Source organism: Triticum urartu, chromosome 7 (assembly GCF_003073215.2).
Source record: "Triticum urartu cultivar G1812 chromosome 7, Tu2.1, whole genome shotgun sequence".
Taxonomy (NCBI): domain Eukaryota; kingdom Viridiplantae; phylum Streptophyta; class Magnoliopsida; order Poales; family Poaceae; genus Triticum; species Triticum urartu.
The window spans coordinates 513564177-513636265 of NC_053028.1; the positions used below are offsets into that span (position 1 = coordinate 513564177).

The window sequence follows — 72089 nt, forward strand, 5'->3', positions numbered from 1 at the left end:
GCTGCGACCAACTATGCCCGAAGATGCGATCGGCAACCCGAGGCTGGAGACGCGCTAGAACTAGCCGACGTCGGGCTACAACCATAATGGGAATTTACTGGAACCGGTCGACGTTGGGGTTACAACCCTTTTTGACAAGGTGTTACAACCATGGACAACAAAATGCTAAAACCATGACGCTGGCCAGCAGGGCCGATCCGGAAAAATTGAAGGCCTGTGCGGAACTCTAAAATTGGCCTTAGCTAACTGAAAAACACTACATAACCTGAACTATAATAATATAAAGATCGCAATATCTTACGGAGTACATAACAATTGGAAATATCAAGAATCATACCTATTCTTGCTTGTTAGTTTTTGAAGGAAATATGCCCTAGAGGCAATAATAAAGTTATTATTTATTTCCTTATATCATGATAAATGTTTATTATTCATGCTAGAATTGTATTAACCGGAAACATAATACATGTGTGAATACATAGACAAACAGAGTGTCACTAGTATGCCTCTACTTGACTAGCTCGTTAATCAAAGATGGTTATGTTTCCTAACCATGAACAAGGAGTTGTTATTTGATTAACGAGATCACATCATTAGGTGAATGATCTGATTGACATGACCCATTCCATTAACTTAGCACCCGATCGTTTAGTATGTTGCTATTGCTTTCTTCATGACTTATACATGTTCCTATGACTATGAGATTATGCAACTCCCGTTTGCCGGAGGAACACTTTGTGTGCTACCAAACGTCACAACGTAAATGGGTGATTATAAAGGTGCTCTACAGGTGTCTCCAAAGGTACATGTTGGGTTGGCGTATTTCGAGATTAGGATTTGTCACTCCGATTGTCGGAGAGGTATCTCTGGGCCCTCTCGGTAATGCACATCACATAAGCCTTGCAAGCATTGCAACTAATGAGTTAGTTGCGAGATGATGTATTACGAAACAAGTAAAGAGACTTGCTGGTAACGAGATTGAACTAGGTATTGAGATACCGACGATCGAATCTCGGGCAAGTAACATATTGATGACAAAGGGAACAGCGTATGTTGTTATGCGGTCTGACCGATAAAGATCTTCGTAGAATATGTAGGAGCCAATATGAGCATCCAGGTTCCGCTATTGGTTATTGACCGGAGACGTGTCTCGGTCATGTCTACATTGTTCTCGAACCCATAGGGTCCGCACGCTTAAGGTTTCGATGACAGTTATATTATGAGTTTATGAGTTTTGATGTACCGAAGTTAGTTCGGAGTCCCGTATGTGATCACGGACATGACGAGGAGTCTCGAAATGGTCGAGACATAAAGATTGATATATTGGACGGCTATATTCGGACACCGGAAGTGTTCCGGGTGATTTCGGAGAAAACCGGAGAGCCGGAGGGTTACTGGAACCCCCCCGGGAGAAGTAATGGGCCATATGGGTCTTAGTGGAGAGAGAGAGGGGCTGCCAGAGGTGGGCCGCGCGCCTCCTCCCCCCTGGTCCGAATTGGACTAGGAGAAGGGGGGCGGCGCCCCCCTTTCCCTCCCCCTCCCCACTTCTTTCCCCCTCCTAGTAGGAGTCCTACTCCTACTAGGAGGAGGACTCCTCCTGGCGCGCCTATAGGGGCCGGCCGGCCTCCTCCCCTTGCTCCTTTATATACGGGGGCAGGGGGGCACCCCTAGACACACAAGTTGATCTTCATGATCGTTCCTTAGCCGTGTGCGGTGCCCCCCTCCACCATATCCCACCTCGGTCATATTGTAGCGGTGCTTAGGCGAAGCCCTGCGACGGTAGAACATCAAGATCGTCACCACGTCGTCGTGCTGACGGAACTCCTCCCCGACGCTTTGCTGGATCGGAGCCCGGGGATCGTCATCGAGCTGAACGTGTGCTAGAACTCGGAGGTGCCGTAGTTTCGGTGCTTGATCGGTCGGGCCGTGGAGACGTACGACTACATCAACCAAACGCTTCCGTTGTTGATCTACAAGGGTACGTAGATCACACTCTCCCCTCTTGTTGCTATGCATCACCATGATCTTGCGTGTGCGTAGGAATTTTTTTGAAATTACTACGTTCCCCAACAGTGGCATCCGAAGGTTAAAACAGCACCAACTTGACAAACTATCGTTGTGGTTTTGATGCGTAGGTAAGATTGGTTCTTGTTTAAGCCCGTAGCAGCCACGTAAAACTTGCAACAACAAAGTAGAGGACGTCTAACTTGTTTTTTCAGGGCATGTTGTGATGTGATATGGTCAAGACATGATGCTAAATTTTTATTGTATGAGATGATCATGTTTTGTAACCGAGTTATCGGCAACTGGCAGGAGCCATATGGTTGTCGCTTTATTGTATGCAATGCAATCGCGCTGTAATGCTTTACTTTATCACTAAGCGGTAGCGATAGTCGTGGAAGCATAAGATTGGCGTGACGATAACGATGCTACGATGGAGATCAAGGTGTCACGCCGGTGACGATGGTGATCACGATGGTGCTTCGATGGAGATCACAAGCACAAGATGATGATGGCCATATCATATCACTTATATTGATTGCATGTGATGTTTATCTTTTATGCATCTTATCTTGCTTTGATTGACGGTAGCATTATAAGATGATCTCTCACTAATTATCAAGAAGTGTTCTCCCTGAGTATGCACCGTTGCGAAAGTTCTTCGTGCTGAGACACCACGTGATGATCGGGTGTGATAGGCTCTACGTTCAAATACAACGGGTGCAAAACAGTTGCACACGCGGAATACTCAGGTTATACTTGACGCCAAGCATATACAGATATGGCCTCGGAACACGGAGACCGAAAGGTTGAGCGTGAATCATATAGTAGATATGATCAACATAGTGATGTTCACCAATGAAACTACTCCATCTCACGTGATGATCGGACATGGTTTAGTTGATTTGGATCACGTAATCACTTAGAGGATTAGAGGGATGTCTATCTAAGTGGGAGTTCTTTAAGTAAATTAACTGAACCTAAATTTATCATGAAACTTAGTACCTGATAGTATCTTGCTTGTTTATGCTTGATTGTAGATAGATGGCTCGTGCTGTTGTTCCGTTGAATTTTAATGCGTTCCTTGAGAAAGCAAAGTTGAAAGATGATGGTGGCAATTACACGGACTGGGTCCGTAACTTGAGGATTATCCTCATTGCTGCACAGAAGAATTACGTCCTGGAAGCACCGCTGGGTGCCAGGCCTGCTGCTGGAGCAACACCAGATGTTATGAACGTCTGGCAGAGCAAAGCTGATGACTACTCGATAGTTCAGTGTGCCATGCTTTACGGCTTAGAATCGGGACTTCAACGACGTTTTGAACGTCATGGAGCATATGAGATGTTCCAGGAGTTGAAGTTAATATTTCAAGCAAATGCCCGGATTGAGAGATATGAAGTCTCCAATAAGTTCTATAGCTGCAAGATGGAGGAGAACAGTTCTGTCAGTGAGCATATACTCAAAATGTCTGGGTATAATAATCACTTGATTCAATTGGGAGTTAATCTTCCGGATGATTGCGTCATCGACAGAATTCTCCAATCACTGCCACCAAGCTACAAGAGCTTCGTGATGAACTATAATATGCAAGGGATGAATAAGACTATTCCCGAGCTCTTCGCAATGCTGAAAGCTGCGGAGGTAGAAATCAAGAAGGAGCATCAAGTGTTGATGGTCAACAAGACCACTAGTTTCAAGAAAAAGGGCAAAGGGAAGAAGAAGGGGAACTTCAAAAAGAACGGCAAGCAAGTTGCTACTCAAGAGAAGAAACCCAAACCTGGACCTAAGCCTGAAACTGAGTGCTTCTACTGCAAGCAGACTGGTCACTGGAAGTGGAACTGCCCCAAGTATTTGGCGGATAAGAAGGATGGCAAGGTGAACAAAGGTATATGTGATATACATGTTATTGATGTGTACCTTACTAATGCTCGCAGTAGCACCTGGGTATTTGATACTGATTCTGTTGCTAATATTTGCAACTCGAAACAGGGACTACGGATTAAGCGAAGATTGGCTAAGGACGAGGTGACGATGCGCGTGGGAAACGGTTCCAAAGTCGATGTGATCGCAGTCGGCACGCTACCTCTACATCTACCTTCGGGATTAATATTAGACCTAAATAATTGTTATTTGGTGCCAGAGTTAAGCATGAACATTATATCTGGATCTTGTTTGATGCGAGACGGTTATTCATTTAAATCTGAGAATAATGGTTGTTCTATTTATATGAGTAATATCTTTTATGGTCATGCACCCTTAAAGAGTGGTCTATTTTTGATGAATCTCGATAGTAGTGTCACACACATTCATAGTGTTGAAGCCAAAAGATGCAGAGTTAATAATGATAGTGCAACTTATTTGTGGCACTGCCGTTTAGATCATATCGGTGTAAAGCGCATGAATAAACTCCATACTGATGGACTTTTGGAACCACTTGATTATGAATCACTTGGTACTTGTGAACCGTGCCTCATGGGCAAGATGACTAAAACACCGTTCTTCGGTACTATGGAGAGAGCAACAGATTTGTTGGAAATCATACATACAGATGTATGTGGTCCGATGAATATTGAGGCTCGTGGCGGATATCGTTATTTTCTCACCTTCACAGATGACTTAAGCAGATATGGGTATATCTACTTAATGAAACACAAGTCTGAAACATTTGAAAAGTTCAAAGAATTTCAGAGTGAAGTAGAAAATCATCGTAACAAGAAAATAAAATTCCTACGATCTGATCGTGGAGGAGAATATTTGAGTTACGAGTTTGGTGTACATTTGAAAAATTGTGGAATAGTTTCGCAACTCACGCCACCCGGAACACCACAGCGTAATGGTGTGTCCGAACATCGTAATCGTACTTTACTAGATATGGTGCGATCTATGATGTCTCTTACTGATTTACCGCTATCGTTTTGGGGATACGCTCTAGAGACGGCCGCATTCACGTTAAATAGGGCACCATCAAAATCCGTTGAGACGACGCCTTATGAACTGTGGTTTGGCAAGAAACCAAAGTTGTCGTTTCTGAAAGTTTGGGGCTGCGATGCTTATGTGAAAAAGCTTCAACCTGATAAGCTCGGACCCAAATCGGAGAAATGTGTCTTCATAGGATATCCAAAGGAAACTATTGGATACACCTTCTATCACAGATCCGAAGGCAAGACTTTTGTTGCTAAGTTCGGAAACTTTCTAGAGAAGGAGTTTATCTCGAAAGAAGTGATTGGGAGGAAAGTAGAACTTGACGAGGTAACTGTACCTGCTCCCTTATTGGAAAGTAGTGCATCACAGAAAACTGTTTCTGTGACACCTACGCCAGTTAGTGAGGAAGCTAATGATGATGATCATGAAACTTCAGAACAAGATACTACTGAACCTCGTAGATCAACCAGAGTGAGATCCGCGCCAGAGTGGTACGGTAATCCTGTTCTGGAAGTCATGCTACTAGATCATGATGAACCTACGAACTATGAAGAAGCGATGGTGAGCCCAGATTCCGCAAAATGGCTTGAAGCCATGAAATCTGAGATGGGATCCATGTATGAGAACAAAGTATGGACTTTGGTTGACTTGCCCGATGATCGGCAAGCAATTGAGAATAAATGGATCTTCAAGAAGAATACTGACGCTGACGGTAATATTACTGTTTACAAAGCTCGACTTGTCGCAAAAGGTTTTCATCAAGTTCAAGGGATTGACTACGATGAGACCTTCTCACCCGTAGCGATGCTTAAGTCTATCTAAATCATGTTAGCAATTGCCGCATTTTATGATTATGAAATTTGGCAGATGGATGTCAAAACTGCATTCCTGAATGGATTTCTGGAAGAAGAGTTGTATATGATGCAACCAGAAGGTTTTGTCGATCCAAAGGGAGCTAACAAAGTGTGCAAGCTCCAGCGATCCATTTATGGACTGGTGCAAGCCTCTCGGAGTTGGAATAAACGCTTTGATAGTGTGATCAAAGCATTTGGTTTTATACAGACTTTTGGAGAAGCCTGTATTTACAAGAAAGTGAGTGGGAGCTCTGTAGCATTTCTGATATTATATGTGGATGACATATTACTAATTGGAAATGATATAGAATTTCTGGATAGCATAAAGGGATACTTGAATAAGAGTTTTTCAATGAAAGACCTCGGTGAAGCTGCTTACATATTAGGCATTAAGATCTATAGAGATAGATCAAGACGCTTAATTGGACTTTCACAAAGCACATACCTTGACAAAGTTTTGAAGAAGTTCAAAATGGATCAAGCAAAGAAAGGGTTCTTGCCTGTGTTACAAGGTGTGAAGTTGAGTAAGACTCAATGCCCGACCACTGCAGAAGATAGAGAGAATATGAAAAATGTTCCCTATGCTTCAGCCATAGGCTCTATCATGTATGCAATGCTGTGTATCAGACCTGATGTGTGCCTTGCTATAAGTCTAGCAGGGAGGTACCAAAGTAATCCAGGAGTGGATCACTGGACAGCGGTCAAGAACATCCTGAAATACCTGAAAAGGACTAAGGATATGTTTCTCATATATGGGGGTGACAAAGAGCTCATCGTAAAAGGTTACGTTGATGCAAGCTTTGACACTGATCCGGACGATTCTAAATCGCAAACCGGATACGTGTTTACATTAAACGGTGGAGCTGTCAGTTGGTGCAGTTCTAAACAAAGCGTTGTAGCGGGATCTACATGTGAAGCGGAGTACATAGCTGCTTCGGAAGCAGCAAATGAAGGAGTCTCGATGAAGGAGTTCATATCCGATCTAGGTGTCATACCTAGTGCATCGGGTCCAATGAAAATCTTTTGTGACAATACTGGTGCAATTGCCTTGGCAAAGGAATCCAGATTTCACAAGAGAACCAAGCACATCAAAAGACACTTCAATTCCATCCGGGATCTAGTCCAGGTGGGAGACATGGAGATTTGCAAGATACATACGGATCTGAATGTTGCAGACCCGTTGACTAAGCCTCTTCCACGAGCAAAACATGATCAACACCAAGGCTCCATGGGTGTTAGAATCATTACTGTGTAATCTAGATTATTGACTCTAGTGCAAGTGGGAGACTTGAAGGAAATATGCCCTAGAGGCAATAATAAAGTTATTATTTATTTCCTTATATCATGATAAATGTTTATTATTCATGCTAGAATTGTATTAACCGGAAACATAATACATGTGTGAATACATAGACAAACAGAGTGTCACTAGTATGCCTCTACTTGACTAGCTCGTTAATCAAAGATGGTTATGTTTCCTAACCATGAACAAGGAGTTGTTATTTGATTAACGGGATCACATCATTAGTGAATGATCTGATTGACATGACCCATTCCATTAGCTTAGCACCCGATCGTTTAGTATGTTGCTATTGCTTTTCTTCATGACTTATACATGTTCCTATGACTATGAGATTATGCAACTCCCGTTTGCCGGAGGAACACTTTGTGTGCTACCAAACGTCACAACGTAACTGGGTGATTATAAAGGAGCTCTACAGGTGTCTCCAAAGGTACATGTTGGGTTGGCGTATTTCGAGATTAGGATTTTGTCACTCCGATTGTCGGAGAGGTATCTCTGGGCCCTCTCGGTAATGCACATCACATAAGCCTTGCAAGCATTGCAACTAATGAGTTAGTTGCGAGATGATGTATTACAACGAGTAAAGAGACTTGCGGTAACGAGATTGAACTAGGTATTGAGATACCGACGATCGAATCTCGGGCAAGTAACATACCGATGACAAAGGGAACAAACGTATGTGTTATGCGGTCCTACCGATAAAGATCTTCGTAGAATATGTAGGAGCCAATATGAGCATCCAGGTTCCGCTATTGGTTATTGACCAGAGACGTGTCTCGGTCATGTCTACATTGTTCTCGAACCCGTAGGGTCCGCATGCTTAAGGTTTCAATGACAGTTATATATTATGAGTTTATGAGTTTTGATGTACCAAAGTTAGTTCAGAGTCCCGGATGTGATCACGGACATGACGAGGAGTCTTGAAATGGTCGAGACATAAAGATTGATATATTGGACGGCTATATTCGGACCCGGAAGTGTTCCGGGTGATTTCGGAGAAAACGGAGAGCCGGGGGGTTACCGGAACCCCCCATGAGAAGTAATGGGCCATATGGGCCTTAGTGGAGAGAGAGAGGGGCTGCCAGAGGTGGGCCGCGCGCCTCCTCCCCCCCTGGTCCGAATTGGACTAGGAGAGGGGGCGGCGCCCCCCTTTCCCTCTCCCTCCCCACTTCTTTCCCCCTCCTAGTAGGAGTCCTACTCCTACTAGGAGGAGGACTCCTCCTCTGGCGCGCCTATAGGGGCCGGCCGGCCTCCTCCCCTTGCTCCTTTATATACGGGGGCAGGGGGGCACCCCTAGACACACAAGTTGATCTTCGTGATCATTCCTTAGCCGTGTGCGGTGCCCCCCTCCACCATATTCCACCTCGGTCATATTGTAGCGGTGCTTAGGCGAAGCCCTGCGACGGTAGAACATCAAGATCGTCACCACGCCGTCATGCTGACGAAACTCCTCCCCGACACTTTGCTGGATCGGAGCCCGGGGATCATCATCGAGCTGAACGTGTGCTAGAACTCGGAGGTGTCGTAGTTTCGGTGCTTGATCGGTCGGGCCGTGGAGACGTACGACTACATCAACCAAACGCTTCCGTTGTTGATCTACAAGGGTACGTAGATCACACTCTCCCCTCTCGTTGCTATGTATCACCATGATCTTGCATGTGCGTAGGAAATTTTTTGAAATTACTACGTTCCCCAACAGTTTTCACTTAAACATCATTCTTTTAGTATTCTTGGCAATACTAGACACCTAATAGATGAAAGGAAAAAATTAACTATAAGATTTTAGCAGAACTAAACAGTGGGCTAAAATCGGAACTCAAAATCAAGGGCTGGCGGGATCACCGGTTATCAACGCAACGATGCTTAAACATCGAAGATCCAGACATGGCCTCAATTTTCCTTCCTTTGGTGAATCAGGTCCTCCTGTCGGCTGCCGTTCGGCCACTCCTGGCCATGCCATCGGTCCTCCTGACTGCTAAAATAGCCTGTCATGTTGGAACGGAACCGGTACTCTCGACCGGGGATTTGTGAGAAGGGGGACTGAAGTCTGGTGGAGCCCTAACCAGCCGCCGTGCTATGTCGATGGTCGCCAGCGCGAGAGGAAAATACAAAGAGTCACCTCGTCGCTCCGCTCGTCTAGATCGATCGCTAGACGAGGCATACATCCCGATCAGAGCAAGGGCCAGAGGGGAAACCGAAGAGGCCATCTACAGAGGTTAACAAGGACCCAGATGGAAGACCGAGGAAGACATGCAATAGGGGCCCAGAACGCTGTTTAAAGGAACTACTGCGTACAAAATGTGAGGCCCCTAAAAACTGTGAGCCCTGTGCGAGCGCACAGGTTGCACCCCCTTGGGCTCGGGCCTGCTGGCCAGCGACGACAAATGCTACAACAATGAACGACGAAGGCCGCAATCGGTGACAACAGATGCTACGGTCGTTTGTCAAGAAGTTGCAACGCCCACGACGATGATGCTACAACCACGGCGAAGTGTGTCGCGACATTTTTTTTTGCTGGAACCGTCACCGTGGTGAGTTGAGACGGTGCCACACGGATGTTCATAGGTGATGGAGCTGTAACTGGTGGCCATGGCGGAGCCACCACAGCCTCCCCAACCAGACCACGACAGCGTTGACCTTTGTGCTGCAACAGGGACACGAGGTAGGGCCGTGACACCGTCTCCACGCTGCACAACCATACCCTCTGCCTCAGGTCATCGCCCATATCACATCTCGCTACCAAAGGCTACCGGACAAGAGACCTCCTGCCGCCGCCTTCATCAACCAGTGTCGAGGCTTTGCTCGTCCATTTCTCTATAGCAATAGTGAGGGGAAGGGAGGATGAGGATGTAGGAGGCGAGTATGGGGAAGGGAGGAGTCAAGTGTTAGGTTTTGACCAATAAAATTGTAAACGTTGAAAGACAATAGGAGGCGAATTTTAAGGTCACAAAGGATAAAACATTGTTCACATCTTGCATTGGACTTATGGCGGTCGACTAAGGGCTAGTTCTTTTGGGGCTTATGGCATGCTGTGGAAATAAGTTGCCCCTTGTTTTTTTAACCCGCAAACCATAACAATAGTTCTGCGGTAATTTTATAAATAGAAAAACAGTATGTTACAGAGAGGAGGTAGAAGCAAAAAACAAAAAGAAAGACCTTAAAAGGCTATGGTTCTAAGAAGGAGGCTAGCCAATGCCTTGAGTCATGGGATTACAAATTATTGTCTATCCACTGAGAGAAACTCTGCACATGATTCTCCTTTATCTGGAATCTTAGGAGCTTAAGATAAAACCTCCATAGTTGAATGGATTGTCGTTGAGATCTGAAGAGTTTTTCATTTCTCTAAATCCACACATTTCAGCATCCCAAAATATTGCCCCCTCGTCAGCTTATTCTAAAAGCCTAAAATAACTGTGCCTAAATTTAAAGCCGAGATTACTTTTTAACCTGAATGGATTTCTGTCGCCCCATATTTTGTTTCAAAATTTCAAGTCGGAGTCCAAAAAGTACTAAAGAACGAGATAGCATGTAGGCACGACTAGGATATGTTAGGGCATCTCCAACGGCGTCCCATAAATTTTCTTCGGCATCTGTCAGCGGACGGGTGGGGGTGTGGTGGGGGGGGACTCCGCATACATGGATGCTGTAGGCGGCCATCCAACGTTACCCGTATACATTTAAAACTCTTTTTCAACAAACCAGATGAAATTAACATAACGGATTCCATACAAACCGGATGAAAACATTTACATTTTAAACATATTTAACTACAAAAGGTAAAACTATGTGCACGTCCGGCCGTGCGGAGCTCCATTCCCAAGACACGGATACACTACGCTCGTCTACGGCTTGCTGCGACGGATCTCTTTGTCTTCCCTATGTCTGGCAGCCCGCTCATCGGACTGCCAGGAGCCCCGTAGGTATATTCTTCCCCTGTATCTTCCCTATGTTCGGCTGTGCCGTTCATCGGAGTGGCTGTCGGTGTCAAAACCGGCGGATCTCGGGTAGGGGGTCCCGAACTGTGTGTCTAGGCTCGATGGTAACAGGAGGCAAGGGACACAAAGTTTTACCCAGGTTCGGGCCCTCTCGATGGAGGTAAAACCCTACGTCCTGCTTGATTAATATTGATGATATGAGTAGTACAAGAGTAGATCTACCACGAGATCGAGGAGGATAAACCCTAGAAGCTAGCCTACGGTATGATTGTTGATGTGTATCTTGTCCTACGGACTAAAACCCTCCGGTTTATATAGACACCGGATAGGGTTAGGGTTACATAGAGTCGGTTACAATGGTAGGAGATCTAAATATCCGCATCGCCAAGCTTGCCTTCCACGCCAAGGAAAGTCCCTTCCGGACACGGGACGGAGTCTTCAATCTTGTATCTTCATAGTCCAAGAGTCCGGCTGAAGGTATAGTTCGGCCATCCGGACACCCCCTAATCCAGGACTCCCTCAGTAGCCCCTGAACCAGGCTTCAATGACGACGAGTCCGGCACGCAGATTGTCTTCGGCATTGCAAGGCGGGTTCCTCCTCCAAGTACTTCATAGAAGATTTCAAACACAAAGATAGTGTCCGGCTCTGCAAAATAAGTTTCCACATATTGCCATAGAGAGAATAATATTTACACAAATCTAATCTGCTGACGTATTCTATACTGTGACATCACACCACGGCCAAGCTTTTATTCAAACCGTTTTACTGTCCCATCTCAGCGCGTTATGCGAGGCGGTTTCCTTGGCACGTCTTGTTAAAGCAGAGATTGTGTCCCCTTATTCCGGGATTCTCATCAATACGGGCGTGGGTAACCCAACCGTGCCTTTGATTACGGCGCTTGGGAGATAAGCGAGTTTTACCAGGCTGGTGGGGACATGTAGTTGTGTCCACCCATATAAGGGGATAAGGATCCACCTTTTCACCTACGCCTTCTTCCTCCTTTGCTTATCCATTCTTGCGCACTCGAGCTCCAGCGCCCAAGTCCGCACTCCTCGCCTCGACCTTCTCCAGCCATGTCCGGAGCGGGAGGCAAGTGGATGGTCTCCTCCGTCACGGAGGGACACATCAAAAAGCTGAGGAAGGCCGGATATCTGGCTAGCAACATCGCGCACCGGCTTCCCGAAACGGGGCAGCTCATCCCCACTCCCAGGCCCCATGAGAGGGTGGTATTCCTCCCTCATTTCCTCCGTGGACTGGGCTTCCCTCTGCATCCATTTGTCCGGGGGCTCATGTTCTACTACGGCCTGGATTTCCACGATCTGGCCCCGAACTTTGTCCTCAACATCTCGGTGTTTATCGTCGTGTGCGAGGCTTTCCTCCACATCCATCCCCATTTCGGCCTATGGCTCAAGACTTTCAACGTCAAGCCGAAGGTGGTGCGCGGCAGCCAGGCGGAGTGTGGCGGTGCCATGGTTGGCAAGATGGCCAACGTCCTCTGGCTCGAGGGCTCCTTTGTAGAGAGCCTGAAGGGGTGGCAATCGGGGTGGTTTTACATCACCGAGCCGTGCGACCCTAAGTGGGTCACAGCCCCCGAGTTCCGGTCCGGACCCCCAACTCGGCTCACGTCCTGGAAAGAGACGGGCCTGTCGTGGGGCAGCCAAAAGGAGGTGACCAGACTACAAACATGCATCCAATCCCTGGTGAACAAGTAGCTCAGGCTTGTCAATGTAGTCCAGGTTATGCTCATCCGCTTGATCCTCCCGTGTCAACAACGGGCTTTCAACTCGTGGGAGTTCGATCCGGCGCGGCACCAAACTCTGAGCAGGCTCTTCGACACGACGTACGAAGATGCCTGGAAGGTGCTTTTCAAAGGCACCGAGGCTCCCGCATCCGCTACCGAGGATCGCGGATTCAGCGCGCAGCGTCACGCTAGCGCGGTAAGCTTTTTTGTATTTTTTACAGGGCACTAGTTTTTCATAGTTTAACTCTGTGCGGGATCTAAGCTCCCTTACCTTTGACAGGATTGGCAGGCGAAGTCCGGACGGATCGACTGTCCGGCACCTTTGCCCGAAGACCCAGCCGATGCCCACCTGGCGAAGCTGCTGGTTCCGGCACCCTATGTGGTGCCGGAGAAGAAGGCCGCGAAAAAGGCCGCGGGGACTCGAAAGAGTGCCCGGTGCCAGGAGGCGTCAGATCCATCATCCGACGGTTCCGAGGCGCATTCCTCCCATGAAGACGAGGAGGAGGAAGAAGAAACTCCTCCCCCTCCAGCGGGGGAAGGGAAGAAAAGGAAGGCCGCCCCAACTGGGGAGGCCGAGGGGTCCAAGAAGGCGAGAACCCCTCCTCCGGACTACTCCACCAACGCCGACGACGGCGAAGAGGAGTGGCCGCCCAGGGCCAAGCCCCTGGCGAAATCATAAGTATCCGGATACCGAAGTGATTTCATAGTATTTGATTATTGCACAGCTTTCCCTTATGTCGGATATATTTATGCAGCCCACCCAAAGACCGGCTCGACGCGTCGTCGAGCGGCTCACTGGACTCGTCGGACGTGAACTCACTTCCGACGGCTTCCTCCCCCCGCCCTACGGACGACACCGAAGTGTTGTCCCAGCAAGTTCCAATCCGGGAGGAGGTGGTCCTGGAGGCGCCGCAAGGTGACCTCCCGGACTCTAGGAGTAAAGGGGACGAAACCCCCCAGGGCTCCAAGTCCGTCCCTAGGCCGAACACCGCTCCGGAACCTTCAAAGGTTCTAGAGTCCGGTGGGGGACCTCCTTCTAAGAGGAGCAAGCCCGCCGCGCCGGCGACCTCCGTCCATCCGGAGGCGCCGGACAATCTGTTGGAGGCGCTCCAAGGCGCCTCCCTCGACGAGGGGCACCGCACTATTATGAGTGCGGTGGTCCAGAAGGTTCAGTCCGCCAAGAGCGGACTGACTGAAGCTTGTACAAGCCTTTTAACAGGCTTTGAGGTAAGTAAAGAATGTGTAAATAACATTACCGCATAGACAGTAGCCCCTGATGCTCTGTTTGGCGTTCGGGAAGAAAAGCCGAATAGAGGATCAAATAAAATTTGCAGGAGTCTAACAAAAAGAAGTCAATATGCGTGTGCAGGCTTCCCCGCTGGCGTCCGCCGCACTGACTGCGGAAGTGGACGTGCTAAAGCAGGACCTCGAGCGGCCCGAGCAAGAGCTCGGACATGTCAAGAAGCAGCTCGAGGACAGTGAAGGTAAGAAAATACCTTGTATAAATGTGTATAAAAAGGTGCAATTGCGAAAAATGACAGGAGTATCGTGGCTATTGTAGGGGCCACGTCTGAGGTGGGGACCCTGAAGCAAGCGCTGCTCGAGGCCGAGAAGAGGTCGGCCGCGGAGCGCACTGAGCGAGAAAAGTATGAGGCCAAGGTTGGCAAGGTGTGGCAAGAGCTCCAGGCTCTCATGGAAAAACATGAGAGTTTGGAGCGTGACTCAAGGACGCGAGCGTCCGAGCTCGCGGCGGCTACTGAAAGTGCCAAGTCTGCCAAGGCCGAATCCCAGAAGACCCTCCAGGAGTTGGATGAGGTGAAGAAGATAGTGGCGGTTAAGGCATTCTTTATGCAAAGTAAACACATAAGCGTGAGTTACTTGTTACTTACCCGAATCCGGAGTTCTCCAGGCGCGTTCGCAGATCTTCCCCGAAGTATATCTGATGCCGCCGCATTCTATCGAGCCGAGGAGGGCAGCTCAACGGAGAAGGTGTTCTGGTCTCAGTACGCTGAGGTTGGACACCCCGTGCCCCTGAGCGACCAGTTGAAGCAACTGGTCGAGCTCCACAAGGCGGCCGAACAGGCCATGAAGGGCCTCATAGTTCGGCTGTGGCCTGGAGAGGCTCAGCCTGGGAGCTATTTCGGGCTGGTGCGGCGGCTGGTGGAGGCCTGTCCAAGGCTCGAAGTTATCAAGCGCTCCGTCTGCATTGAAGGTGCCCGTAGGGCCCTTGCCCGTGCGAAGGTGCACTGGGGCAAGCTGGATGTCGAGAAGCTTGTGAAGGACGGGCCACCGCTGGGGAAAGAGCATCGCAAGCCCGAAAATTATTATAAGGATGTTCTGAAGGGTGCCCGCCTTGTGGCGAATGAATGTTCTATGGATGTAATTTTTGAATAAAACTCGCTCGTTTGTCCTGTGCGCTGAAAACTTGTTCATATGCGCTTAAACAATGCTGTTTGAATTTAAAATAATACCTTTTGTGCGGCTGTTTATCAATTCTGAGAGATGGCAAGTCGTCGGCTTCTGCCCCCGGGCCGCTAGTGCTGGGGTGTTCGGGGATAAACCTGAGGGCTCTTTTTCCCATGTTTGGGTCCTTCGAGGGAGGCGCTCAGCCCAACGAACAAGGCAATCGGACTATAATGCGTGAACACTCTCACTTAGCCATAAAATTCTATAATTTTAAATTTCGGCGAAGCCCCTGGTATTCGGAAGACCGAGTTCGGGGCGCTATCCACGCCTTGGCCAGACAGAACCGGCTCCTCGCCCTAAGCGGCATAAGCCTTTAAGGACTCGAAAAGACCTCTCAAACAGCGACCAGCTCTCGCCTCATCATGACGGTCAGTTTTAGCTTTCTCCACTGAGGTGCTCAACCCAGCTCAACCGGGACACAATCGCAGTGGTTCTCCTAGTGCTACCTTAGCCGATATAGCGGAATGTAAGGCACCAAAACATAGGAGCCGGGCAAACCCAACTATTGACCCAAGACATGATTCGGAGCCGATGCATATAATGCTATAAGTTTGGGGTGCCGTACTTGTTAAAGTGTTCGAACTTCTCACACCATGTTGCGGGGTACTGAAGCCCCTGGCGTATTTTGGCCGTACCAAAGTGTACGGGTACAACATGTCGTTAAGGAACATATATAAATATAAAGAAAAAGAGTAATGTAAAAATAGACAAAAGCTATGCATTGTTTATTAAAAAGAGCTGCGATCAAAGCAGAACGATACAAAAAGCAAAAGGTTGGACTATGTAACATGTCCGCTCCAAGGGCAAGCTGCGGAATAATATGCGAAACAGGTATACTGCTCGTGATAGAGACCACCTGGGAGTTCCATAATGCGACACGGCTCGTCTGCTTCCCTGGTTCTTGCATCGTTTGTGCGGCAATTGAACTGCCGAACAGGCCTTCCGAAGAGTGGAGTCCTGAAAGTAAGAGAAAATTAAAAAATCGGCAGCCCCTGGTACAGTTGAAGCTGTGTTTTGGGTGTGCCATGATGGTGCCCCTCCCCCTATGCCCATGGTATCTCTAGAGCATAGTTATGTACGCGAAGTACTGACGTCGCCTTTTTGCGAGGGTTGGGGTTGGGGCCGCATTGCTATGCCTGCTCGGATCGTGCCAGGCGGTCTTGTTGTAGGTTACTCCGGGTGCGCTTGACGGTGTCCAGTCGTTTAGTGGCCGGACTGGAGAAATGCCTGGAGAGGCAGCTTTGTACTTCCGCTGCAAGGGCCGCCGTGTGCTCCTCTGTTCGGAGGGAGCGTTCGGTGTTTCCATTGACCGTAATTACTCCTCGAGGGCCTGGCATCTTGAGCTTAAGGTATGCGTAATGCGGTACCACATTGAACTTAGCGAATGCGGTTCGCCCGAGCAGTGCGTGATAACCACTGCGAAACGGGACTATGTCGAAGATTAACTCCTCGCTTCGGAAATTATCCGGAGATCCGAAGACCACTTCAAGTGTGACTGAGCCTGTACAGTTGGCCTCTGCACCTGGTATTACGCCTTTAAAGGTCGTTTTGGTGGGCTTAATCCTCGAGGGATCTATGCCCATTTTCCGCACTGTATCCTGGTAAAGCAGGTTCAGGCTGCTGCCGCCATCCATAAGGACTCTAGTGAGATGAAATCCGTCAATAATTGGGTCTAGAACCAATGCGGCGAAGCCGCCGTGACGGGTGCTAGTGGGGTGGTCCCTTCGATCAAAGGTGATCGGGCAGGAGGACCATGGGTTGAACTTTGGGGCGACTGGCTCTATCGCGTATACGTCCCTTAACGCGCGCTCCGCTCCCTCTTGGGGATATGGGTTGCGTATATCATGTTCACCGTCCGCACTTGTGGGGGAAAACCCTTCTGTCCCTTGTTGTTCGGCGGCCGGGGCTCCTCATCGTCATCGCTATGCAGCCCCTTGTCTTTGTTTTCGGCGTTTAGCTTGCCTGCCTTCTTGAACACCCAACAATCCCTGTTGGTGTGATTGGCCGGCTTTTCAGGAGTGCCATGTATCTGGCATAAGCGGTTGAGTATTCGGTCCAAACTGGACGGGCCCCTAGGATTCCTTTTGAATGGCTTTTTCCGCTGACCGGATTTAGAGCCTCTGAATCCGGCATTAACTGCCGTATCATCTACATTGTCGCCGTTAATGCGGCGCTTCTGTTTGTTGCGACGCGACCTGCCACTACTGTCCCTGGTGTCCGAATTACCAGGGTTCTTGGTTATATTGTTGCTATGAGCAAGCCAGCTGTTCTCCCGCGCAAAAGCGGGTCATGAGTGTCGTGAGTGCTGCCATAGATTTCGGCTTTTCCTATCCAAGGTGTCGGGCCAGCCACTCGTCACGGATATTGTGCTTGAAGGCTGCTAGGGCCTCGGCGTCCGGACAGTCGACTATTTGATTTTTCTTTGTTAGGAACCGTGTCCAGAATTTCCTGGCCGATTCATCTGGCTGCTGAATTACGTGACTTAGGTCATCGGCGTCTGGGGGTCGCACATAAGTGCCCTGGAAATTGTCGAGGAATGCGGCTTCCAGGTCCTCCCAACAACTGATTGATCCTGTTGGCAAGCTGTTAAGCCAATGCCGAGCTGGTCCTTTAAGCTTGAGTGGGAGGTATTTGATGGCGTGGAAATCATCGCCGCAGGCCATGTGGATATGAAGGAGATAATCCTCAATCCATACCGCAGGATCTGTTGTGCCATCATATGATTCGATGTTTACGGGTTTGAAACCCTCGGGGATTTGATGATCCATTATTTCGTCTGTGAAGCAGAGTGGGTGTGCGGCGCCTCTGTACTGGGCTATATCATGACGTAGCTCCAATGAGCTTTGTCTACTGTGTTCGGCCCTGCCGAATTTGTGGCCGGCATGATGGATGTTGTCTCGAGCCGTGGGGCGCCCACGCGATCCATAGATCGATCTTGTTTGTCTAGCCTTGTCCTCCAACATGTCTCGTAGGTCCGGCGCATAGTCCCGTGCCTTGGTACGGGGTGCGGCTTGAGTGGAGGGCTGAGAGGCCTCTCTGTCGCGGCCACGAGGTGGCCGGTCGGCTACATCAAGTGCTTCCTCCTTTAATTGGGGTAGCAACCTGCGCTTTGGGTAGCTCTTGGAGGGGCGTTCGAGTTTATGCTCTTCGGCCGCAAGGACTTCAGTCCATCTGTCGACTAGCAAATCTTGATCAGCTCTAAGCTGTTGCTGTTTTTTTAGACTTCTTGCCGTGGCCATAAGCCTGCGTTGAAAACGCTCTTGCTCGACGGGATCCTCTGGCGCGACGAATTCGTCGTAATCGAGGCTTGCCTCGTCTTCGGAGGAAGGCATATAATTATCGTCCTCGACCTCTCTGTCTGCCACTCTCTCGTGAGGGCTGGTTTCTCCATCCTCCTGTGCTAAATCTTGCTGGAGGGGGTTTTCTTTGGCGCTTTCCAGAGTATTATTATCTCCCGTGCTGGAATCACCGTGTTTGTTTTGGCGGGATTTTGAGCGGCGCCGCTGACGTCGGCGCTTAGGCTATTTCTTGGAGGGGTCATCCTCCGCTGTTCCATCGCCGTCTTCCTCTTTGGGGTGTCCACCATGTATATGTCATACGACGAGGTGGCTTTCCAGGGCCTAGTAGGCGTTGGTTCTTCATCATCTCCTTCATCGGCGTCCATACCGTCGATGTCTTCGGAGTCGAAGTCGAGTATGTCGGTTAAGTCGTCGACAGTGGCTACAAAGTGGGTGGTGGGTGGGCTTTGAATTTCTTCATCGTCCGAATCCCAACCTTGCTGGCCGTAGTCCGGCCAGGGCTCTCCTGATAAAGAAAGAGACTTCAGTGACTTCAGAATATCGCCAAAAGGCGAGTGCTGAAAGATGTCCGCGGCAGTAAACTCCATGATCGGCGCCCAATCGGATTTGATTGGCTGGGGCGCAGAGGGTTCGGAGTCCGGAAAGGAGTCCGGCTCCTTGGAGTCACGAGTCTCGCGGAGTGCGGGGCTGGTGTTCGGCTCAATCGCCGTTGGGATCGCAGCCCCCGAGGCGGCGTCCAACCGCCCATCCTCGATCGGCGCAGTTGGCTCCGAATTAAGGATCGGAGCCGATGCGGGTGCGGCCTTCAGGGCACTGTTCGGCGGCAGAGCTAGATCATGCTCGTCGGGACAGTGCGGCGCGCTCGGCAGTGGCTCGAATTCGTCGAGGATCAAGTCCCCGCGGATGTCAGCCGTGTAGTTTAAACTTCCGAATCTAACCTGACGGCCAGGGACGTAGCTTTCGATCTGCTCCAAGTGGCCAAGTGAATTGGCCCGCAGTGCGAAACCGCCGAAGACGAAGATCTGTCCGGGGAGGAAGGTCTCACCCTGGACTGCATCGCTATCGATGATCGTAGGAGCCATCGAGCCTGAGGGCGACGACACAGAGAAACTCTCAATAAAAGCACCAATATCGGTGTCAAAACCGGCGGATCTCGGGTAGGGTGTCCCGAACTGTGCGTCTAGGCTCGATGGTAACAGGAGGCAAGGGACACGATGTTTTACCCAGGTTCGGGCCCTCTCGATGGAGGTAAAACCCTACGTCTTGCTTGATTAATATTGATGATATGGGTAGTACAAGAGTAGATCTACCACGAGATCGAGGAGGCTAAACCCTAGAAGCTAGCCTACAGTATGATTGTTGATGTGTATCTTGTCCTACGGACTAAAACTCTCCGGTTTATATAGACACCGGATAGGGTTAGGGTTACATAGAGTCAGTTACAATGGTAGAAGATCTAAATATCCGCATCGCCAAGCTTGTCTTCCACGCCAAGGAAAGTCCCTTCCGGACACGGGACGGAGTCTTCAATCTTGTATCTTCATAGTCCAGGAGTCCGGCTGAAGGTATAGTTCGTCCATCCGGACACCCCCTAATCCAGGACTCCCTCAGTGGCAAAGAGGGTGCTTTAGCTGGAGGGGAAGGGTGGCTCCTACGCTTTCGTGGAGCCCAGGTAGGGGCCGACGATTGTTTGAGATAAAGAACCGGACAAGTCACCGGATGTGCAAGGCAGCGACGCGCCGACGGTGACTTTCCTGGGACCAAGCAGCGGCGACCTTCCGTGTTCTACTTTCCTTCAATGTTGGCGGTGGACACGGACGCACTGACCACCAACTCGTCGATCTCCACATAGTCGGCTTCTTACCCTGCCGGCAGGGCGCGGCTATGCGCGCGTTGATGACTGATGTCGCGGTCGCAGGCATGGGAGGCGCAGTATGACATGGCGTCGTCTACAGCAGCGATGATGCACGTGCCGCTGTGCTCACCCTGTGTGGTACTGGAGCAACTTGCCACTCCTCCACGAGCTGGCTTGCAGCAGCGAGTTGCTGAACCACACGCCGGCTTGGAGGGGCCACTTGCTTCGTCGGGCTAGGCGATGGAGGTGGAGCAGAGAGCTGCCTCGCTCGTATACGGCGGGCTCGGTGGGCCACCTAGCCGGTTTTTATGCCGGAGAACTGCTCTTCCTGCTCGTCAGATGCCATCGGAAGGATGGAGAAAATGACGGAAGGAGGAGATGGGGAGCAGCGGAGTGGTGTGATTCTTGCCCGACGTCTGGCCTCCTTTAAATAGCAGACAGACGGGAAGAGCATGCCCGACGTTGTGTTTAATGCCGTCCTGCTCGTGAACAGACGTGCAACCGGAGTAGGTTTCTCGGCTTCCACGCAGGTTTCATGAAGACGTTTGAATGTGACGAGGAGGCGTGTTCCGCCGGGCGTGCAGCGGGCCGCGCCCTCGACTGGCGCACTGTTTTAGTGGTGGAGGCAATGAGAGGTAACGTCCGCTCCGAACCGTCTTCAATGTGGAACGACTGCTCTACAACGTCATGAATGCGGGCAGCTGGCGTCGGGCGGGGGCGCGCGGGCGAGGAGGATGGGTTTGGATGAGCCAGTGTGGTCAAAAGCGGATGTCGGCACTGTCCAGACGCCCGAAAAGTCTTTATATTTGTCTTCGGTTTACGAAAGAAAGTATGTTTGAACCGTCATATCACGCGGACTTTGGTTCAGACGGCTGCGGAGATTTGAAGGTCGTTGTTGGAGATGCGATGCGATGCCATTACCATACCAGGTGAGCTTATGGCCATGACCACCACAGCAACCGCGCCTGTCACTCGGACTTTTCCGGCATTTCGTGCGGCACAAAACAAACCTAACGTCACTGCTCACCAGTGGAAATTGTTGCAGTCCAGTGATCTGCTCAACCGCTGCCGCATCGAGCGACCGGTAGTTTTTAGTTTACCGCCAGTCGCAGTCCCGTGCTCATCCTGCTTCCCTAGCCATCCCGTTGAAACCGTCTCGAGATAGACAGAGCGCTGCGGAACTTCATGGCCGATGCATGGAGACGGGCGCGGGCGCGGTAGGTGGCTGCGTGATGCGATCGACGACGACGTACGGCACCGTGGCTTCCCCTGCCGAAGTCGCCTTCGATTTCCACTAGAGCCGCGCACGAACGAGAGAGTTTTCTCCCCTGCTCCGTCTACTCTACGCCGGATGTAGAAGCCGCGCGACCTCGTCGTATTGTAGCAAACGTAGTTTGTTACAACAACTGGCTAGCGTGTCAAAGTGAGGCTTTATACAATGCAAGACGTTTAGAGAAAAAAAAAAGCACATATGCTTATTTGTAGAAAATAGACGCTTAATTAGACGCCCCTTCTGTAGAAATAGAAGCTGGTGCTTTAGAAAAACCGGTTTATTTTTCTAAGCACCTAGCATTGTACAAAGCCTTAATCAATAACAAGCGATAAGATATACTCCTACCGTTCAATAATATAATATGTGTAGATATTTTGAAAAGTCAAACTCTACAAACTTTGACCAAGTTTATAAAGAAAATTATTTCTATTTAGAATACCAAATATATAAAGTATGAGACTACGTCTTACACTGAATCTAATGATATATGTTTCACATTCTAAATGTAAATATTTTTCTCCTCAAGCAAGCTAACTGATAACGAGCGTAGAATCTTTGACGGGTAAGTACGGCCTTCGTTTTGTAGTGCATCAGGCTAGTTATTATTAGTACCTCAATCGGCGATGTTCATTTGTGAAATCTCCTGTAGCAGTGCTTAGCGCAGTATCCTTTTCTAAAAAAGTGTTTAGTGCAGTTTAGTCCCATGTACATTTTTTTCTTGAGCCAATAGTCCCATATAGATGAAGATAATGCTTGAAGAAAAAAATAGAAGTGTTTTTTACGAAACAGATGAAGATAAATAAGGTCTAGTAGTGCAAATGAAAACAAACAACATCTTGCCGGCCTTGGTCTCCCGCCAAGACCTGGTATGTTTTTCTGACTTTGTCCACGAGACGCTGAAGAAGTAGTTGAAAAGGAAGACATCAAGCGTAACCACATGAGATCATGCACAGGTCCAAATCACCTCAAACAAGCTTTAGTCAGCCCATCAAAATCCGCTTTGTAACAGCGGGACAAATGCTTCACCTATCGGCTATCGCCATTGACCAGAGTCATGACTCCCTAGTTTTAGGACTGGGTACACTGCCATTGCCTCGATATTCAACATAACGATCAACGGGCTACATGACCATGCTCACCTCAATGCAAAAGACCACAAGGTCAGGATGAGGAAGGAGTCGAAGAGACTTGTTCCCGCACAATGGCATTTGCGTCTCCAAAACACCATTGCTTTTACACCAACACATAACCTTCATTGGGTTTGTAACATATGTCGCGCGTGGAATCAAACTCTCCTGCCAACCATCGTCGGAGCAGCGGTCCTAGCTGAGGGGATATACAACGACACTGACAAAGAAGATAAAACACATCACTCTTTCTTGTACCATGAGTACAAGGACAGTATGCCACACTTCATCCGTGCCACCGCGCTAAGGGAGGCTCTACGGAACCCTCTCACTTGTTGTTCCCTTGTTTTTTTTATATCAAAGTACTTTTTATTGCAAGGTGATTATCATATTATCTTTTACAAGAGTATCAACAATCTCTACGGATGGATTTTCCATCCGCACCGCACACACCTTGTTTTTCTTTTGACAATTTGTTGCTCCCTTTGGGTGATTCTACAGTACGCGCCGATGCTACCTCCTCAAGATAATTAATGGGCGGGCCAGTTTAAGAAACTACACACATCACCAGCTTTTTAGTAAAAAATTTCTATCGTTTTTTGGGGTAAAGCAACTCTTTGTTCATAAAAAACCACAAGAAATGGGATTACATTTGGGTCATGGGGTTCCAGAAACCACACGTGATGACCCGGTCCTAACTAAAGGGACAATCTAGCTAACTTATGAGCATCCTCATTGGCTAAACGACTTTCAAAAGAAAAATTACAACTGAAGTTAATTGCTATGTTTTTATCTTCACAATAATGACTCCATGATGACCCCAACTTCCTTTAGCTATATCACTTATCACCTGCTGTGCATCTGATGCTACCTCAAAGTTCTGGAGGCCAAGATCTTCTGCCAACGTGAGGGCTTCGCACAAGCAAGTGTACTAGCATCTTGTAGACCGGGTATGATCAAAGATGAGCTCCCCATATAGTTACCATGATGATCTCGACAAACCTCCACTACTGCTCCTCCCGATCTTGAAACCCCTGCATCAACATGGATTTTAGCAAAACCCTAGGGTGGTGCTCTGGAGCGTGTTCTAGGACCTAGTCGCGCTCCACCAGCTCTACCACCCGCGGGCGGTTCCTTGATTATTTTAAGCTCAGAGATGAAACGGTTTATAAACACATGAGTTGCTCCGGGGCTTTGGAATATGCCTTCATGGATAGCTTGCCTCCTAGCAAACCAGATCGTAAAAAGAGTGTCTGCGATTTTCACAAAGTTAGTTTTTCGGGAGCAACTAGTTAACGAGCGCTCCTTCGGGAGCCTCGCAACGATCAGCGCCACTTGGCGCGCTCTCAGCCATTCGTCACGTGTCGCGCTCTGGATGCTTCCTTCAGATTTTGTTTTTTTATTATTTTTTCGCACGCGTTTTCGGCTTTTTAAACGGTTTTTTCTCCGGGTTTTTTCGACGTTTTGGTTTTCCCCCGGTCTTTCTTAGCTTTTCGATCAAAAAAATTGAAAAAAAAATTTGCGCGAAAAAACGCGTTTTCTTTTATTTTCCTTTCGTGAAAGTCACGTTTTTTCTTCCGCGAGAGGCACGGTTGTGCTTTAGCGAGAGTCACGGCCGTGCCTTTCGAAAACGAAAAAAAACGCGTTTTCTGTTTTTTTTTTCTTTCGTGAGAGTCACGGTTTTGCTTCCGCGAGAGGCACGGTTGTGCTTTCGCGAAAGTCACGACCGTGCCTCTAGGAAAGGAAAAAACAAAACACGTTTTCTGTTTTTTTTTCTTTCGTGAGAGTCACGGTTTTGCTTCCGCGAGAGGCACGGTTGTGCTTTCGCGAAAGTCATGGCCGTGCCTCTAGGAAAGGGATAAAAACACGTTTTCTGTTTTTTTTTCTTTCGCGAGAGTCACGGTTTTGCTTCGCGAGAGGCACGGTTGTGCCTTCGCGAGAGTCACGCCGTGCCTCTCAGAAACGGGAAAAAACGCGTTTTCTGTTTTTTTTCCTTCCACGAGAGTCACGGTTTTGCTTTCACAAGAGGCACGGTTGTGATTTCGCGAGAGGCACGGGCGTGCCTCTTCCGGAAAGGGAAAAAACCATGCTCCCGGTTCGGTTTTTTCGCCCGGTTTTTTTCGTCCGGTTTTTTCCATGAAAAAAAAGTTCGTCAAAACCTATCAACATGAGATCCAGTTTTGAAGATCTCGACGCGAGGAATCCAATGATGAAAACGGTTCAAGATTTGGACGCACGGTTTAAGAGATAAAACGTTTTGAATAAACGGATCTACAAAAAAGGGAAAACTTCCAGGTTGCGACAAGTGGCGCGCTGCATGTGCGTCACCTGTCGCGACCTAAGAAAATGGAGTGTTCTTTGCAACGAGTACTCCTTAATTAGTGATTTCATAGTTTTTCTATCATCCTTCCTTATTTTCTGCTGGGCTGGGCTGCCAAGGACCAGTTGAGCTCCGCCCTAGTTACCTGGGCCTTTTTATACTGGAGAAAACAATTCTTTAACAAATTCGGGAGATAGTGAAGGCCCAGCAAGCACGAAAATGGGCTCCGAAGAGTCCAACTCGGCCCACGTAGGAAACGATTAACTCCCTAGGGTTTCACAAGATATATATATATATATGCTCAGCCGCCCCTCCCTCCCCTCCCTGCTACCCCCGCTTTCCTCCCCCTCGCGCCGCCGCCGCCGCCGCCACCTCCTCCGCAGTCAGCCCACCGCGAAGCGAGGTCGAATCAGCCATGGCGGACGCCAAGACCACCACGGCGGTCACCCTCCGCACCCGCAAGTTCATGACCAACCGCCTGCTCGCCCGCAAGCAGTTCGTGCTCGAGGTCATCCACCCCGGCCGCGCCAACGTCTCCAAGGTCTGAGATCTCGCCCCCCTCCTCTCGTTCCTTGGTTCCGTTGCATTTCGTCGTCGTTTCTGAAGCGCTCGTGTGCTTGTGCGCAGGCGGAGCTCAAGGAGAGGCTCGCCAAGGTGTACGAGGTCAAGGACCCCAACTGCATCTTCGTGTTCAAGTTCCGCACCCACTTCGGAGGCGGCAAGTCCTCCGGGTTTGGTCTCATCTACGACAACCTCGAGTCCGCCAAGAAGTTCGAGCCCAAGTACCGCCTCATCAGGGTACGGATCGGTTCTCCCTCGTTTCTTCTTCACATTGAGCTTAGTTGTGTCCTCTCGTCTAGATGTGCGCTAGTATTTGTTTGCGCTGTGCTCACCCATGGGTCGAGATGTAGTGATTTGTATTGATCTAACTGAGGCTTCTTAGTCTCGGTGAATTTTATGCTGCTCACTTAGGTTTCTTTTGATTCGAGTTAGAAAGCTAGATTTGCTTCCATTTTGTGTTTTGGAAGTGGCCTGATTAGCAGAAGTTACTGTTTGCTAGATTAAGTGAGTTAGTGGTAGGAAACTATAATTTGGAACGACTCGTTCTGTGGGTGACCTTTTGGTTTGTTTGCTCAAACCTCAGTTTGCAGGTTTGAATGCTATTGTCAGGTTAAGTTACCCCCATGTCCTTCCAGGATAAAGTTAACCCTTTCTAATCCATCAGTGTTTGTCAGGTTAAGTCCCAAACCCATCCCATAGCTTGAACGAAATTGGCTGTTAGGTTGAAATGGCGCTAAGAATGGCATATTGTCTTGCAAATTGAGTATAATGATCTTCTATAAGTCATTACCTATCAGTCATGTGTAACTGATGAATATACTGGGGCGATACATAAGCTGTTTAACCAAGGGTTTGTTTGTGCACAAGCCTTGTTGTGGTTACCATGATGGTGCTGCTGGCAAGCTTAATGTGTATCCGACCAAATTATGTGTTTGCCTTGTTAGCAGTTGTAGTCCTCCGAATTGTTGAAGTTCACATTTGGATGTAGAGATGGTTGAAGTCGCATCCCTACCATTATTGATATGGGGTGTAACTTGTTTCCGTTAGTTTTGTACTTTATGTAGCCCAATTATGTTGTTGATATGAAAAGGTGCTAGTAAAGATGATTTCACAATTGAGTATAAATGTTTGTATACGTCTTTCTTTTAAGGTGTGGTACTTCTTTGTTTTGCTATTGTGGGTTGCGTTGCAGTCACCTTCAGCGAGTCAGAGTTGCACATCATATTAGTTCATTACAATTGGAATTTTGGCTTAGCTTCTAAACTGACCTAAACAGCTTTAATAGTGGAAGACTTTACTTGGATAAATTTCCATGTGACTATTACTAGATTCTTGCTTGCTGCTGTATAGTAGTGCCTAGCAGGCTATATTTACAATTTCATCATATAGTGGTTATTTTCATGCATCTTTTGTGATCTGTACCCAAGCTTGACATTGAACATGTATCTTCCATAGAAGGTGCAACGTGGTGCTCTATAGTATATATTTGTTGTTTTCAATGACATTGTATGGTCCTCTTTCTATGTCTGGAATTGCTAATATCTTTGCATCTTGTCAGAACGGTCTTGCTACAAAGGTGGAGAAGTCACGAAAGCAGATCAAGGAAAGGAAAAACAGGACCAAGAAGATCCGTGGTGTGAAGAAGGTCAGTTTTAATACAGCATTTCTCACATCTAGTTCAAGTTGAACTTGAATATGCTCTCTTTGTTAAACATGTTGACCAAACTATATTTTCTGTTGTGTCATTTTTTGCAGACCAAGGCCGGAGATGCGAAGAAGAAGTAAGGGCCTTTGCTTGGTTTAGGACGGTATCCCTGTGGCAATGTTGCTGAGTGCTTAATTATAACTAGAAAAGACTTTGTCATTTATGTCATCTCCTGGTATGTTAAGAGGCATTTTGTAGTATCTTATGCTATGATTTTGAGGAACTTGTCAGACTATCATATACACCTGGTTGTCGTTGTTCTTGGTTTCGGCCATTGATCAGTCAAAATGCATTGTGGGTTATTTCCCCCTTGAATGTTTCCATGTTGCGCAATGGAATGATTTCTTACGAGCGATTTCAAGTTCTGGTTAGGTGTCATTGGAGCAACTCTAGCGGATCTCTTTTTTAGTGATTTCAAGTTCTGTTTAGGGGGCATTGGAGCTACTCTAGCATGTCTTTTTTTTTTCTTCCTGGAGTATGTCTGGGTGTACGGTAGCTTTATAGAAGGCAGAATTGAACTTACCATGACACCACACCCGCAAAGTCAAAAGAAAGGCACCACCTACAAAACAAGAGCCTATCTAAGCTGAGAAACAATTCTGCCTCTTGACGGAACAAAAATGTGCATCTCGACGTTGGAGACCTCTGAAAAAACTCGTTATAGTTCTTAGCTTGCAATCTCATACTGCCTTTGTCTTAAAATAAGTGTCTCAACTCTAATACAATTTTATACTAAAGGGACCAAGGGAACAAATACAATTTTTATACTAAAGGGACGAGGGAGTATTAAAAAGGAAAAAAACGACCAAACAGGACCACGACTATTTTTGAGAAGTCAAACATCACAAACTAAGTAAGTTTGTGCAGAAAATATTTACATGTAGAATGCCAAACATATCATTAGAATCATCATAATATGTAGATTCATAATTCCCGCCGCTGCCGCCAGCGCCACAGCCCCTATTCCTCCTCCCCTCGCCGCCGCTAGAGGGCGTCGCCGGGCAAAGCTCGGGCAGCGTCGGCGGCGGCGGGGCCCTTCCCTCCTCGCTCGGATTTGGGTGGCGCGGGCCGCTCGAATCGGCAGGGGTCCTTGCGTTGGCGAGGGTGCTCGCGTCTGTGGCGTGGTGACGAGGCCGCGCCGGCCGGCGCGGCGCGAGCGCAGGGGCTCTCGGTGGCGCTAGCTCGTGGAGGTCCAAGGCGAGTCTTGTGCGGCGGATCTGGCGGCTCCGGCGACGGCTATGGGCGCCGCTGATGGGTGGAGGTCGAGGAACTGTAGAAGTGCGGCTGCGTGGCGCAAGCAAGTGGAGGCCTGCAGCGAGGTGCATCGGCGGGCAGCAAGGGGCGGCTGGAGGTGGAGGTTCTGGCGCGGGAGGCATGTTTGTCGGATCTAGCGCCCAGGCGCAGTTCTGGGTGCGCTGAGGTCCGAGGCGTGGGAGGCGGGCGCAGGGCGGTGTGCCCGGCGAATCGGTCGTCTTCGAAGCAGGGGGGCTGCAGATGCAGAGGATCTGATGTCTGCGGCTTCCGGCGTGCACGAGGATCTGCGCGTCGGTGTGCCTGGTCCAGGGCTGTGGCTGAGAACCGCGGTGGTTCTCGGCCTCGGGCGGCGCTCGTTCCTTGCTGGCATGGTGCTGTGCAGGGTGTGGAGGCTCGTGCTGCGTCCGGTGGCACTGGTTCTGGCCGGCCGTGGACTGATCTAGCCGGCGGCTCTCCGATTGTCTCCGCGAGGTGCGGTTTGCTCCGGTGGCTGCTCGGTTCTTCTTCATCGACTTACTTGTTCGTGGGAGGTTGTGGCTGGTGGTCTTGTCGATGCTGGATTGACGTGCTGGTGCTAGTAGCTTGGGTGAAAACCCTGTCTCGGCCATGGGCCTTTGACCGGCGATGGCGGCGACCTTGGGCGCCGTAGACCTTCTTGGAGGCATCGTCGCATTGCTATTGCACCCTTCCCATGTTGGATCCAGCCGTTGCTACAGCTTCGGGGGAAACCCTAGATCCTGAGCGATCGGATGATGGCGGCGTCTTGGCGTCGTATCCCCTCTCGAGGGCTTCATCTTTGTAGCTGGACATTGGCAAGCGGGACCGGAGGTGATGGAGTTGGCGCTGAGGCTTCTGTGGCAACGGTGTCACGGGGAACGATGTAGGAGACGTGGCTTTGGTTGAGGTAATCGGCTCTTCTTCGGCATGTTCGTGGGATGGCCTCGGCTGGTTTGGTGCTTTGAAGTTGAAGCTGCGGTGGCGGGGCCCTGTGGTGTACGATGACGGGTAGCAGGTGGTCCGTTCGGTGATCTTCCACGACGCCAGCCTTGCCTGGTTCTTCTTCGTAGCTTCCTGTTGGTGTCGCAGCTCTGCTGTCTCGTCGCGGTGGCTGAGGTTTGGTGCGGATCTTCATGTGATTACACACATCATTTTCAGTGTGGGTTGGTTCGACGATCGTCTTTGGCGAAGTCGGAGTCGTTTCTCAGAGTTTGGGATGGCGATGACGCCTTTAGGGAAGAAGTGATGACGATAACATCGTTGTATTGTCTCGACGAGGCCCTCTTTGGAGTGGCGTGTGTGGGTATCTTATGTGTGCCGCTCAGCGGTTTGTTATGGTTTTCGCCCGGTTTTTCATTAATTAACTGGGTAACTCTCTTCTGCTTATTTAATGGATGAGGCAAATCTTTTGCCTCCGTTTCAAAAAATATATATATTTGATATTGTAGATACAAATAGTTCTTTTCATAAACTTGATCAAAGTTTGTAAAGTGATTTTTCAAAAAATCTATATGCAGTTCGTTATGAAACAGAGGGAGTATTTCATTAAGCATTTTGAACTATAAACATTGAAAATATTTGATTTAACTAAGCGATAATCTCAACTTTCTGTATTTTACTCCAAATCATGTACTTTATGTATTTCATTAAGCATTTTGAACTATAAACATTGAAACAACGGAGGGAGTAGTGTTTATCCTTCCAAATATTTGCTTTGAGAAATTTTCCACTTCCCGTATCGTTGACAATGGCAAAGCATACATCATGTATTCCAGGCCAATCTTGCGTATGTATTTGTGACCCCAGTGAGGATGCTACTAATTAAGTGTTTTCGTGATATAACTGGTTTGTTACCTCCTCATAATATTCGTACCTCTCTGATCATCGCCTCTAGACTTGTACCATCTGTCAACCCTTTATTAGCAGAATAATAGATCATTTGAGAATGGGATATACATCCCATGTACTGGATCAACTGAAGACTCTAGGCTTCCATCGAGCCACTACTACATTTCGTTTACATTAACACCTACTCCATCCGTCCTAGCTTGAAAAAGGTTTTTATATTAGGGATAGAGTAAATGATTACAGAAAATAAAACCTTCATAAAATGGACGTTTTTACTTTTATGTTTCATTTGAGAACCCCTTGAACGCCTTCTCAAAGGGTTCTTAAAAATTCGGAGCAGAGTAACCAAGCCCAAGGAATTATTCTATCCGTTCTGATAAGCCAAGCCCATCTTGCTAAATTATCTGCAAAATCTCCTTTGACAGATGATCCTCTACTACATAAGACGTCATGTATTGACTCATCTTATGACCTCGGCTGCACCATTGTCATCATTCATCAATGTATTCAAGGTTTCTATCTAATATTGTTAAGTTTTTCACATCTCAGATTTATGTATCAATTTGTATGTACATATACGACTATAAACCCTATAAACCCGATCACAATCCAGTGCAACATCATCAACGTGTTAAATTGCTCAATTCGTCACAAGCCTTTGCACAAGGTATTGCTTAGGACACACTTCCTCCGAGCTTTCTTTCCACACTAGCACACCGTCTGTTCTTAAATATAAGACATTTCGACAGTTTCTTACATTTGTGGACAAAAGGAGTATTAGATTCAAGACGAGCACTTCACATTTTGATATGCTAGGCCGAGTTTCCCAACCATATACCCTTTCTTTTTCTGAGAGGTTTCCAACCATATAACTGTAAAAACAGCAGTACAGGCTCGAAGAACAAATAAAATGAATGTCTGTGGGATTAGGAGTTGGTGCAAATAATGTTACATCGTCAAGATAAACCAACCCAAAACTGTGGCTCCATCATTACAAGCTCTCTCACAAGTATAAAAGTCGGTTCAAAAAGTCACTTGGGTATTTGGCTGTTGCCAGTACATAACTGTCTCTAACTGATTTTCATTCAAATGAAGAAATGTTGATCAGTATGGGGTCCATCTGGACGGTGTTGCTTGAGCTATTCCAAGGACAACTAGTAATCATTAATTGGTCAGACACTAGAAGATCATTGGAGAATGAAGAGCACACAAGAATCAACTACAGGCCCAAACCTGACTATTCTGTGGCAACTGATCAGAACGAATGCCTGATCGGATGCATTTATCCACAGAACTAATGGGGCAGCTGTTCCTTTTCGTTGCATAGAAAACCATAGACCTGCCTCAAGTTTCCCCTAGATGGCCGCGCATTAACGGCGTATTTGCAAATGAACACCAGCCTCTTCCTCATCTCTAACTTGGTGATGTCTCTTCTCATAAAAGATTCGCCGCAGTCGAAGCACCCTTGAGATAAATACATACTGATTAGTTCAAGATGAATAGACATGACTTATTCGAAGTATATATAGTTCTACAGAGCACCTACCTAGTATTAAAAAAAATTGATTGCATTATGGTTATCCATGGTTAGAAATGAGCGAAGAAAAATAAATTTGTATGTCATGCAGCTATGCGGATAAATAAGAACAGAACTCCTATTTACTCTTGAAACCCATAATTATAATTACACTCATGATTATGCTTACCAGTGTCATTGAATAACCGTGTGATTATTGCCAAAGCCACACAAATGCTTATATCTTCTCCTGAAAGGGCAGGTAAAAAAAGAGTTAAGCTAACAGGAATAGACAAACTTTTTGCTAAATAACGTTTTTCGAAGAAATATTGATCAAATAATGCCCACCCTAACATATTACCAAAACTGACTTGTGGTTGTCACACGACACTCGGTGATGTGGCATTTACTTGCCACCATGGGAGTCTAAAGTTAACTCAATGGGGCCACATCATGGTCTGTGGCGTGGCCAATGAACATTGGCATGGCACCATTTAACAGCCGGCAAAGGGAGCCACTCTAGCGCACTTTCTCCACCGACGGACCCAAAAAGGATTATTTATAAAAAAAAGAGGGGGGAGGGAGGTGTATTTTGCATCCCTAAACTGTCTGACTACCCTAAACTCTAGAACTGGATAAATATAACCCTCAGTGCTGAAAACAAGGTAGAGTACTGGTTTTGACTACTTCAAAGTGGTTTTAGATGACATGCTGCCGATGCTGTCTGCCACAGTACCTCCAGATCATTCAAAAAAAGCTTGAAAATACATAAGAGTGAGGTCTTCTATAATTTAACAAATTTAGAAAACAAACCCCCAAAGTTAAAAATGTATTTCCTCCTGATTTTCCAAGTTCAAAAGAATAAAAAATAAAACTATAAATATGACAAAATGTTTTCAATCTAGAAAATTTTGGGACTAAACTAGTTTCCCTGAAATTTCCACTAAACACAAGCGATGATGCAGAGCTCACATGGAAGAAAAATAGGCGGTAAGACATCTAGACACACTTTGAAATAGTCAAAACTGAAGCGATCCGGGGGGGGGGGGGGGGGGTTGATTCTGCCCAGTTTGGATAGTTGAAAATTAGATTTGTCTGGTTTTAGAGTTTAGTGGTCATGTGTGCACTCAACCTTTGAAATAAGGATGCTGGTATTTTGAAAAATGCTGCTATAATAACGTGTTCACAAATGGTATAGTTTTCTACACGGTACAAGGGAAGTGCATGCAATATTTCCTTTTGGTAGGTGAACTTTGTCAACTCACCACTTTGACAACATAGCAGCATTTTTCTCCTTGCGATTAGATTATTCTTTGCAAAGCTAACTGCTTTGGGAAGATTTTTCAACAAAGAAAATCGTTCATCCTTGGAATCCTGCAAAACGGAAATATAGATGTTGATGTCTGAATAAAAAGGAAACACAAAGGGTAAAAACAATATCACTAACCACAATAGGTAGTTCAAGGTAAGAATCTTCTGATGAATTAGAAGGCAATCTTGATGTGCTGTCACAGTTCAGTATGCAATCCATATCAGCCAAGCCATCTGCAACTACATAAAAGGGACATCAAAAACACTATCATTAAGGTTCTTTGCTATGTCAACTAATTTTTATTCCTAAATGAACAACACTATTAAAGATGTTGCACAGTTAATCAGTATACCTTGCATGGTAGATGCTACTGCAATGTTTGATGTCCCAATCCAGAAGACTACATGACCATCATTGGAGTACTGTGTATTTGCTGGAGCAAGAGTAGAAGGGTTCGAGTTCATAGGTTGTGTGATAATTGTATGATCTCCCGTGTATGATTCTTGTCCATGGCTTGAGCACTTTATATGCTTAACTATAACTTGTGGAGAATGTTCACCCCTCTGTGCACGGTAAACCCTATCCTTTTCAACGATGTCGGCAACTAACTGATTACAAAGATCTGGTCCACCATCAAGTAGATCATACGAATGCTTCCAGAATAATGTAGGAGTTAGACCACGTGCCCAACTCTCTTCATCATCTCCTGCACCAGGAATATAGCGCCAGCTGAATTCTGACGCCGTTCTTTGTGTAGCCACTGTACCAGATGCAGATGCTGAAACTAATATGATGGGAGTGAAGTCCCATAACTGATGATCTGGTACTTCATTCAACCATATACGTGTATTTTGTGATATCCACAGTGGACGGAGTGGTTTTTGCAAACCTAATGCAAGAGAATGAATGTCTGCACCACAAGATTCAAATAGGTCCACCCATTCTTCAATACGCCCCTCTATTGCATTTCTCTCAGTTTCCAGAACCCATACAGGAAGATGAACTGAGCTATCCCAGTTTGATGAACCAGAGTACTCTTCAGCATCCCCGTTTGATACAACAGCTGACTGACAGACAAAATTATGGAACATTGTGAGAACAAGTGAACACATAATTATATTCTTCTTGCAGAAAGAACAATCCGCAACATGGAAACAAAGGCTCAAATAACAGAAAAGGAAGATATACTGCGACTAAACTACAATATACGGTTGTGAGTTGTGATTTCATCCCAAATAGCAATGTTGATAGTGAAGTGGATGCCATGTTAAATCATGAAATTAGCACTGCTGCCCTTATTTTGCCATGTAGTTTTCTAGAGTAATAAACTAATACTCCCTCCGTTCCAAATTACTCGTCGCAGAAATGGATGTATCTAGAACTAGAATACATCTAGATACATCCATATCTGCGACAAGTAATTCGGAACGGAGGGAGTAATAGCTTGCTCCTAGACAGTAACTTAATATAAGGATAATGCCAAAACAGGCATGGTCTACCTTACAAATTTCAAATATAGCAATGGCAAAGCATCGGGGTAAAGAAAATGCTCACAAGTGGACATTAGCAGGATATACATGCATATTCTAATAAATCGAAGCAATCCATATACGAACCATTTCGGAATTCAATCCGCTACCTTGGTTGATAGCCCGCAGTCGATGCCTCTGAATGGCTCGATTGAGAACGCAGCACCAAATGGGTATTGTCTTTGCCATGCTATCTGGAAATCGTTTCCCTTTCCTTGTTGAATCAACTATTATGCATCCTCCTCTTTCCCCTGCTCAAATGATAACAACAAAACAAATTAGGCTCAACTTAAGCTAAATCCCCTAAAGTTCAGGCATATTGCACTCGCCATTCCATTGTCGCCAAAAACATCTTCAACATTATGGCCCTGTATACGCAATAGTTGAGGAGTTCACATGATGAGCATATCTGCACTCATATTCACACTTTTTTGGCAGTGGACTATTTGAATTAACCCCAAGCGAACGAAATTGAATTATTAATGATTCAGAGAAACAAATTTTCTTCGAACTCCTACTTCTGGATACGCACCACTATACTTACCAGTACAAGTTGTGTAACGAAGGGAGGGAGCGAGATGCATATACATACCGGCGAGGAGGGCGAGGTGGAGATTGAGGCGGGCGGTGGAGAAGGCCCAGTTGCCGGCGTGGCCGTCGGTGGACTTGAAGTAGCAGGTGGCGGCGAGGGAGCGCGGCTGCGCGTACCAGAGGCCGCACCGGAGGTTGGCGACCAGCGGCAGGGTCGGCCACAGCGCCGCGATCTCGGCCACGAAGGCCGCGTCGTCGGCCACGCTCCGCAGCGCGTTGTACAGGGTGCTCTCCCGCCGCTTGATGCGCCTCGCCGCCTTGTAGATGCTCATCGTCCCCTCCTCGGCCGCGTGCTCTGACGCCGCCGCCGCCATGGGGAGAAGATGCGGGCTCTGGTTCCGGGGCAGAGTGGCGGCTGGGACTCGGAGGTACTACCGGTTTGGTCTGTGTCAGGCACACGTCGCCGCCTCTTTGCCCTTTTTGTTACTGCGGATTTCGTCAGTGCTACCACCGTCAGATACTCGGATATAGTACAGCGTGAGCTAATCAAACAGTGTAAGGTGAAGGCAGTCCGACAGAGATTTGTTTTCCGAGGTAAACAGAAATTCACGATATTTTAGGATTTTTTATTAAAAAGGAAAACTCAGTAAGTTTCAGTGATTAATTGGATATTTTTAGGGAGATTAATCGGATATAGTTTATTATATTAGAGAATCATCATGTGGCTCGAGAAGACACGAGCCTATTGAAATATGAAGTCAAATTAAAGGTTGGAGGTTGCGGTTGGATAGCCCTATCCGAGATGGATACAAGGATTCCTCAAATCGGAGTTCTGACGTTGGAGTTATGTCAAGTTCAAATGGGCTTTTGTTGACACCACTTGCATGATTCCCCGTTCAAGATGACCTCAAATACATCAGAAAGCAAATTTGTTCGCCTCGACAAGGCAAATAACTTTCATGGTGAAGTTAATCTGTGATCGTATGCAACTTTTAGAGCCAAAACAAGTCAGCCTAATGCTTTATGTGGCTAAAATTTGGTCGCTCGACCTAGACAAGTGAGAGATAGTAGAGGTAATATGCAATCTATGTACCATGACCCTGTCCACTAGGGCAAGGGCCTCCCTATAGGTGAGACTTTCAAGCATCTAATCAACATTGATTCCTTGAGAAAGAACCATCGAGGTGCCTAAATATCCACCATGGTAATTTCGGCACACTACTCACATGACCCCATATACCTCGTTCCTTGAAAGTTGAAACTGTTGTACCTATATTTACCTTTGCCTTGTCCCCTGCAGAGGGAAGCCATATATAATTTTTCGGTTGCACTTGGCTTACTTGAGCGATCTGATTAACTTTTTTTGGAATCATTAGCATGAGCTAGGGATCTTTGGGCAAAAAGGTGTGTTCAGAGGGGGATTTGGAACCCCCCCCCCCCCCCCCCCCCCCCCCCCCCCCCCGCCCCCCATCCCCCCACATGAATCGCCTTACGCATAGCTGTCCAGATCACCCACAAGGTTACCGCCATCAAAGTAAACTCCAGATGGGGTAACAAGTTCATGTTGGTGAAGACCCATTGATTCACACTTGGCTCATTCACGCTCCACTGTTTCTTCCTTTGCCGAAGGCCACACACGTCGAGAGATATAACACTAATAAATTCTATGGTCTTCTTCCCACCAAGCAGAAGTTGCATCAATGTGCTCAGAGACCATCCGTGGTGTAGGGTTCGTCAAACACACTATCGGCCTCATAAGTTCATCTCTTAGAAGCCAGTTGTGATGTCATATATTTGTCGTCTCTCCAGCTTCTATATACACCTTATCTACCTCTGTCCTGGTTTACTAGCCCCCCTCATATTTTGGGTCATATTTTGACCGTGATTTTAACTAATAAAATATATGTTAGATGTAACAAAACTAATATCATTGGAAACTACAATCAGATACGAATCCAACATATAATTTTTGTGACATGCATTCATATTTTGCTAGTCAAATACGTGGTCAAACTTTAACCCAAAATATGATGGGGACTAGTATAGCAGGAAGGACTCTAGATATAGTATAAAACAGGGAGGGTGTGTCGAAACGAAGAAGGGAAATTAACTTGAGCCAAGATCTCTAGCCTGTAGTACAAGTTCCATACTGGCCCAACCGAGATTTGAGTCATGCGCTGTCCCCTTAGAGGTAAAAGGGCGCAACTGTGTGCCGCCTGCTTATGAGTCCTACCACGGCTCGCCTGCTTGCAGGGAGTAGGTATTGAGCCGGCCCAGTAACAGCGTCCCATCATCATGTTACTTCTTGTTTTATTTTTACTAAGACATATATCCGTGCGTTGCAACGGGAGAAAAAATTGACGTTGTGTGAGCAAAACTCATTCGCATTGTCCACGTAAAAAAACTTGGTAGGTAGGTGCCCACTGTCTTGTTTTTTTTCTCGAAACACTGACATTATCCATCCATATGTCTGAAAAGTGAAAACATGAAATACTTCCTCCGTCTTTAAATATAAGACTTCTTAGATATTTCAATACGGACTACATACAAATATATGAACATACAAATATATATATAGATATATTTTAAAACATAGATTCATTCATTTTACTTTGTATATAGTTTATATTTAAATTTTTAAGAAGACTTATATTTAAGAACGAAGGGGGTATATGTTTTAAGAAGATATGAATATGGTCATATTCTGCATGCAACGACCCAACCCCTGATGCCTATATGGAATTATGAACCATCACATGTAAAATAGAAGCTCAGAAAAATTTCTATATATATTAAACGATCCCGCAAAAAAAGAATCCACCATCTCACCACCATCACCAAAATCACCAAGGGGGGAGGAGTCCTCACAGACACCTACTCAGGCAAAGAAAACGGAACAAAAAAATCGCTCACTCTTCCCCTCGGCCACCCAGCCTGTGTGGACTCCAAATATGAAAATGGAGGGGCCACAGGCATACACGCACTCTTCATTTACTGCATGGCAACCGACATCGACACACACAGGAAATTAGCACCGTCGGCTAACGGCTCTATAACATCCCTTCATCCTTGTATGATCCATCTCGATCTACTCATCTTCTCTAGTTCGCCTCCTCACTTGTGTCACACCTCTCATGCCCCCCGCCCGGAGCCTCCCAGCGATGCGTCGTGATGGCTCATGCTGCCACCGCCGGCTCATGCCTCCCTTGACGTCCTCCTCCTCCTTCAGTCAAGGGACTCGTCACACCAATATTGGAACTCATTTCCTGATTTCATCAAAAGGTTAGGTAAGACAAATATCTGCTAGGCGATCGACCAAAAGGAAAAAATCGAAGTATTCAGTTCAACCATCAATTCGCAAAATCACCATGCCAGTAATAAGTTTATTTTTACAAAAAAGTATTTCTATTACTCAATGATTGTTACATCATTAACTAATAAAGGTACATGCTATTTAGGTGGATTATCCAACAAAATTCAAGGAGAAGTAAATTTGGTTTCCCTAGCAAGCTCATGGGCCACAAGATTTGCTTCCCAAGAGAAATGTTCAACCTTCAAAAAAAAAAAATCTTGAACAACTCTGTGTGCATATGGTAGCAGTCCTCACGAATCAAGTTAGTACCTTGCATGAAGTCACTCTTCTTCATCCAAAAAGTCATTGTCTTGACTGCTACTATCTGTGTTGGCCACAGCATCGGTTTGAACCTACATACTTTCACGTGGTTAGCCACAAAATGAAACATATGACCACATTATGTAAATGGATAAGTGTGTGTCAAAACTGAAAAATCAACTACACCTAGTTGACCAAGAATTAATCCACAAGATGCAATATATGTAACTAATTTAGGTATAGTAGTAAATCAATCCCATTTGATTCATTCTTTATTCGCTACTATGAAAGTACCGCAGACCCCTTGTAGACTACAAAATTTGTATTAGTAGTATACAACAGTAACATGTACACAAAAATTGACAACCTCCCAAGCCCTGAAGAGTCACTTCAGAACAACTTTTTCAAATAGCAATTTCTAGTATGCATTGAGTAGGATTATCTTAAGAAGTACTCCACCTCATGTCTTCTTCCTATAAGTCCCACAAAATGGCAACAAACAGGTAGATTCTTTAAAAGAGAGGATCCATAGGGCCATTGAGTGCAGCTTCAGGTCAGTTTTGAAACTGAACGTGGTTTGAGCAAATTTATCATCTTTTTAAATCTGCTTTAGCTTACCATTTGTAACGAATATAGTTCACCAGAATTTAACACTCCACGGGAACTAAACTGAGCGAGAGTTTTTGTATCTAAAGCGTACCTGATGCCGTGAGCTCTCGATTGTACTGCATTAAATGTAGAGTCACAAATGTCAGGCATAAACTAGTTGGTCTCTCATCAAGCAACAACTGATAAAACCAGGCTATTTGCAACTTGACAACATACAGGCAGAGTCACACAAACAGACTTCCGCTTGATATATATATCACCTCGTCTCCGGAATAATCTATCAACTTCTGTTTCACCTGGATCGGATTGGCTTCAATCCAGATCGCATTGTTCTGGATAATCCCCACGAAATCAAATGAACAGTGGACCCTCGCCTACTCTTCGGCCATCATCACGGACAGCTTGGAACATCATGTACACTTGTTTTAGGTGCAGATCCGACATCAGATACACTTGTTTTTTCATTCTGAATATCTAAATAGTAGTAAGAGTTGGATCTGAAAATTCCCAGTCTGTCATAGCATAACATCAAACAGGATGTGGGCGGAGTACTTTCGCCGATGCTAATCAACGCTCCTGCCTCAAACACCTGCACATGTGGCCAAAGAAGAATCGGAGAGATAAGATGACACAAAGCAGAGAGCATGAGGACAAGAGGAGGAGATGTGATATTCAGCCACAGCCACCCCGAGCCCCGTCAACAGGCGTACACCGCAGGCTCTGAGGCCGCCGCCCCGCGCCACATCAACTTGGTCGGGAGGAGCAGGACCAGGACGTCCGCGTGTTCCCTTTGAGCCGGTGGCCAATCCGGCATAGTCTGTAGCCCCTGAACCGAAACAGAGTGGCCGCACACGTGCCGATTCGTCGTGGCCGCCGATGCCGCTCGCCGGACCCCAAAGGAGGAGGCGTGTGGGCGGACGGTCGGGCGAGACGTGGCCGCCCGCGTGCGGCGCATCATGAGGAGCATGTGGTCTGTGGCGCCGCAGTGGTGGGTAGAGCGCGCCGGAGAGGGAGAGGAGGAAGACGGTAGCACGCCGGCGCCGGTGAAATCGGGGAGAGGAGGATGGGGGCGTGGCGGCGGGGCAGAGGGAACCCTCGTCTTCTCGTGCGCGATAGCGATGTCAACGACGGGGCTGCATATGAGACTTTTTTTTTCACTTATTATTATGGTCGGCCTATAGTGGACGACGGGTTTATTTCCATAATACTTAAGAACTCAAACCATGCTTTATTATTAGGGAGAGAATTCTGTTTTATATTCACATTTTTATTTTCTTTATCCTTTTTGCTTTTTTAATTTAAAAATACTATAAATATATATTACAAAAAAACACTTAACATAAATTTAAAAAAAATGTCAATTTTGCATTTGAAATATCTTTGTAACGTATACGAAAAATGTACAACGTGAATCAACAAAAGCAGGAAATGTTAATCATGTGTACGATTTTTTTTGACATTTAGAAAATGTCCCACGTTTTGAAATAAATACTCGTGACATTTAAAAAAATGTTTGTACGTTGCAAAAAAATGTTCCTGTGATACAAACTATTTATACATTAAAAATGTATGTTACATTTAATAAAAGTGTTAAACAAGTTTCAAATATGTGTTTGTGACATTCTCACAATGAAAATTGTACAATGTAAAAGAAATGTTGCAATGTTAAGATTTTTGTATCATTAAGAAAATGTTCTAAAGTGCATTTAAAGAATGTTTATTTTACATTATATATTTTTTATTTTCTTAATGATAAAAAAATCTTAACACATATTTTAACAGCTAAACATGTATTTAAAAATGTGAAGTATTTATAAAATATGTTTAATGATAATGTTACAAACACATATTTGAAACTTGTTAACACTTTAAATACATGTTTAGCTACTAAACTATTGTTAAAATAATGTTCTAAAACATTATCACATTTTTTAAATACAATGTTAAAATAATGCTTTTGTTAAATTGCTAAACATGTATTTAAAAAATGTGAAATATTTATAAAAAATGTTTTAGATCTATATGAAAATGTACAACATCTATGAAAAAAGTAGAGATCAAATCACATACTGGAAAAAAATATTAATCATGCATTGAAGAAAATATTAAACATGTGTAAAAAATGTTCCTAATGTACAGAAAAAATGTACAATGCGTATGAAAAATGTAGACATGTGTTTTCTTTAACACAATACAATCAAAGTCGCTTTCATACACGAGCATACGCTCACCTTTATGAACGCACGCATGCCCCTACCCATGTGAGCACCTCCGAGAGGCTGAGTCGGCATAACATCTTAAGATTTTATGAAGTCATCACATGTGTCTCACAGTCGACGGAACGTCTCCTCCCACTGAACGAACATCGCCAGAAGCTTGAAATAAATCCCGGAATAATGCGAGCACCAATGTCAAGTTTAGAGCATCTCCAGCCGCGCCCCCAGAACGGCCTCCCCAGGCGGTTTATTTGCGCCGGCGACGAAAAAACGGTCCAGTCGCGCCTCCAGGACGCCGAATTCCGCCAACTCGGCCCGTTTTTGCGCCCGGCGCTCGGGGGCTCCGTCGCAAGGGAAAAACGTTCCTGGGGTCACATTGACAAGCGAAAAGTCAAGCCATCCGCCCAGATTCACCTCCTACCCCCCCCCCCCCCCCCCCCCCCCCCCCCCCCCCCCCCCCCCCCCCCGCGCTCGGCCGCCACCCTGCCGATCCCGGGGCCGACCACCGCCCGCCTCAGCTAGGTAGACCATCTCCCGCCAGGAAAAAGAAGGGGTTCGCCAAGGCAGCCTCTCCGACGCCGCCCCGACACCTTTTCCGGCGCTTCGCCCGCGCAGGGCCTGTACACCGGCGGGCTTGCGCCCACCTCGCCCACAAGGTGTTCGGTGAATTGCCCGGTGATACGTCTCCATCGTATCTACTTTTCCAAACACTTTTGCCCTTGTTTTGGACTCTAACTTGCATGATTTGAATGGAACTAACCCGGACTGACGCTGTTTTCAGCAGAATTGCTATGGTGTTATTTATGTGCAGAAACAAAAGTTCTCGGAATGACCTGAAACTTCACAAAACAAGTTTTCGGAAATAATAAAAAATCCTTGCAAAAGATGAAGGCCAGGGGGCCCACCACCTGTCCACGAGGATGGGGGGCGCGCCTGCCCCCCTAGGGCGCGCCCCCTACCTCGTGGGCCCCCTGGAGTGATGACCCACAAGTATAGGGGATCTATCGTAGTCCTTTCAATAAGTAAGAGTGTCAAACCCAACGAGGAGCAAAAAATGATAAGCGGTTTCCAGCAAGGTATTCTCTGCAAGTACTGAAATAAGTGGTAACAGATAGTTTTGTGATAAGATAAATTATAACGAGCAACAAGTAACAAAAGTAAATAAAGTGCAACAAGGTGGCCCAATCCTTTTTGTATCAAAGGACAAGCCTAGACAAACTCTTATATGATGTAAAGCGCTCCCGAGGACACATGGGAATATCGCCAAACTAGTTTTCATCACGCTCATATGATTCACGTTCGGTACTTTGATAATTTGGTATGTGGGTGGACCGGTGCTTGGGTGCTGCCCTTACTTGGACAAGCATCTCACTTATGATTAACCTCTATTGCAAGCATCCGCAACTACAACAAAAGTATTAAGATAAACCTAACCATAGCATGAAACATATGGATCCAAATCAGCCCCTTACGAAGCAACGCATAAACTAGGGTTTAAGCTTCTGTCACTCTAGCAACCCATCATCTACTTATTACTTCTCAATGCCTTCCTCTAGGCCCAAATAATGGTGAAGTGTCATGTAGTCGATGTTCACATAACACCACTAGAGGGGAGACAACATACATCTCATCAAAATATCGAACGAATACCAAATTCACATGACTACTAATAGCAAGACTTCTCCCATGTCCTCAGGAACAAAAGTAACTACTCACAAAGCATAAATATGTTCATAATCAGAGGGGTATTAATATGCATATAGGATCTGAACATATGATCTTCCACCAATTAAACCAACTAGTATCAACTACAAGGAGTAATTAACACCACTAGCAACCTACTAGCACCAATCCTAAACTTGGAGACAAGAATTGGATACAAGAGATGAAGTAGGGTTTTGAGATGAGATGGTGCTAATGAAGATGTTGATGGAGATTGCCCTCTCCCGATGAGAGGAGCGTTGGTGTTGGTGTTGACGATGATTTCCCCCTCCGGGAGGGAAGTTTCCCCGGCGGAACAGCTCCGCCAGAGCCCTAGATTGGTTCCGCCAAGGTTCCGCCTCGTGGCGACGGAGTTTCATCCGAGAAGATGGCTTATGATTTTTTCCCATCGAAAGACTCCATATAGCAAAAGATGGCCACCGGAGGGCCACGAGGGGGCCCACGAGGTAGGGGGGCGCGCCCCCCACCCTCGTGGGCAGGGTGTGGCCCCCCTGGTGAAGTTCTTGCTCTCAGTATTTTTATATATTTGGAAAACATCTTCCGTGAAGTTTCAGGACTTTTGGAGTTGTGCAGAATAGGTCTCTAATATTTGCTCCTTTTCCAGCCCGGAATCCCAGTTGCCGGCATTCTCCCTCTTTATGTAAACCTTGTAAAATAAGAGAGAATAGGCATAAGTATTGTGACATAATGTGTAATAACAGCCCATAATGCAATAAATATTGATATAAAAGCATGATGCAAAATGAACATATCAACTCCCCCAAGCTTAGACCTCGCTTGTCCTCAAGCGAAAAGCCGAAATCAAAAAATATGTCCAAATGTTTAGAGATAGAGGTGTCGATAAAAATAAAATACGGACATGAGGGCATTATGATCATTCTTAGAACAACAACTTATATAACTCTTGTCATATGATCTCTAATGCTAGAGTAATAATTCAATCACAATATCAAGTATGAATTGTAAACTTTATTGAAAACTAACAAACTACAATCTCAGTCATTGAAGCAATTGCAATTTATCATAACATAGGAAAGAGTCAATGTATAAGAGCTTTTCAGCAGGTCCACATACTCAACTATCATATAATCTTTCACAATTGCTAACACTCACGCAATACTTATGGGTATGAAGTTTTAATCGGACACAGAGAAAGATAGGGGCTTATAGTTTTGCCTCCCAACGTTTACCGCAAAGGTAATGTCAACAGTAATAGTTCATGGAAACTCACATCCAATTAGCCATATATACCAGGATCTTTCCAACATATTGTGCTTGCCAAAGGATAAAATGTAAAAAGGAAGGGTGAAAATCACCATGACTCTTATGCACTGTAGGAGATAAAAGTAAAAGATAGGCCCTTCGCAGAGGGAAGCAGAGGTTGTCATGCACTTTTATGGTTGGATGCACAAAATCTTAATGCGAAAGAACATCACTTTATATTGACCCTTGTGATATGGACCTTTATTATGCAGTCTGTCGCTTTTATTACTTCCATATCACATGATCGTATAAAGCTTATTTCCTCCACACCAATCAATCATACATATTTAAAGAGCAATTTTTATTGCTTGCACCGATGACAACTTACTTGATGGATCTTACTCAATCCATAGGTAGATATGGTGGACTCTTATGGCAAGACTGGTTTGAGGGTGTTTGGAAGCACAAGTAGTATCTCTACTTGGTGCAATGAATTTGGCTAGCATGAGGGGGAAAGGCAAGCTCATCATGTTGGAAGATCCAAGACAATATAATTCATCTCAGATGTAAGGAAACATAACCCATTATGTTGTCTTCCTTGTCCAATGCCAACTCTTTAGCATGTCATATTTTAGTGAGTGCTCACAATCATAAAAGATGTCCAAGATAGTATATTTATATGTGAAGACCTCTCTTTCTTTATTACTTCCTATTAATTGCAACGATGACCAAAACTGTGTTTGTCAACCCTCAACAACTTTTATTCATCATACTCTTTCTATGTGAGCTCATTACTCTCCATAAGACTCACATGACCTCTTTGTTTCTTTTTATTTCTTTCTCTTTTCTTTTATTCACTTAGGATCATGGCAAAATAATCAAGCCCTTGACTCAACACTAATCTTTATTATATAGCTCACGGACTCGATTACATAGAAGGATAATAAAGCAAAACTCACGACTAGATCATACTAGGAACTTTTATTCTACTAGATCAAGATATTACCAAAAGGATCGAATTAAGAAAAAGGTAAAGATAAAGTGATGGTGATACGATACTGGGGCACTCCCCCAAGCTTGGCAGTTGCCAAGTGGAGTGCCCATACCAGATACTCAATTCTTCTTTGTTGGTGGAGACGGTGGTGATTTTGTTGATGGCGTAGGTTTGTCGTCCTTCTTCCAAGGCATAGGCTCACCATCATAGAAAGATGGCCGAGTCTCCGGGATCCTCAAATCTGCAGCCAAACTCATCCTTTTGAATCTATATTCATACTCATAGTTTTGGTTTTGTAGGTCATAGATTTGAGCTTGAAGGTGCTCAATTTTCTCGTGAAGCTTGAAGATGGTCTCCCCGATGTTGTCGGCATCCAGCTTGTGTTTGTTGGTGAATTCTGCGATCATCATGTGGTTGGAGTTGAGTCCACGCTCCACCATCCCCTGACACTTGAAAACTTGTTGCTCCATTGCTTCGAGCCTCGTCTCCACGCTTCTGGTCCCCTTTGGTCCCTCAGCATCACGGATGTGCAACAACCCATCACGCATCTCAATGGTTTGAGGGTGTCGCTGCACCTCCGCGAGGTAAGGGTTGATGACCTTATCAAAGAACTTGTCCTTGGGAGCACTTGGAGACGCCATGATAATCTAGATCTGTCAGAAAAACAGCTCGAAACAAAGACAGGAGATTTTTGCGTGATACGGGAGTCAAAATCCCCGGGAGATTATATAATGAATTTTTACCGACCAAAATATGTGTCGTGTACGAAAACGGAGTCCAGAGAGCACACGAGGTGCCCACGAGGTAGGGGGCGCGCCCAGTAGGGTAGGACGCGCCCTCCACCCTCGTGGAGACATCATGTCCTTCCCGGACTGCTGCTTATTTTTCTATTTTTCTAAATAATCCAAAACGGAGAAATATTGCCTTAAAAACTGTTTTGGAGTCGGTTTACTTACCGTACAACATACATATTCCTTTTCGGAGTCTGAAACGTTCCAGAAAGTGTCCCTTATGTATTCCTCCGGGGTTACGATTTCAATAACATTGGTTTCAACATTTATGGGATTACCTGAGATATAGTGTTTGATTCTTTGACCGTTCACCACCTTCGGATTTGTGCCTTCGAAGTTGTTGATTTTTATGGCACCGGAACGGTAGACCTCCTCGATAACGTAAGGACCTTTCCATTTAGAGAGAAGTTTTCCTGCAAAAAATCTTAAACGAGAGTTGTATAGCAATACATAATCACCTACATTAAACTCACGCTTTTGTATCCTTTTGTCATGCCATCTTTTAACTTTTTCTTTAAACAACTTGGATTTTCGTAGGCTTGGGTTCTCCATTCATCAAGTGAGCTAATATCAAATAACCTCTTCTCATCGGCAAGTTTAAAATCATAATTAAGTTCTTTAATAGCCCAATAAGCCTTGTGTTCTAGTTCGAGAGGTAAGTGACATGCTTTTCCATAGACCATTTTATATTGAGACATACCCATAGGATTTTTATATGCAGTTATATAGGCCCATAATGCATCATCAAGTTTCTTGGACCAATTCTTTCTAGACCTATTAACAATCTTTTGCAAAATTAATTTGAGTTCTCTATTACTCAATTCTACTTGACCACTAGACTGAGGGTGATAAGGAGATGCAATTCTATGATTAACATCATATTTAGGAAGCATTTTACGGAAAGCACCATGAATAAAATGTGAACCACCATGAGTCATTAAATATCTAGGGACTCCAAATCTTGGAAAAATAACTTCTTTAAGCATTTTGATAGAAGTGTTATGATCAGCACTACTAGTTGGAATAGCTTCTACCCACTTAGTAACGTAATCAACAGCAACGAAAATATGTGTATAACCATTAGAGGAAGGAAAAGGTCCCATATAGTCAAAACCCCAAACATCAAATGGTTCAATAACAAGTGAATAATTCATAGCCATTTCTTGACGTCTACTAATATTACCAATTCTTTGACATTCATAACAAGATAAGACAAACTTACGGGCATCCTTGAAGAGAGTAGGCCAATAAAAACCAGATTGCAGTACCTTATGTGCAGTTCTATCTCCAGCATGGTGTCCTCCATAAGCTTCGGAGTGACACTTGCGTATGATCTGTTCCTGTTCATGCTCAGGTACACAACATCTAATAACACCATATACTCCTTAATTATAAAGATCTGGGTCATCCCAAAAGTAATGCCTCAAATCATAGAAGAACTTTTTCTTTTGCTGGTATGTGAAACTAGGTGGTATAAACTTAGCAACAATGTAATTAGCATAATCAGCATACCATGGAGCAGTATGAGAAGCATTTATGACATTTAATTGCTCATCAGGAAAGCTATCATCAATAGGTAGTGGGTCATCAAGCACATTTTCTAACCTAGACAAGTTGTCTGCAATGGGGCTGTCAGCTCCTTTTCTATCAACAATATGCAAATCAAATTATTGTAGCAAGAGAACCCATCTAATAAGTCTAGGTTTAGCATCTTTCTTTTTCATAAGATATTTAATAGCAGCATGATCAGTGTGAATAGTTACTTTAGAATCAACAATATAAGGTCTAAACTTATCACAAGCAAATACAACGGCTAAGAATTCTTTTTCAGTAGTAGCATAATTTCTTTGAGCATTGTCTAGAGTTTTACTAGCATATTGAATAACACTTAGTTTCTTATCAACTCTTTGTCCTAGAACATCACCTACAACATAATCACTAGCATCACACATAATTTCAAAGGGTAAATTCCAATCAGGTGGCTGAACAATAGGTGCAGAGATCAATGCTTTCTTAAGTATTTCAAATGCTTCTACGCAATCATCATCAAAAACAAATGGTATATCTTTTTGTAATAAATTAGTCAGAGGTCGAGAGATTTTTGAGAAGTCCTTAATGAACCTCCTATAAAAACCGGCATGACCAAGGAAACTTCTTATACCTTTGATGTCCTTGGGACATGGCATCTTTTCAATAGCATCAACCTTGGCTTTACCAACTTCAATACCTCTTTCAGAAACTTTATGCCCCAAGACAATACCTTCATTAACCATAAAGTGGCACTTTTCCCAATTCAAGACAAGATTAGTTTCTTCACATCTCTGCAAAACTCGATCAAGGTTGCTCAAGCAATCATCAAAAGAAGATCCATAGACGGAAAAGTCGTCCATGAAAACCTCACAAATCTTTTCACAAAAGTCAGAGAATATAGCCATCATGCATCTTTGAAAGGTAGCAGGTGCATTACATAAACCAAAAGGCATACGTCTATAAGCAAAAGTACCAAAAGGGCATGTAAAAGTAGGTTCTGATTGATCTTTGGCCGACACAGGTATTTGAGAGAAACCAGAATAACCATCTAGAAAGCAAAAATGTGTATGTTTGGATAATCTTTCTAGCATTTGATTGATAAAAGGTAAGGGGTAATGATCTTTTTTAGCAGCCTTATTTAATTTGCGGAAATCAATTACCATCCTATAACGTGTAATAATTCTTTGAGGAATCAATTCGTCTTTATCATTAGGAACAACAGTAATACATCCCTTCTTAGGGACACAATGGACAGGGCTTACCCATTGACTATCAGCAACGGGATAAATTATACCTGCCTCAAGGAGCTTTAGTATCTCCTTTCTTACCACTTCTTTCATTTTAGGATTCAGCCGGCGTTGATGATCACGAACTGGTTTAGCAACTTCTTCCAAATTAATTTTATGTTGACATAGAGTGGGACTAATGCCCTTAAGATCATCAAGAGTATACCCAATAGCAGCGCGGTGCTTCTTCAGAGTTTTCAATAATCTCTCTTCTTCATGTTCTGAAAGGTTAGCACTAATAATAACAGGATATATCTTTTTCTCATCAAGATAAGCATATTTAAGAGTATCAGGTAATGGTTTAAGCTCAAACACAGGATCACCCTTGGGTGGAGGAGGATCCCCTAGGATTTCAACACGTAAATTGTTTTTCAGAATAGGTTCTTGTTTAAAGAATACTTCATCTAGTTCCCTTCTTTCATTCATAAACATGTCATTTTCATGGTCTAGCAAGTATTGTTCTAAAGAATCACTAGGAGGTACGGCAATAGAAGCAAGACCAATAATTTCATCCTTACTAGGTAATTCTTCTTCACGGTGTTGTCTACTAAATTTAGAAAAATTAAATTCATGAGTCATATCATCTAAACCAATAGTAACAACATCCCTTTTGCAATCTATGGTAGCATTAACAGTATTTAAGAAGGGTCTACCAAATATAATGGGACAAAAGCTATCTTGTGGGGAACCAAGAACAAGAAAATCAGTAGGATATTTAGTTTTCCCACACAAGACTTCAACATCTCTAACAATTCCCATTGGTGAAATAGTATCTGCTATTAGATGCAACTCCCGTTTGCCGGAGGAACACTTTGTGTGCTACCAAACGTCACAACGTAACTGGGTGATTATAAAGGTGCTCTACAGGTGTCTCCAAAGGTACATGTTGGGTTGGCGTATTTCGAGATTAGGATTTGTCACTTCGATTGTCGGAGAGGTATCTCTGGGCCCTCTCGGTAATGCACATCACTTAAGCCTTGCAAGCATTGCAACTAATGAGTTAGTTGCGGGATGATGTATTACGGAACGAGTAAAGAGACTTGCCGGTAACGAGATTGAACTAGGTATTGAGATACCGACGATCGAATCTCGGGCAAGTAACATACCGATGACAAAGGGAACAACGTATGTTGTTATGCGGTCTGACCGATAAAGATCTTCGTAGAATATGTAGGAGCCAATATGGGCACCCAGGTCCCGCTATTGGTTATTGACCGGAGACGTGTCTCGGTCATGTCTACATTGTTCTCGAACCCGTAGGGTCCGCACGCTTAAGGTTTCGATGACAGTTATATTATGAGTTTATGAGTTTTGATGTACCGAAGGAGTTCAGAGTCCCAGATGAGATCGGGGACATGACGAGGAGTCTCGAAATGGTCGAGACGTAAAGATCGATATATTGGACGACTATATTCGGACATCGGAAAGGTTCCGAGTGATTCGGGTATTTTTCGGAGTACCGGGTAGTTACGGGAGAAGCAATGGGCCTTGATGGGCTTTAGTGGGAAGAGGAAAAAGGGCCAAGGGGCTGCTGCGCCCCCCTCCCCTCTAGTCCGAATTGGACTAGGGAAAAGGGGGCCGGCCACCTTTCCTTCTCCTCTACTTCCTTCTCCCTTCCTCCCCTTTTGGTGGACTCCTACTAGGACTTGGAGTCCTAGTAGGACTCCACATCCTGGCCGCACCAATTGCCTTGGCCGGCCTCCTCCTCCTCCATCCTTTATATACTGAGGCAAGGGGCACCCCATGAACAAAAGTTGATCCACGTGATCATATTCTTAGCCGTGTGCGGTGCCCCCTTCCACATAGTCCTCGATAATATTGTAGCGGTGTTTAGGCGAAGCCCTGCTGCAGTAGTACATCAAGATCGTCACCACGCCGTCGTGCTGACGGAACTCTTCCCCGACACTTTGCTGGATCGGAGTCCGGGGATCGTCATCGAGCTGAACGTGTGCTAGAATTCGGAGGTACCGTAGTTTCGGTGCTTGATCGGTCGGGCCATGGAGACGTACGACTACATCAACCAAACGCTTCCGTTGTCGATCTACAAGGTACGTAGATCATACTCTCCCCTCTCGTTGCTATGCATCACCATGAGCTTGAGTGAGCGTAGGATTTTTTTTGAAATTACTACGAAACCCAACAATATCTCTATTGGCAAGTTTAATTGTGACATCAATGTCTTCCATCTTAGCAGGTGCAATATCATGCATAACTTCTTGGTATAAAGAATAAGGTATTGCGCTAGCACTAGCACCCATATCACATAAGCCATGATAACAATAATCTCCTATTTTAACAGAAATAACAGGCATGCCTACCACAGGTCTAGGTTTATCTTTAGCACAGGGTTTAGCAATTCTAGCAGTTTCATTATAGAAATAAATAACATGCCCATCAATATTATCAGACAAGAGATCTTTAACAATAGCAATATTAGGTTCAACTTTAACTTGCTCAGGAGGTGTATATGTTTTAATATTGCTTTTACGAACTACAGTTGAAGCTTTAGCATGATCCTTTATCCTAACAGGGAAAGGTGGTTTCTCAACATAAGAAGTAGGAACAATAGGATCATTATAAGTGACAGTCTTTTCTTCAACTTTAATAGGTGCAGCTACTTTTACTTCTATGGGAGGATGATATTTAAACCACTTCTCCTTAGGGAGATCAACATAAGTAGCGAAATATTCACAGAAAGAAGCTACTATCTCAGAGTCAAGTCCATATTTAGTGCTAAATTCACGAAAAATATCGGTATCGATAAAAGATTTAACACAATCAAAACTAGGTGTCATACCTGACTCCTTACCATTGTCGAGGTCCCAATCTTCAGAGTTGTGTTTAATTCTTTCCAATAAATCCCATTTGAATTCAATAGTCTTCATCATAAAAGAGCCAGTACAAGAAGTATCAAGCATGGTGCGATTGTTACCAGAAAGCCGAGCATAAAATTTTTGAATAATCATTTCTCTTGAGAGCTCATGATTGGGGCATGAATATAACATTGACTTAAGCCTCCCCCAAGCTTGAGCGATGCTTTCTCCTTTGCGAGGCCAAAAATTATATATATAATTGCGATCACGATGAACAAGATGCATAGGATAAAACTTCTGATGAAATTCTAATTTCAATCGTTTGTAATTCCAAGACCCCATATCATCACATAGCCTATACCATGTCGATGCATCTCCCCTCAAAGATAAGGGGAAGACCTTCTTCTTAACAACATCTTCGGGTACACCTTCAAGCTTAAATAATCCACAAACTTGATCCACATATATCAGATGTTTATCAGGATGTTTTGTTCCATCTCCTAAAAAAGGATTAGCTAGCAGTTTTTCTATCATACCCGGAGGAACTTTAAAGCAAGCATTTTCATTTTCATTTTCATTTTCAGTAGGTTCAGTAGGTTGAGGGTGAAGATACCCCAAACAAGACCCTCGTAGGATTACTTTCCATGGTAACAAGTGACAGTAAATTTCAGCACACTATATAAAATTTTCCTTGCCAAATTCCACCTACCAAAGGCGCTTCACTCCCCGGCAACGGCGCCAGAAAAGAGTCTTGATGACCCACAAGTATAGGGGATCTATCGTAGTCCTTTCGATAAGTAAGAGTGTCGAACCCAACGAGGAGCAGAAGGAAATGATAAGCGGTTTCCAGCAAGGTATTCTCTGCAAGTACTGAAATAAGTGGTAACAGATAGTTTTGTGATAAGATAATTTGTAACAAGCAACAAGTAACAAAAATAAATAAGGTGCAGCAAGGTGGCCCAATCCTTTTTGTAGCAAAGGACAAGCCTAGACAAACTCTTATATGATGTAAAGCGCTCCCGAGGACACATGGGAATATCGTCAAGCTAGTTTTCATCACGCTCATATGATTCGTGTTCGGTACTTTGATAATTTGGTATGTGGGTGGACCGGTGCTTGGGTGCTGCCCTTGCTTGGACAAGCATCTCACTTATGATTAACCTCTATTGCAAGCATCCGCAACTACAACAAAAGTATTAAGGTAAACCTAACCATAGTATGAAACATATGGATCCAAATCAGCCCCTTACGAAGCAACGCATAAACTAGGGTTTAAGCTTCTGTCACTCTAACAACCCATCATCTACTTATTACTTCCCAATGCCTTCCTCTAGGCCCAAATAATGGTGAAGTGTCATGTAGTCGACATTCACATAACACCACTAGAGGGGAGACAACATACATCTCATCAAAATATCGAACGAATACCAAATTCACATGACTACTAATAGCAAGACTTCTCCCATGTCCTCAGGAACAAAAGTAACTACTCACAAAGCATAAATATGTTCATAATCAGAGGGGTATTAATATGCATATAGGATCTGAACATATGATATTCCACCAATTAAACCAACTAGTATCAACTACAAGGAGTAATTAACACTACTAGCAACCTACTAGCACCAATCCCGGACTTGGAGACAAGAATTGGATGCAAGAGATGAGCTAGGGTTTTGAGATGAGATGGTGCTGATGAAGATGTTGATGTTGATTGCCCTCTCCCGATGAGAGGAGCGTTGGTGATGACGATGGCGATGATTTCCCCCTCCGGGAGGGAAGTTTCCCCGGCAGAACAGCTCCGGCAGAGCCCTAGATTGGTTCCGCCAAGGTTCCGCCTCGTGGCGGCGGAGTTTCGTTTGAGAAGATGGCTTATGATTTTTTTTTCCCATCGAAAGACTCCATATAGCAGAAGATGGCCACCGGAGGGCCACCAAGGGGCCCACGAGGTAGGGGGCGCGCCCAGGGGGGTAGGGCGCGCGCCCCACCCTCGTGGGCAGGGTGTGGCCCCCCTGGTGAAGTTCTTGCTCTCAGTATTTTTTAATATTTGGAAAACATCTTCCGTGAAGTTTCAGAACTTTTGGAGTTGTGCAGAATAGGTCTCTAATATTTGCTCCTTTTCCAGCCCAGAATCCCAGCTGCTGGCATTCTCCCTCTTTATGTAAACCTTGTAAAATAAGAGAGAATAGGCATAAGTATTGTGACATAATGTGTAATAACAGCCCATAATGCAAAAAATATTGATATAAAAGCATGATGCAAAATGGACGTATCATGGAGCTCCTGCGACCTCAACTCCAACTCTATATATTCGGTTTCGGGGAGAAAAAAATCAGAGAGAAGGATTCATCATGTTTTACGATACGGAGTCGCCGCCAAGCCCTAAAACCTCTCGGGGGGCTGATCTGGAGTCCGTTCGGGGCTCCGGAGAGGGGAATCTGTCGCCATTGTCATCATCAACCTTTCTCCATCACCAATTTCATGATGCTCACCGTCGTGCATGAGTAATTCCATCGTAGGCTTGCTAGACGGTGATGGGTTGGATGAGATTGAAGGAAATATGCCCTAGAGGCAACAATAAAGTTATTATTTATTTCCTTATATCATATAAATGTTTATTATTCATGCTAGAATTGTATTAACCGGAAACATAATACTTGTGTGAATACATAGACAAACAGAGTGTCACTAGTATGCCTCTACTTGACTAGCTCGTTGATCAAAGATGGTAAAGTTTCCTAACCATAGACATGAGTTGTCATTTGATTAACGGGATCACATCATTAGGAGAATGATGTGATTGACTTGACCCATTCTATTAGCTTAGCACTTGATCGTTTAGTTTGTTGCTATTCCTTTCTTCATGACTTATACATGTTCCTATGACTATGAGATTATGCAACTCCCGTTTACCGGAGGAACACTTTGTGTGCCACCAAACGTCATAGCGTAACTGGGTGATTATAAAGGATTTTTCACCCCGATTGCCGGAGAGGCATCTCTGGGCCCACTCGGTAATGCACATCACTATAAGCCTTGCAAGCATTGCAACTAATGAGTTAATTGCGGGATGATGTATTACAGAACGAGTAAAGAGACTTGCCGGTAACAAGACTGAACTAGGTATTGAGATACCGACAATCGAATCTTAGGCAAGTAACATATCGATGACAAAGGGAACAACGTATGTTGTTATGCGGTCTGACCGATAAAGATCTTCGTAGAATATGTAGGAGCCAATATGGCATCCAGGTCCCGCTATTGGTTATTGACCAGAGAGGTGTCTCGGTCATGTCTACATAGTTCTTGAACCCGTAGGGTCCGCACGCTTAACGTTCGTTGACGATATAGTACTATGAGTTATGTATGTTGGTGACCGAATGTTGTTCGGAGTTCCGGATAAGATCACAGACATGACGAGGAACTCCGGAATGGTCCGGAGATAAAGATTGATATATGGGATAATAGTGTTTGGACTCCGGAAGGTTTACGGAATTCACCGGAAGGGGTTCCGGATGTTTCCCGAAATGTTTGGGTACGAGAACACTTTATTTGGGCCAAAGGGGAAAGCCCACGAGGTTTTTGGAAAGCGCAAAAGGAAGTTTTGCGGAGTCCAGGGGCCAGACGCCAGGGTCCTTGGCGTCTGGGTCCAGACGCCGGGTACCCTGGCGTCTGGGTCCAGACGCCGGGTACCCTGGCGTTTGGGTCCAGACGCCGGGTACCCTGGCGTCTGGCCCTGGAGTCCGAGAAGGACTCTTGCCTTTCGGGTGAAACCGACTTTGTGGAGGCTTTTACTCCAAGTTTCGACCCCAAGGCTCAACATATAAATAGAGGGGTAGGGCTAGCACCCAAGACATATCAAGAAACACCAAGCCGTGTGCCGGCAACCCCGTCCCCTCTAGTTTATCCTCTGTCATAGTTTTCGTAGTGCTTAGGCGAAGCCCTGCGGAGATTGTTCTTCACCAACACCATCACCACGCCGTCGTGCTGTCGGAACTCATCTACTACTTCGCCCCTCTTGCTGGATCGAGAAGGCGAGGACGTCACCGAGCCGAACGTGTGCAGAACTCGGAGGTGCCGTGCTTTCGGTACTTGGATCGGTCGGATCGTGAAGACGTGCGACTACATCAACCGCGTTGATATAACGCTTCCGTGAACGGTCTACGAGGGTATGTAGACAACACTCTCCCCTCTTGTTGCTATGCATCACCATGATCCTGCGTGTGCATAGGAATTTTTTTGAAATTACTACGTTCCCCAACAGTGGCATCCGAGCTAGGTTTTATGCGTAGATGACATATGCACGAGTAGAACACAAGTGAGTTGTGGGCGATATAAGTCATACTGCTTACCAACATGTCATACTTTGGTTCGGCGGTATTGTTGGATGAAGCGGGCCAGACCGACATTACGCGTACGCTTACGTGAGACTGGTTCTACCGACGTGCTTTGCACAGAGGTGGCTGGCGGGTGTCAGTTTCTCCAACTTTAGTTGAACCGAGTGTGGCTACGCCTGGTCCTTGCGAAGGTTAAAACATCACAAACTTGACGAACTATCGTTGTGGTTTTGTTGCGTAGGTAAGAACGGTTCTTGCTAAGCCCAGTAGCAGCCACGTAAAACTTGCAATAACAAAATAGAGGACGTCTAACTTGTTTTTGCAGGGCATGTTGTGATGTGATATGGTCAAGACATGATGCTAAATTTTTATTGTATGAGATGATCATGTTTTGTAACCGAGTTATCGGCAACTGGCCGGAGCCATATGGTTGTCGCTTTATTGTATGCAATGCAATCGCCCTGTAATGCTTTACTTTATCACTAAGTGGTAGCGATAGTCGTTGAAGCATAAGATTGGTGAGACGACAACGATGCTACGATGGAGATCAAGGTGTCGCGCCGGTGACGATGGTGATCATGACGGTGCTTCGGAGATGGAGATCACAAGCACGAGATGATGATGACCATATCATATCACTTATATTGATTGCATGTGATGTTTATCTTTTATGCATCTTATCTTGCTTTGATTGACGGTAGCATTATAAGATGATCTCTCACTAAATTTCAAGATAAAAGTGTTCTCCCTGAGTATGCACCATTGCCAAAGTTCGTCGTGCCCATACACCACGTGATGATCGGGTGTGATAAGCTCTATGTCCATCTACAACGGGTGCAAGCCAGTTTTGCACACGCAGAATGCTCAGGTTAAACTTGACGAGCCTAGCATATGCAGATATGGCCTCGAAACACTGAGACCGAAAGGTCGAGCGTGAATCATATAGTAGATATGATCAACATAGTGATGTTCACCATTGAAAGCTACTCCATTTCACGTGATGATCGGTTATGGTTTAGTTGATATGGATCACATGATCACTTAGAGGATTAGAGGGATGTCTATCTAAGTGGGAGTTCTTAAGTAATATGATTAATTGAACTTAAATTTATCATGAACTTAGTACCTGATAGTATCTTGCTTGTCTATGTTGATTGTAGATAGATGGCCCGTGTTGTTGTTCCGTTGACTTTTAATGCGTTCCTTGAGAAAGCAAAGTTGAAAGATGATGGTAGCAATTACACGGACTGGGTCCGTAACTTGAGGATTATCCTCATTGCTGCACAGAAGAGTTACATCCTGGAAGCACCGCTAGGTGTACCACCTGCGCTAGCAACTGCAGACATTGTGAATGCTTGGCAGTCACGTGTTGATGATTACTCGATAGTTCAGTGTGCCATGCTTTACGGCTTAGAACCGGGACTTCAACGACATTTTGAACGTCATGGAGCATATGAGATGTTCCAGGAATTTATGTTAATATTTCAAAATAATGCCCGGATTGAGAGATATGAAGTCTCCAATAAGTTCTACAGCTGCAAGATGGAGGAGAATAGTTCTGTCAATGAGCATATACTCAAGATGTCTGGGTACTGCAATCACTTGATTCAACTGGGAGTTAATCTTCCGGATGATAGCGTCAATGACAGAATTCTTCAATCACTGCCACCAAGCTACAAGAGCTTCGTGATGAACTATAACATGCAAGGGATGGATAAGGCGATTCCCGAGCTCTTCACAATGCTAAAGGCTGCGGAGGTAGAAATCAAGAAGGAGCATCAAGTGTTGATGGTCAATAAGACCACCAGTTTCAAGAAAAAGGGCAAAGGGAAGAAGAAGGGGAACTTCAAGAAAAACAACAAGCAAGTTGCTGCTCAAGAGAAGAAACCCAAGTCTGGACCTAAGCCTGAGACTGAGTGCTTCTACTACAAGCAGGCTGGTCACTGGAAGCGGAACTGCCCCAAGTATTTGGCAGATAAGAAGGATGGCAAGGTGAACAAAGGTATATGTGATATACATGTTATTAATGTGTACCTTACCAGAGCTCGCGGTTGCACCTGGGTATTTGATACTGGTTCTGTTGCTAATATTTGCAACTCGAAACAGGGACTACGGATTAAGCGAACACTGGCCAAGGACGAGGTGACGATGCGCGTGGGAAACGGTTCCAAAGTCGATGTGATCGCCGTCGGCATGCTACCTCTACATCTACCTTCGGGATTAGTATTAGACCTAAATAATAGTTATTTGGTGCCAGCGTTGAGCATGAACATTATATCTGGATCTTGTTTGATGCGAGACGGTTATTCATTTAAATAAGAGAATAATGGTTGTTCTATTTATATGAGTAATATCTTTTATGGTCATGCACCCTTGAAGAGTGGTCTATTTTGGATGAATCTTGATAGTAGTGATACACATATTCATAATGTTGAATCCAAAAGATGCAGAGTTGATAATGATAGTGCAACTTATTTGTGGCACTGCCTTTTAGGTCATATCGGTGTAAAGCGCATGAAGAGACTCCATACTGATGGACTTTTGGAACCACTTGATTATGAATCACTTGGTACTTGCGAACCATGCCTAATGGGCAAGATGACTAAAACGCCGTTCTTCGGAACAATGGAGAGAGCAATAGATTTCTTGGAAATCATACATACAGATGTATGTGGTCCAATGAATATTGAAGCTCGTGGCGGATATCGTTATTTTCTCACCTTCACAGATGATTTGAGCAGATATGGGTATATCTACATAATGAAACATAAGTCTGAAACATTTGAAAAGTTCGAAGAATTTCAGAGTGAAGTTGAAAATCATCGTAACAAGAAAATAAAGTTTCTACGATCAGATCATGGAGGAGAATATTTGAGTTACGAGTTTGGTCTACATTTGAAACAATGTGGAATAGTTTCGCAACTCACGCCACCCGGAACACCACAGCGTAATGGTGTGTACGAACGTCGTAATCGAACTTTACTAGATATGGTGCGATCTATGATGTCTCTTACTGATTTACCGCTATCGTTTTGGGGTTATGCTTTAGAGATGACTGCATTCACGTTAAATAGGGCACCATTGAAATCCATTGAGACGATGCCTTATGAACTGTGGTTTGGCAAGAAACCAAAGTTGTCGTTTCTTAAAGTTTGGGGCTGCGATGCTTATGTGAAAAAGCTTCAACCTGATAAGCTCGAACCCAAATCGGAGAAATGTGTCTTCATAGGATACCCAAAGGAGACTGTTGGGTACACCTTCTACCAAAGATCCGAAGGCAAGACATTCGTTGCTAAGAATGGATCCTTTCTAGAGAAGGAGTTTCTCTCGAAAGAAGTGAGTGGGAGGAAAGTAGAACTTGATGAGGTAACTGTACCTGCTCCCTTATTGGAAAGTAGTTCATCACAGAAACCAGTTCCTGTCACGCCTACACCAATTAGTGAGGAAGTTAATGATGATGATCATGAAACTTCAGATCAAGTTATTACTGAACCTCGTAGATCAACCAGAGTAAGATCCACACCAGAGTGGTATGGTAATCCTGTTCTGGAAGTCATGTTACTAGACCATGATGAACCTACGAACTATGAAGAAGCGATGGTGAGCCCAGATTTCGCAAAATGGCTTGAAGCCATGAAATCTGAGATGGGATCCATGTATGATAACAAAGTGTGGACTTTGGTTGACTTGCCCGATGATCGGGAAGCCATTGAGAATAAATGGATCTTCAAGAAGAAGACTGACACTGACGGTAATGTTACTGTCTATAAAGCTCGACTTGTTGCGAAAGGTTTTCTACAAGTTCAAGGGATTGACTACGATGAGACCTTCTCACCCGTAGCGATGCTTAAGTCTGTCCGAATCATGTTAGCAATTGCCGCATTTTATGATTATGAAATTTGGCAAATGGATGTAAAAACTGCATTCCTGAATGGATTTCTGGAAGAAGAGTTGTATATGATGCAACCAGAAGGTTTTTTCGATCCAAAGGGAGCTAACAAAGTATGCAAGCTCCAGCGATCCATTTATGGACTGGTGCAAGCCTCTCAGAGTTGGAATAAACGCTTTGATAGTGTGATCAAAGCATTTGGTTTTATACAGACTTTTGGAGAAGCCTATATTTACAAGAAAGTGAGTGGGAGCTCTGTAGCATTTCTGATATTATATGTGGATGACATATTGTTGATTGGAAATGATATAGAATTTCTGGATAGCATAAAGGGATACTTGAATAAGAGTTTTTCAATGAAAGACCTTTATGAAGCTGCTTATATATTGGGCATCAAGATCTATAGAGATAGATCAAGACGCTTAATTGGACTTTCACAAAGCACATACCTTGACAAAGTTTTGAAGAAGTTCAAAATGGATCAAGCAAAGAAAGGGTTCTTGCCTGTGTTACAAGGTGTGAAGTTGAGTAAGACTCAATGCCCGACCACTGCAGAAGATAGAGAGAAGATGAAAGATGTTCCCTATGCTTCAGCCATAGGCTCTATCATGTATGCCATGCTGTGTACCAGACCTGATGTGTGCCTTGCTATAAGTTTAGCAGGGAGGTACCAAAGTAATCCAGGAGTGGATCACCGGACAGCGGTCAAGAACATCCTCAAATACCTGAAAATGACTAAGGATATGTTTCTCGTTTATGGAGGTGACAAAGAGCTCATCGTAAATGATTACGTTGATGCAAGCTTTGACACTGATCCGGACGATTCTAAATCGCAAACCGGATACGTGTTTATATTGAACGGTGGAGCTGTTAGTTGGTGTAGTTCTAAACAAAGCGTCGTGGCGGGATCTACGTGTGAAGCAGAGTACATAGCTGCTTCGGAAGCAGCAAATGAAGGAGTCTGGATGAAGGAGTTCATATCTGATCTAGGTGTCATACCTAGTGCATCGGGTCCAATGAAAATCTTTTGTGACAATACTGGTGCAATTGCCTTGGCGAAGGAATCCTGATTTCACAAGAGAACCAAGCACATCAAGAGATGCTTCAATTCCATCCGGGATCTAGTCCAGGTGGGAGACATAGAAATTTGCAAGATACATACGGATCTGAATGTTGCAGACCCGTTGACTAAGCCTCTTCCATGAGCAAAACATGATCAACAACAAGGCTCCATGGGTGTTAGAATCATTACTGTGTAATCTAGATTATTGACTCTAGTGCAAGTGGGAGACTGAAGGAAATATGCCCTAGAGGCAATAATAAAGTTATTATTTATTTCCTTATATCATGATAAATGTTTATTATTCATGCTAGAATTGTATTAACTGGAAACATAATACTTGTGTGAATACATAGTCAAACAGAGTGTCACTAGTATGCCTCTACTTGACTAGCTCGTTGATCAAAGATGGTTAAGTTTCCTAACCATAGACATGAGTTGTCATTTGATTAACGGGATCACATCATTAGGAGAATGATGTGATTGACTTCACCCATTCCGTTAGCTTAGCACTTGATCATTTAGTTTGTTGCTATTGCTTTCTTCATGACTTATACATGTTCCTATGACTATGAGATTATGCGACTCCCGTTTACCGGAGGAACACTTTGTGTGCCACCAAACGTCACAACGTAACTGGGTGATTATAAAGGTGCTCTACAGGTGTCTCCGAAGGTAATTGTTGGGGTGGCGTATTTCGAGATTAGGATTTGTCACTCCGATTGTCGGAGAGATATCTCTGGGCCCACTCGGTAATGCACATCACTATAAGCCTTGCAAGCATTGCAACTAATGAGTTAGTTGCGGGATGATGTATTATAGAACAAGTAAAGAGACTCGCCGGTAACAAGATTGAACTAGGTATTGAGATACCGACGATCGAATCTCAGGCAAGTAACATATCGATGACAAAGGGAACAACGTATGTTGTTATGCGGTCTGACCGATAAAGATCTTCGTAGAATATGTAGGAGCCAATATGGGCATCCAGGTCCTGCTATTGGTTATTGACCAGAGAGGTGTCTCGGTCATGTCTACATAGTTCTCGAACCCGTAGGGTCCGCACGCTTAACGTTCATTGACGATATAGTACTATGAGTTATGTATGTTGGTGACCGAATGTTGTTCGGAGTTCCGGATAAGATCACGGACATGACGAGGAACTCCGAAATGGTCCGGAGATAAAGATTGATATATGGGACAATAGTGTTTGGACTCCGGAATGGTTCCGGAATTCACCGGAAGGGGTTCCGGATGTTTCCCGAAATGTTTGGGTACGAGAACACTTTATTTGGGCCAAAGGGGAAAGCACACAAGGTTTTTGGAAAGCGCAAAAGGAAGTTTTGCAGAGTATAGGGGCCAGACGCCAGGGTCCCTGGCGTCTGGGTCCAGACGCCGGGAACCCTGGCGTCTAGCCCTGGAGTCCGAGAAGGACTCTTGCCTTTCGGGTGATACCGACTTTGTGGAGGCTTTTACTCCAAGTTTCGACCCCAAGGCTCAATATATAAATAGAGGGGTAGGGCTAGCACCCAAGACACATCAAGAAACACCAACGCCGTCGTGCTGCCGGAACTCATCTACTACTTCGCCCCTCTTGCTGGATTGAGAAGGCGAGGACGTCACCGAGCCGAACATGTGCAGAACTCGGAGATGCCGTGCTTTCAGTACTTGGATCGGTCGAATCGTGAAGACGTACGACTACATCAACTGCGTTGATATAACGCTTCCGCGAACGGTCTACGAGGGTATGTAGACAACACTCTCCCCTCTCGTTGCTATGCATCACCATGATCCTGCGTGTGCGTAGGATTTTTTTTTGAAATTACTACGTTCCCCAACAGAGATCTATCATGTAATCGAGTTAGTTTTGTTAGGGTTTGATCCCTAGTATCCACTATGTTCTGAGATTGATGTTGCTATGACTTTGCTATGCTTAATGCTTGCCACTAGGGCCCGAGTGCCATGATTTCAGATCTGAACCTATTATGTTTTCATCAATATATGAGAGTTCTTGATCCTATCTTGCAAGTCTATAGTCACCTATTATGTGTTATGATCCATTAACCCCGAAGTGACAATAATCGGGATACTTACCGGTGATGACCGTAGTTTGAGGAGTTCATGTATTCACTATGTGTTAATGCTTTGGTCCGGTACTCTATTAAAAGGAGACCTTAATATCCCTTAGTTTCCATTAGGACCCCGCTGCCACGGGAGGGTAGGACAAAAGATTTCATGCAAGTTCTTTTCCATAAGCACGCATGACTATATTCGGAATACATGCCTACATTACATTGATGAACTGGAGCTAGTTCTGTGTCACCCTAGGTTATGATTGTTACATGATGAACCGCATCTGGCATAATTCTCCATCACTGATCCATTTCCTACGAGCTTTCCATATATTGTTCTTCACTTATTTACTTTTCCGTTGCTATTACAATCACTACAAAATACCAATAACATTACTTTTGTTATCATTACCTTTTGCTACTGTTACCACTACTATCATATTACTTTGCTACTGAATACTTTGCTGCAGATATTAAGTTTCCAGGTGTGGTTGAATTGACAACTCAGCTGCTAATACTTGAGAATATTCTTTGGCTCCCCTTGTGTCGAATCAATAAATTTGGATTGAATACTCTACCCTCGAAAACTGTTGCGATCCCCTATACTTGTGGGTTATCAAGACTATTTTCTGGCGCCGTTGCCGGGGAGCATAGCTCTATCCTTCGAGTCACTTGGGATTTATATTTGCTTATCATTATGAAGAACTTGAAAGATCCAAGAACCAAGATTTATCCCTCAACTACGAGGGGAGGTAAGGAACTGCCATCTAGCTCTGCACTTGATTCACCTTCTGTTTTGAGTAAGCTTGCGACACCTAAACCTGCTTCTGCTATTCGTTCTGATATGTCGCATGTTATTGATGATGCCACTTCTGCTATACATGATACTTATGATGAAACTACTTCTATGCTTGATACTACTGTGCCACTTGGTGAATTTCTTGATGAACAACTTGCTAGGGTTAGAGAGAATGAAAATATTGAATCTGATAATATTGATGAAAGTGATAATGAAGACTCATCTGTTATTCCTCAGGGTTATGTTTTTGATAAAGAAGCTTCTTTAGCTATTTTAGCTTGCAAAGATAGATACGAGCTCAAGAGGTTATTAGCTAAATGGAAGCATCAATCTCTTAATGCTAGAATGAAACCTGACCCTGCTTTTGCTACTTCACCTATCTTTGTTACTAATAATGATTGTGAATTCTCTGTTGATCCTGATATAATTACTTTAGTTGAATCTGATCCTTTTCATGGCTATGAATTTGAAACTGTTGTGGCACATCTTACTAAATTAAATGATATAGCCACACTGTTCACTACTGATGAGAGAACTCGTTACTTTTATATCCTTAAAATATTTCCGTTCTCATTAAAGGGTGATGCTAAGATATGGTTTAATTCTCTTGATCCTGGTTGTGTGCGTAGTCCCCAGGATATGATTTATTACTTCTCTGCTAAATATTTCCCTGCTCATAAGAAACAAGTTGCTTTAAGGGATATATATAATTTTGTGCAAATTGAAGAAGAGAGTCTCCCACAAGCTTGGGGGAGGCTTCTCAAGCTACTTAATGCTTTGCCTAATCATCCTCTTAAGAAAAATGAAATACTTGATATCTTTTATAATGGACTAACCTATGCTTCCAGAGATTACCTGGATAGTTGTGCTGGTTCTGTTTTCAGGGAAAGAACGCCGGATGAAGCTGAAATTCTATTGAATAATATGTTGACAAATGAAAATAATTGGACACTTCCTGGGCCAACTCCTGAGCCTATTCCTAAACCAACTCCGAAGAAGAGGGGTATTCTATTTCTCAGTCCTAAAGATATGCAAGAGGCAAAGAAATCTATGAAATAAAAAGGTATTAAAGCTGAAGATGTTAAGAATTTACCTCCTATTGAAGAAATACACGGTCTTAATTTACCGCCTATTGAAGAAACATATGATCTTAATCCTTCTCCTATTGAAGAAATACATGGTCTTGATAACCCGACACAGGTAGTAAAGGTAAATTCTCTCTATAGATATGATAAAGCTGAAATCCCATTTACTAAGTTTGGTAGCCCATGCTTAGATGAGTTTGATAAATTTATGGTTAAGCAAGAAGATTTTAATGCTTATTTTGGTAGACAATTGAAATACAATTCAAATATGCTTGAACACTTGGGTGATTATATGGCTAATGTCAAAGATGAACTTAAACTTATTAGTAAACATGCTTCTATGGTTACCACTCAAGTAGAACAAGTACTTAAAGCTCAAAATGATTTGCTCAATGAATTGAATAGTAAGAATAATGATTATGCCGTTAGAGTGGCTACTAGAACTGGTAGAATGACTCAGGAACCTTTGTATCTTGAAGGCCATCCTAAGAGAATTGAGCGAGATTCTCAGAGAAATAATATAGATGCACCCAGTCCTTCTAAAAGGAAGAAAAAGAAAAATGATAGGACTTTGCATGCTTCTAGTGAACCTGTTATTGAAACACCTGAGAATCCAAACGATATCTCTATCCATGATGCAGAAACACAATCTGGTAATGAACCTGAAACTAGTGATAATGTTAATGATAATGTTCATGATAATGCTCAACCTAGCAATGATAATAATATAGAAATTGAACCTGCTGTTGATCTTGATAACCCACAATCAAATAATCAACGTTATGATAAGAAAGACTTTGTTGCTAGGAAACATGGTAAAGAAAGAGAACCATGGGTTCAGAAACCCATGCCTTTTCCTCCCAAACCATCCAAGAAAAAGGATGATGAGGATTTTGAGCGCTTTGCTGAAATGATTAGACCTATCTTTTTGCGTATGCGATTAACTGATGTGCTCAAAATGAATCCTTATGCTAAGTATATGAAAGATATTGTTACAAATAAAAGAAAGATACCAAAAGCTGAAATTTCCACCATGCTTGCTAATTATAATTTTAAGGGTGGGATACCAAAGAAACTTGGAGATCCAGGAGTGCCCACTATACCATGCTCCATTAAAAGAAACTATGTTAAAATTGCTTTATGTGATCTTGGAGCCGGTGTTAGTGTTATGCCTCTCTCTTTATATCATAGACTTGATTTGAATAAGTTGACACCTACTGAAATATCTTTGCAAATGGCTGATAAATCAACTGCTATATCTGTCAGTATTTGTGAGGATGTGCCTGTTGTAGTTGCAAACGTTACAATTTTAACGGACTTTGTTATTCTTGATATTCCCGAGGACGATAGTATGTCTATTATTCTTGGAAGACCATTTTTGAATACTACAGGGGCTGTTATTGATTGCACTAAAGGCAATGTCACTTTTCATGTTAATGGTAATGAGCATATGGTACACTTTTCGAGGAAACAACCTCAAGTTCATAGTATCAACTCTATTGGAAAAATCCCATCGATTATATTTGGAGGTTTTGAATTTCCTCTTCCTACTATCAAGAAGAAATATGATATTCTTATTATTGGGGATGTGCATATCCTCGTTGAGGTAACATAGTGTTATTCGAAATTTCTCCAGTTCCATGTTATTTGGAATGAGTTCGTTAACAAGACTTGATCAACCTTGTTAGTGGATTCCTTTTGATGAGCATGAGATGGATGAAACTAGAAGGCACAACCTTATGTACCCTCCTTTTACTTTCTGTTATTTATATTAAATAAAATAAAAGTAGTATTTTTCTGTCTGTTATCTGATTTATCCGTGCAATATAAAAATACCCCGAAAATAAAAGTTCTCCAAATGCCCTGAAATTTAAATATGATTTTTTCTAGAATATTTGAGAATATTTGGCACTGAGAACACAACAGGGGGGGTCATCCACCTGGCCACGAGGGTGGAGGGCGCGCCCTACCCCCCTGGGCGCACCCCCTGCCTCGTGGGCCCACGGTGGCCCTCCTCCACTTATCCTTGCACCCACACACTCCTTATTCCTCCCACAAACACGAATATCCAGTTCATACCCGAGTCCAAGCTCATTTTGCTGCCATTTTCGATCTCCTTGCTCAAAGCACCTCTCACAAAACTGCTTGGGGAGATTGTTCCTTGGTATGTGACTCCTCCATTGGTCCAATTAGTTTTTGTTCTAGTGCTTTATTCATTGCAAATTTGTGTTGCTTAGGTGACCCTGTTCTTGAGCTTGCATGTCAAATTTATATGGTCAAAAGTAGTTTTGATGCATGATATAAGCTCTAGGCACTTGTAGGAGTAGTTGCTATCAATATTATTGAGTTTGGTTCACTTTTATTTTGAAGTTACTAAAAATTTCAGAAATTTTTCAGAGGAAGAAATATGTTTAGGAAAATGTATCAAGGTGGCTCTTCAAGGAAACAAGAGCCCAGGCTCGCAATGCGTGATGCTGATGATGAGCCACCAAGAAACGCTCCAGTGCGTCCTTGTGAATGGCCTTCAGAAAATTTTATGGATCGAGCGGGAATTAAGGAAGAATTTAACGCGTATTTGCATAACGCTGATCTTGTGAGCTTCGAGGAAGAGAAGTGCAGCCAGTATCACTATCTCACTAGTTCCTTTGTGAGGAGGTTTGAATTTTCATCTTCACGTAATTCTCCAACTCTCCTGTTTGATCTTTATGAAAATTCATACACTATGGACTTAGAGGATTTTACCACTGCTTGCAAACTTCCACAATGGGGTAGTATCAGGGATCCTCGCAAATCTGAATTTAGAGATTTTCTTGCTAGTATAACTGTGGGGGAATCTAGAGATATAACACAAGCTACCATAGGGAGCATTCACTTTCCTGCTATACATTATTTTGCTCTCTTCATAGGTAGATGCATTAATGGTAAAGATGAGGCATGTCACATGTGTGTCCCTGACCTCAGTATTCTTAGGAGTGCTGTGTTAGGAGATCAATCTTATAATTTGGGAGCCATTGTTGCACGTAGGTTGCATCTTAATAGATTTAATGGAGATTTCTTTTGTAGAATTTATGCAACCCGCATAGCTAATTTTCTTGGTGTAGCCATACGTGAAGATGATATTGAGTTGCCTCCTGCTTATTTGGATTATGAGGCTATGGTTCACTACCAGTTTGTTGAGAGGAATGAATCACCTATCCAGTATCATGTAATCGAGTTAGTTTTGTTAGGGTTTGATCCCTAGTATCCACTATGTTCTGAGATTGATGTTGCTATGACTTTGCTATGCTTAATGCTTGTCACTAGGGCCCGAGTGCCATGATTTCAGATCTGAACCTATTATGTTTTCATCAATATATGAGAGTTCTTGATCCTATCTTGCAAGTCTATAGTCACCTATTATGTGTTATGATCCGTTGACCCTGAAGTGACAATAATCGGGATACTTACCGGTGATGACTGTAGTTTGAGGAGTTCATGTATTCACTATGTGTTAATGCTTTGGTCCGGTACTCTATTAAAAGGAGGCCTTAATATCCCTTGGTTTCATTAGGACCCCGCTGCCATGGGAGGGTAGGACAAAAGATGCCATGCAAGTTCTTTTCCATAAGCACGCATGACTATATTCGGAATACATGCCTACATTACATTGATGAACTGAAGCTAGTTCTGTGTCACCCTAGGTTATGATTGTTACATGATGAACCGCATCCGGCATAGTTCTCCATCACCGATCCATTGCCTACGAGCTTTCCATATATTGTTCTTCACTTATTTACTTTTCTGTTGCTATTGTTACAATCACTACAAAATACCAAAAACATTACTTTTGTTATCATTACCTTTTGCTACCATTACCACTACTATCATATTACTTTGCTACTAAATACTTTGCTGCAAATATTAAGTTTTCAGGTGTGGTTGAATTGACAACTCAGCTGCTAATACTTGAGAATATTCTTTGGCTCCCCTTGTGTCGAATCAATAAATTTGGGTTGAATACTTTACCCTCAAAAACTGTTGCGATCCCCTATACTTGTGGGTTATCACCCGGCCCGGCGATGGACTCCGAAGATGAGGAGGCGCTCACGGCGTTGCTGGATGAGGAAGCCGAAGCCGACGCCCAGGAGCAGGAGCATCTCATGGTGCTCGCCGCCCTCGCCGGCCTGCTCGCGAGCAGTGAGAAGCCGCATCGAGGTGGCTCGGCACTTGGGCGGTTGAAAGCAAAGAACCGACATCGTTTGGAAGGCTACTACATGCTCTACTCGGACTATTTCGCCGACGCTCCATTGCACGGTGAGAAAAAACATTTCGGCGCCATTATCGGATGAGCCGAAAGCTTTTCCTTTGGATTGTGAATTCCATCCGAGAGTTCGACAACTACTTCAAGTGCAAGAAGGATTGCACTGGCACACCTGGATTCACCTCCATCCAGAAGTGCACGACAGCTATGAGGATGCTGGCATACAGAGCTCCCTGTGATTCACTCGACGACTATGGGCGCTGATACGTCTCCAACGTATCTATAATTTTTGATTGCTCCATGCTATATTATCTACTGTTTTGGACATTATTGGGCTTTATTATCCACTTTTATATTATTTTTGGGACTAACCTATTAACCAGAGGCCCACCCTAGAATTGCTGTTTTTTTGCCTGTTTTAGGGTTTCGAAGAAAAGGAATATCAAACGGAGTCCAAACGGAATGAAACCTTCGGGAACGTGATTTTCTCAACAAACAAGACCCGGGAAACTTGGACCCTACGTCAAGAAAGGAAACAGAAGGCCACGAGGTAGGGGGGCGCGCCCACCCCCACCAGGCGCGTCCTCCACCCTCATGGGCCCCCTGTTGCTCCACCGACGTACTCATTCCTCCTATATATATATATATATATATCCACGTACCCCAAACGATCAGATACGGAGCCAAAAACCTAATTCCACCACCGCAACTTTCTGTATCCACGAGATCCCATCTTGGGGCCTGTTCTGGAGCTCCGCCGGAGGGGGCATCGATCACGGAGGGCTTCTACATCAACACCATAGCCTCTCCGATGAAGTGTGAGTAGTTTACCTCAGACCTACGGGTCCATAGTTAGTAGCTTGATGGCTTCTTCTCTCTTTATGGATCTCAATACAATGTTCTCCCCCTCTCTTGTGGAGAACTATTCTATGTAATCTTCTTTTTGCGGTGTGTTTGTTGAGACCGATGAATTGTGGGTTTATGATCAAGTCTATCTTTGAATAATATTTGAATCTTCTCTGAATTCTTTTATGTATGATTGGTTATCTTTGCAAGTCTCTTCGAATTATCAGTTTGGTTTGGCCTACTAGATTGATCTTTCTTGCAATGGGAGAAGTGCTTAGCTTTGGGTTCAATATTGCGGTGTCCTTTCCCAGTGACAGTAGGGGCAGCAAGGCACGTATTGTATTGTTGCCATCAAGGATAACAAGATGGGGGTTTCTTCATATTGCATGAGTCTATCCCTCTACATCATGTCATCTTGCTTAAGGCGTTACTCTATTTTTAACTTAATACTCTAGATGCATGCTGGATAGCGGTCGATGAGTGGAGTAATAGTAGTAGATGCAGGCAGGAGTCGGTCTACTTGTCTCGGAGTGATGCCTATATACATGATCATACCTAGATATTCTCATAACTATGCTCAATTCTGTCAATTGCTCAACAGTAATTTGTTCACCCACCGTAGAATACTTATGCTCTCGAGAGAAGCCACTAGTGAAACTTATGGCCCCCGGGTCTATCTTTATCATATTGATCTCTTACTACTCAGTTATTTCCTTTGCTATTTCCTTTGCCTTTATTTTACTTTGCATATTTTATCATAAAAATACCAAAAATATTATCTTATCATATCTATCAGATCTCACTCTCGTAAGTGGCCTTATAGGGATTGACAACCCCTATTTGCGTTGGTTGCGAGGATTTATTTATTTTGTGCAGGTGCTAGGGCCTCGCAGGTAGCCTCCTACTGGATTGATACCTTGGTTCTCAAAAACTGATGGAAATACTTACGCTACTTTGCTGCATCATCCCTTCCTCTTCGGGGAAAACCAACGCAGTGCTCAAGAGGTAGCAAGAAGGATTTCTGGTGCCGTTGCCGGGGAGGTCTACGCAAAAGTCAACATACCAAGTACCCATCACATACCCTTATCTCCCGCATTACATTTATTTGCCATTTGCCTCTCGTTTTCCTCTCCCCCCACTTCACCCTTGCCGTTTTATTCGCCCTCTCTCTCTATCCTCCCTCTCTATTTGCCTCTTTTTGCCCGCTTGCTTTTTGTTTGCTTGTGTGTTAGTTTGTTTGCTTGTCATTATGGCTAGTCCCTTATCTTCTCCGTTGTCTCCCGAGAATGAAATTCTAAATTTTAAGCAAAGGGAGGGAGAAAGTCTAAAAGATGCTTGGTATAGAATTTGCAATGCTCAAAATAGATCTACTAGGAAGCAATCTACTTCCATTATCCTTTGCAATTTTTATGTAGGCATTACTCCTTGGCACCGTTATGTTCTTGATACTATTACCGGAGGGAACTTTTTGGGTAGCCATACTTTTGATTCTTATAATGCTATGTTAGATTTATTTGGCTCACCCCTCTCTTGGTTAATGGAACTAATTAACTTTGGAGCATGTAATGCAAAGGCTTGAGATTATTGAAAATAAGGTTGCTACCATAGAGTTAATTGAAAATTTGGATAAAAAG

General features: G+C 44.5%; 2 protein-coding genes and 1 long non-coding RNA gene across 5 annotated transcripts; 1 reads left to right on the top strand and 2 right to left on the bottom strand.

Annotated features, from left to right (window-relative positions):
• The first annotated feature begins 25405 nt into the window (after positions 1-25405).
• On the top strand, positions 25406-27684 carry LOC125521696 (40S ribosomal protein S24-1). Its single transcript, XM_048686752.1, has 4 exons — positions 25406-25638; positions 25725-25895; positions 27217-27303; positions 27414-27684. The coding sequence occupies exons 1-4, from the start codon at positions 25513-25515 to the stop codon at positions 27441-27443; spliced, it is 414 nt and encodes a 137-aa protein (XP_048542709.1). The 5' UTR covers positions 25406-25512; the 3' UTR covers positions 27444-27684.
• Positions 27685-31366: 3682 nt separating this feature from the next.
• On the bottom strand, positions 31367-35821 carry LOC125523251 (tRNA A64-2'-O-ribosylphosphate transferase-like). Of its 3 annotated transcripts, none has more exons than XM_048688303.1 (7): positions 35412-35821; positions 34930-35070; positions 33643-34353; positions 33426-33529; positions 33244-33352; positions 32169-32228; positions 31367-31926 (listed from the first exon to the last, which is right to left on the bottom strand). In XM_048688303.1, the coding sequence occupies exons 1-7, from the start codon at positions 35722-35724 to the stop codon at positions 31757-31759; spliced, it is 1608 nt and encodes a 535-aa protein (XP_048544260.1). In that variant the 5' UTR covers positions 35725-35821; the 3' UTR covers positions 31367-31756. The 3 variants fall into 3 exon arrangements, with proteins under 3 accessions (XP_048544260.1, XP_048544259.1, XP_048544258.1); XM_048688302.1 differs by having other exon boundaries at positions 33426-33523; positions 33643-34357; positions 34907-35070; positions 35412-35820; XM_048688301.1 differs by having other exon boundaries at positions 33643-34357; positions 34907-35070; positions 35412-35820.
• A 2288-nt stretch (positions 35822-38109) lies between these two features.
• LOC125523397 lies at positions 38110-40811 on the bottom strand. Its single transcript, XR_007290212.1, has 3 exons — positions 39664-40811; positions 38973-39055; positions 38110-38616 (listed from the first exon to the last, which is right to left on the bottom strand). It is a non-coding gene; the product is annotated as an uncharacterized LOC125523397 (long non-coding RNA).
• Positions 40812-72089: the final 31278 nt, after the last annotated feature.

What these genes read in the sequence shown, in the direction of transcription:
- LOC125523251 (XM_048688301.1), bottom strand. Translation starts at nt 35,724, where the DNA reads ATGGCGGCGGCGGCGTCAGAGCACGCGGCCGAGGAGGGGACGATGAGC. An exon ending in ACCTTGAACTACCTATTGTG is followed by an intron (nt 33,353 to 33,425) that starts GTTAGTGATATT and finishes TCCGTTTTGCAG; the next exon opens with GATTCCAAGGATGAACGATT. An exon ending in ACGGTTATTCAATGACACTG is followed by an intron (nt 31,927 to 32,168) that starts GTAAGCATAATC and finishes ATTTATCTCAAG; the next exon opens with GGTGCTTCGACTGCGGCGAA.
- LOC125521696 (XM_048686752.1), top strand. Translation starts at nt 25,513, where the DNA reads ATGGCGGACGCCAAGACCACCACGGCGGTCACCCTCCGCACCCGCAAG. An exon ending in CCAAGTACCGCCTCATCAGG is followed by an intron (nt 25,896 to 27,216) that starts GTACGGATCGGT and finishes GCATCTTGTCAG; the next exon opens with AACGGTCTTGCTACAAAGGT. An exon ending in AGATCCGTGGTGTGAAGAAG is followed by an intron (nt 27,304 to 27,413) that starts GTCAGTTTTAAT and finishes CATTTTTTGCAG; the next exon opens with ACCAAGGCCGGAGATGCGAA.